General features: G+C 47.9%; 2 protein-coding genes across 2 annotated transcripts; one reads left to right on the top strand and one right to left on the bottom strand.

Moving 5' to 3' along the window:
* Positions 1-26,933: 26,933 nt before the first annotated feature.
* Positions 26,934-32,959, top strand: LOC129695021 (anoctamin-3-like). Its single transcript, XM_055631781.1, has 2 exons — positions 26,934-27,145; positions 29,394-32,959. Exons 1-2 carry the CDS (start codon positions 27,014-27,016, stop codon positions 29,571-29,573), a joined length of 312 nt encoding a protein of 103 aa, XP_055487756.1. The 5' UTR covers positions 26,934-27,013; the 3' UTR covers positions 29,574-32,959.
* Positions 32,960-45,940: 12,981 nt separating this feature from the next.
* Positions 45,941-48,776, bottom strand: LOC129695020 (uncharacterized). Its single transcript, XM_055631780.1, has 2 exons — positions 47,910-48,776; positions 45,941-47,797 (listed from the first exon to the last, which is right to left on the bottom strand). The coding sequence occupies exons 1-2, from the start codon at positions 48,774-48,776 to the stop codon at positions 45,941-45,943; spliced, it is 2,724 nt and encodes a 907-aa protein (XP_055487755.1).
* Between the last annotated feature and the right edge of the window lie 16,423 nt (positions 48,777-65,199).

The raw sequence follows: 65,199 nt of genomic DNA, 5'->3' as shown, positions 1-65,199 counted from the left end.
CCCCCCCAGTAGCTCGTTCCAGGCACCCACCATCCTCTGTGTAAAAATAACTGCCCTGCACATCTCCATTGAGTTTTCTTTCCCTTCTCACCTTAAACTACGCCCTCTGGTATTTGACATTTCCATCCTGGGAAGTTTGAGAAAATGTGATTCATGAACAAAATTCCTTGTTTAACATGCGTTCCTATATAAATTCTATACAAATATCTATATATATATATATCAATATTCTATAAATAGTATTATACATCTCATTGTATTTTAAATATTGTTATTATATATTATTATAAATACTAATATAACTATTTACATATACAGTAATATATATACTGTATAAATAACGAATATAATATATTATATAAATATAATTATATAACCATATAACCGTATAACAATTACAGCACGGAAACAGGCCATCTCGGCCCTAAAAGTCCGTGCCGAACAATTATTTTCCCTTAGTCCCACCTGCCTGCACTCATACCATAACCCTCCATTCCCTTCCCATCCATATGCCCATCCAATTTATTTTTAAATGATACCAACAAACCTGCCTCCACCACTTCCACTGGAAGCTCATTCCACACCGCTACCACTCTCTGAGTAAAGAAGTTCCCCCTCATGTTACCCCTAAACTTCTGTCCCTTATATTATACATCATATGGTATTACATACTATTATATAAATAATATATATTATGTATATAATATAGTATTTATGTAGTATACAATAACAAGTTATGGGATAAAATAATGTGTATATATGTATGTAGAATATAATGTGTTCTGATATTTATATATAATATAATAACGTGTATATAATATTTATATTGAATATAATAATATGTATATGATATTTGCATGGTTTATAATGCATATAATATTTATATGGTATATGTTGTTCATATGATATTCCTATCTATCTATCTATTCTATTCTATCTTCTATTAATATATAAAACTCTCGTGCCACCCGACCGGCTGCCGTCCGGCTGCCTTTCTGCCTTTTGATTCGTTGACGGCTGCTCCTTCCTATCAGCTTCCAACACACTTCAATACAAAGTTGCAAGACAGGAACACTCTGAACTTTTCACTGCTGCAGCAGGCAGGGGAGGTGCAATTGGATTTTTTTTTAACCCACTACTGAGGGAGGCTGGAATCTTACATTTGGGAACGGGTTCAGTTCCATTGGAGAAGACGGGTGCATGGTGGAATATTGGGTTGGGGGATCATACCATTGGGGGAGCAGACCCAACGGGTCTGCACTTGGTCTAGTAGTATATAATAATGTGTTTAGTCTGATTGGTAGCAAAATCACCTAGTGGTCATCCCCAAGAATGTCAATTGTAGTGAATATCTTAGGGATTGTAACATCCAGTCCTACTAATCAATATATGGAATATAATAATGTGTAAATATTTATATATAATATGTCTAAGATATTTGTATGGTATATAATGTATATAATATTTACATAGTATATGATATTGTTGATATGATATATAGTATATAATAATGATGAATGGTGGCATGTGTTGTCACTAGCTCAGGCAGCTATAACTCAGGCCGCTCTCGTTTCTCTTTAGTTCTACAGTTTGGCTTCACCACCATATTTGTTGCTGCTTTCCCCCTCGCCCCCCTGCTCGCTCTTCTCAACAACATCATCGAGATACGTCGGGACACCTACAAGTTTGTCACACAGTGGAGGCGGCCTCTACCTGCAAGGGCCAAGGATATAGGTACTGCTGGACCTAACCTGCATTTTGACAATAAGTACAAAGGCGCAGACTATTTTCTAACTGGAGAGAGAATCCAGAAATCGGAGGGTGTCTAGGGACTTGGGATTGCTGGTGCAGAACTCACCAATTTGCAAGTCGAATCGGTCATAAGGAAAGGAAATTCAATGCTAGCATTTATATCTAGAGGACAGGAATACAAAAACAGAGATGTAATGCTGAGGAATGAACTGCAGATGCTGGTTTAAACCGAAGATAGACACAAAATGCTGGAGTAACTCAGCGGGACAGGCAGCATCTCTGGAGAGAAGGAATGGGTGACGTTTCCGGTCGGTATGAGGAAGGGACTTGACCCGAAACGTCACCAATTCCTTCTCTCTAGAGATGCTGCCTGTCTCGCTGAGTTACTCCAGCTTGTTATGTCTATCTTCAATGTTATGCTGAGGCTCTATAAGGCCGCATTTGGAGTACTGTGAGCAAATTTGGGCCCCAGATCTGTGGAAAGATGTGCTGGCTCTGGAGAGGGTCCAGAGGAGGTTTACAAGAATGATTTCAGGGATGAGTACCTGTAGTTGGGATCGAACCGGGGTCTCTGGCGCTGTGAGGGAGCGGCTCCACCCGCTGCGCCACTGTGCCGCCCTGATGCAACAGTTCCAGTCTGTGTGTTTCACATTAAACAGGGAAATGTCTTAAAGGCCTGTCCCACTTGGCAATTTTTTCGGCGACTGCCGGCATCATATCAGTGTCGCCAAAAGATTTTGAGCATTTCAAAATCCAGCACCGACAAAAGAAATGTTGCGACTCTTGAAAAAACACAGCGCGCCAATACGTCATCACGCCACGTATTTTTCGGTGACCTGACACGTCAGTCAATGATGCCGGCAGTCGCCGAAAAAATCACCAAGTGAATCTCCCTTTCATCTTCTCCATTTTGAAAGTCAAGCTCTCTCTCGTGTTGAGATTCACTGTTGTCCCTGCACCTGAGGCACATCCTTCCTCTCGGCACTTCCTTCTGCATCATCTGATAATTACATCCTGCCTTGCACTCATTTAGGATTTGGTTTTAGGCTCATTACCGTCACCTGTACCGAGATACGGAGAAACACTTTGTTTTAGTTTAGAGCTACGGTGTGGGAAACGGCCATAGAGGCACAGTGTGATACAGCGTGGAAACAGGCCCTTCGGCCCAACTTGCCCACATCGCCCAACATGTACCATCTCCACTAGTCCCACCTTGGACCATATCCCTCCAAACCTGTCCTATCCATGTACCTGTCTAACTGTTTCTTAAACATTGGGATAGCCCTAACCTCAACTACCTCCTCTGGCAGCTTGTTCCATACACCCACCACCCCTTGTGTGAAAAAGTTACCCCTCAGATTCCTATTAAATCTTTCCCCTTCACCTTAAATCTGTCCTCTGGCCCTCAATTCCCCTACTCTGGGCAAGAGACTCTGTGCATCTACCCGATCTATTCCTCTCATGATTTTGAACACCTCTATAAGGTCACCCCTCATCCTCCTGTGCTCCATGGAATAGAGACCCAGACTACTCAACCACTCCCTATAGCTCACACCCTCTAGTCCTGGCAACATCCTCGTAAATCTTCTCTGTGTCCTTTCCAGCTTGACAATATGTCTCCTATAACATGGTGCCCAGAATTGAACACAATATCCTAAATGCGGCCTCACCAACGTCTTATACAACTGCAACCTTAGTCCTGTGATCAAAGTGTTTTAGGATCCAATTATCTTCAGATGTTTTCAACAGGACCTTACTTCCACCGTAAGACCAGAAGTGGATATGTTTTGTTTCATTTATTGTCACGTGTACCGAGGTACAGTGAAAAGCTTTTTTTGTTGCGTGCTATCCTCTCAGCGGAGAGACTGTACAGGGGATCTTATTGAAACATATAAGATTATTATGGGGATTGGACACAGTAGAGGCTGGAAATATGTTCCCGATGTTGGGGGAGTCCAGAACCAGTGGCCACAGTTTAAGAATAACGAGTAAGCCATTTAGAACGGAGACGAGGAAACACTTTTTCTCACAGAGAGTTGTGAGTCTGTGGAATTCTCTGCCTCAGAGGCCGGTTCTCTGGATGCTTTCAAGAGAGAGCTAGATAGGGCTCTTAAAGATAGCGGAGTCAGGGAATATGGGGAGAAGGCAGGAATGGGGTACTGATTGTGGATGATCAGCCATGATCACATTGAATGGCGGTGTTAGCTCAAAGGGCCGAATGGCCTACTGCTGCACCTATAGTCTATTGTCTATTGTCTGTACTTTACAATGATATGAAACACCTCAATGTATAGAACGAAGGAACTGCAGATGCGGCTTTACCAAGGAAAGACACAGAGTGCTGGAGTAACTTTAGTGGTTCACCAATCCATGTTCTCCACAGATGCTGCCTGACCCGCTGAGTTACTTCTTTTTACCACTAGAGAGAGCTCTAACACTGAACTATCCCTGAGCTTTTGCAGTATGTGATACATGGCCACCAGATGACGACCTTCACATCAAACTAAATCATATTGAAAGCTGTAATTTTCAGAAATGGATCTCAATGATCGACAAAGTTCAAAGTGCCGAACTTGATGCCATATCCTTCTTTGACACCAATCGTTGAGGAATTGTTTCTGCCTGCAGCAGCCCCACACATCGGCGAGACCAAACGCAGGCTCGGCGATCGTTTCGCTGAACACCTCCGCTCAGTCCGTCTTAACCTACCTGATCTCCCGGTTGCTCAGCACTTCAACTCCCCCTCCCATTCCCAATCTGACCTTTCTGGCCTGGGCCTCCTCCAGTGTCAGAGTGAGGGCCACCGCAAATTGGAGGAACAGCACCTCATATTTTGCTCGGGTAGCTTACACCCCAGCGGTATGAACATTGACTTCTCCCTCCTTCCCCTTCCCCTTCCCAGTTCTCCCACTAGTCTTACTGTTTCCACTAAATTCAATCTCTGTCCCGCCCCCTCCCCCGACATCAGTCTGAAGAAGGGTCTCAACCCGAAACATCACCCATTCCTTCTCTCCAGAGATGCTGCCTCACCCGCTGAGTTACTCCAGCATTTTGTGTCTACCTTTCATTTCCAAATGCCTTAATTCCACACTCTTGTCCAGTACCTGCCCATCTACTTCCTCAACTCTTCAATCACTTTCAGTTATTAATTCCCATTGCTGCATCTCTACCATGGACACCCATTCCCTCTCTAGTCATAGCTTGGATAGAGTGGATGTGGAGAGGATGTTTCCACTTGTGGGCGAGTCTAGGACTAGAGGGCACAGCCTCAGAATTTTTGGATGTTCTTTTAGCAAGGAGATGAGGAGGAATTTCTTTAGTCAGAGGGTGGTGAATCTGGGGAATTATTTGCCACAGAAGGCTGTAGAGGCCAAGTGGCCATTGTTATGGCAGAGATAGAAACAGTAGATTATTGATTAGTACGGGTGTCGGAGGTTATGGGGAGAAAGCTGGAGAATGGGGTGAGATGGAAAGATAGATCAGCCAAGATTGAATGGCGGAGTAAACTTGATAGGCTGAATGGCCAAATTCTGCACCTATCTCTTATGATCTCTGCACCTCCATCCCCAACCAGGAAGGTCTCAATGTCTTCCTGTTCTTCCTTGATCTGAGACTGACTGATTTACTCCAGCACTCTGTGAAACGTCGCCTATCCACATTCTCCAGAGATGCTGCCTGACCCGCTGAGTTACTCCAGCACTCTGTGAAACGTCACCGATCCACTTTCTCCAGAGATGCTGCCTGACCCGCTGAGTTACTCCAGCACTCTGTGAAACGTCACCTATCCATGTTCTCCACAGATGCTGCCTGACCCGCTGAGTTACTCCAGCACTCTGTGAAACGTCACCTATCCATGTTCTCCACAGATGCTGCCTGACCCGCTGAGTTACTCCAGTACCTTGGGCATGTCTTTGGTGTTCCTAAGCCATTAAATATATGGTTTAAGAGCATTAATTTAGATCAAAGTTAATTGAAGTAGCTTTCTTGTTAAGAATCAACACCCCATATCAATAGATATATAAAACCTATACTTGCCAAAAGTTGACAAAAAGCTGCACACATTTTGAAACAAAATTCATCCCTTGCTTTCTCAATATAGAGTTACTCCGGCATTTTGTGTGTATTTCCCGCGAGGGGAATGTAACCATTTTGATGTGTGGAGGGCTCTTGAGATCTAGAGAGATCAAGTGTTGAAGGGACATTTATTGTCACGTGCACCAACTGGTAGAATGAAATTTGTGGTCACCATACAGCCACACGAATAAAAAAGAGCACAACACACGATAGACTTTAGAGACAATGGACAATAGGTGCAGGAGTAGGCCATTTGGCCCTTCGAGCCAGCACCGCCATTCAATGTGATCATGGCTGATCATCCCCAATCAGTACCCCGTTCCTGCCTTCTCCCCATATCCCCTGACTCCGCTATTTTTAAGAGCCCTATTTAGCTCTCTCATGAAAGCATCCAGAGAACCGGCCTCCACCGCACTGACGCAGAGAATTCCAAGGACTCACCACTCTCTGTGAGAAAAAGTGTTTCCTCATCTCCGTTCTAAATGGCTTACCGCAGTCGCCGCTACGGGCGGCCCGATGTTCAAGCCCTCTCGCCAGGATGATGGAACTCCGATGTCGGAACGGAAGAACATTCTCAGCGGCTTGTATTTCCGAATCGGCCGCTTCCCACTGGTTTAATGTACTGTTTAGATTGCGGTTTAGATCAACGTATACTGTCGATAAAACTGTACAGAAAGCAAATGGTGCTCTTGCCTTCATGGGTGTGGTCGTCCGTTATGAGTATCAGGAAACCATGTTGCGGCGTCATTAGTCGGGCAGCATTTGGAGCATTGTGTGCGGTTCTGGATGCCCAATTACAGGAAAAATACAGAGGCTTTGGAGAGGGCTCAGGGAAGGTTTACCATGCTGCTGCGTGCATTAGAAGATATTAACATTAAGAAGAGATTGGACAAATTTGCGCTGACCTTTCTATTTCGAGGTAAACAGCGTTGCATTTGTTCACCTGCAATGTCATTGTTTCAGATAAGTCAGTAGCTATTCACTTCTAGTAATCCCTGCTCCACAACCAAGAGCCAGATAAGCCTGTTGGCAAGAAACTAGTCTTAGATACAGGTGCACAACCTTTTATCCAAAGATCCAAATAACGAAAACCTCCGAATAACCGAATAACCTCCGAATAGCATTTTTTCAGTCCTTGAAGAAAGGTCCTTGAAAACGTTCACCGAGGGCGGCCCGCAGAGGTGACAGTGGAACCTCCGGTCAGTCCACGAAGAAAGGGGAACTAAATCCCCATTCATAAAAGAGAAGGTGAGGGTATATTGCGCGGGAGAGTTAATAATTGACAATATGCTGCTGTCTGCCCGCTGAGTTAAAAAGTTCCCATGGTAGACTCACGATAAACAGTGTATCGTGAGTCTTGCATGGGAACTTTTTTACTCAGCGGGCAGGGAGCAGCAGATTGTCGCTCCCTTCAGTTTCACCCCACCTACATCCCTCTGCTTCTCAGCCATGTGTATGACCCCTTCCCTCCCCTCTCCAGCTCCCCGCCCATTGCACCGGCGTGGGGGCTTTGCACTGTCTTCACATCGGCGATGACAGCAGGTCAGTGCCAGTCACCGGAGATGTCAGGACCCACGGGACACTGACCACCAGGCCCACTGCAAGCACGGAGATCCCAGAGACCCACAGCCAGCAGCAGCCCAGCCCCGTTCCAACTCCAGAGGAAAACTGCAAACTGGCCGGAGACGTCAGGACCACCAGAAGCCGCTCCCCGATGTGCCTCTACGGCGACGTGGCAATTCGCCCACAGTCCGAGCTGTGCCCCCTCATCGGGACACCGACCCCCAGGCCCACTGCAAGCACGGAGATCCCATATCAGCAACTCCAGCCCAGCCCCGCTCCAACTCCAGAGGAACACGCAGGGGCAGAAGCTGATGGTGTGCAAGGTACGTCTTGTTCTTGGGGTCGTGCAGCTCGGGCTGTGGGCGAACTGCCACTTGTCGCCATAGCGGCCCATCGGGGAGCGGATTCCTCTGGAGTTGGAGGGGGAGGGGGGTATTGTGCTGTTTGATTGCCCCCTGCTATCCCAGGGACAGGGAGACAGGACGTTCACCGAGGGCGGCCCGCAGAGGTGACAGCGGAACCTCCGGTCGGTCCTCGAAGAAAGGGGAACTAAATCCCCATTCATAAAAGAGAAGGTGAGGGTACATTGCGCGGGAGAGTAGGAATCCCAAGACAAAGTTGAGTGAGCGTTCACCGAGTGTGGCCCGCAGAGGTGACAGCGGAACCTCCAGTCGGTCTTGGAAGAAAGGGGAACTAAATCCCCTTCATAAAAGAGAAGTGGAGGGTATATTGCCCGGGAGGGTATTTCGCCTACCTGGAAGAAACCGGACATTTTTTCCAGGATGTCGTCTGCACACCAAAACTCACCAAAGCTCACGTTTGGCGCCAAACGCACGTCGCCTCTGCTGCACACGGATATAAGAGTGTGAAAATGTCGCCTTAGGCCGCCTAAGGGCATGTAGCCCCGCTAGGGTGACATGAGTGCGAGAGGTGATTCAATGCTGCGGTTACATTTACAAATTCAGGAATTCATTCAACACACTGCATTTCATACGGACATTTATTCTGCAAGAAAAAACTACATTGAAGACTCAAACTCGTGACCGAGGAACTGCCGGGGCGCAAACTCGCGACCTTGCGGATATGAGCCGAGCACTCTACCACTGAGCCAGCCATTAAAATCTACGCTAAAAAATTTCCATTCCGAAGGCCGACAAATTCCGAATTACGAAAAGTGTCTGGTCCCAAGGCTTTCGGATATAAGGTTGTGCACCTGTATATCTTTGGAGGCTAATGCCTTCATTCTGCTCTGTAACCCCAAAAGAAGGCCAGCGACTCATGTTACTATTTGCAACATTTAAACTATAACAAATGTGAGCTTTTCAGTAATTACATAAAATGTTTCACCATTTTGGGCGGCACGGTGGCGCAGCGGGTGGAGCTGCTGCCTCACTGCGCCGGAGTTCGATCCCGGCCTCGGGTGCTGCTTGTGTGGAGTTTGCACGTTCTCCCCTGTGACCGCGTGGGTTTCCTTCGGGTGCTCCGGATTCCTCCCACATCCCAAGGGCGTGCGGGTTTGTAGGTTAATCGGTCCCTCTGTAAATTGCCCCCTAGTGTGTAGGGAGTGGATGAGAAAGTGGTATAACACAGAACTAGTGTATGAACGGGTGATCGATGGTCGGCATGGACTCGGTGGGCCGAAGGGCCTGTTTCCACGCTGTATCTCTAAACTAAACTAAACCTCACTTGTCAGGAGAAGGCAGCTGAAGACTATAGGTATGTGTTGTATAAGATGTCTGGCTGTCAGCTGCACTAATTCGGAATTAAACAGCCTCAGTATAAAGGGCCTGTCCTTTAAACTCACGAGTTTAAAAAAAATATCAAACTTGTAAGTACGTAGAATGTACGTAGCGGGTACGTCGGAGCTCGTGGATGTCTCGTAACGGCTCGTAACGCTAACGGCAGGTTCTCGGGAAACGCGGAAACTCGTGAAGTTTTTTCAACAGTGAAAAATTTCCAAGGGTAAAAAAATACTCGTGATGAAGTGCCATGAGTTTGATTTTTTTTAAATCTCGGGAGAGCTCTTGGGTAAATTCACGTCGTGGGACAGGGGCTTAAGGCTGAAAGGTGCTTCCTTTGCGAGAGAGAAAAACACATTTTAGCTGGGTGCACATTTAAATTATGATCATAAGTGATAGGAGCAGAGTTAGGCCATTCGGCCCATCAAGTCTACTCCACCATTCAATCATGGCTGATCTATCTTTCCCTCCTAACCCCATTCTCTTGCTCTCTCCCCATAACCTCCGACATTCTCGATGCTCATGACAGAGAACACAGTCTGAAGAAGGGTTTTGGCCTGAAACGTTATCTATTTCCTTCGATCCATAGATGCTGCTGCACCCGCTGAGTTTCTCCAGCATTTTTGTCTACCTTCGATTTTCCATCATCTGCAGTTCCTTCTTAAACACTGTCAATGCCCCTCACTATACTATCCCCAATGACAACTACATTTTTCTTCCCTGTTCCCTTGGGAATGGCCCGCTGAGCCACAGTACTCTGGTCAGGTTTGTCATCCTTCAAACAGTCTTCTAACTCAGTCCTCACCTCTGTTCTGTTGCCACCTTCACTAATCAGTCACCACGGACCACGTTGGAAGCAGTTACTCCAGCGGATGTCCAGATAATGTTCCCCGCCTCTGATGTGCTTTAGCGTTCGAACTTCAGACTCCAGCTCGTTCCCCTTCAGCCTAAAGGGCCCGTCCCACTTACGCAACTGTTTCGGCGACTACCGGCATCCGTCATAGGTTGCTGAAAATTTTCAACGGTGAAAATCCAGCGGCAACCAGAAAGACGCTACGACTCTTTGGGCGACAGAGGAGACAACTCACGACCGCACAGGTGGCATGTCGCGAGGTGAAGCCTGTACGGTCGTGAGTAGTCGCCCAAGGAGTCGGACCTTGTTCTGGTCGCCGCTGGATTTTCAACATGCTGACATTTTTCGGAGACCTGCAACGACCTATGACGGGTGCCGGCAGTTGTCAAAAAAGTCACGTAAGTGGGACAGGGCCATTAGATGCAATTTTCCTCCACACGGCCGCTCCCCAACAGGCCGCTCCGCCAGTCTGCCACAAACTCTCTCCAGCTAAGCCTGCTTCAATCTAATGTCCCGTCTCCACCATTAGCAGCTCTGAACTCGGGAACTTTTTCAAAAGACAATAGATAATAGGTAGGCCATTTGGCCCTTCGAGCCAGCACACGCCATTCAATGTGATCATGACTGATCATCCCCAATCAGTACCCCGTTCCTGCCTTCTCCCCATATCCCCTGACTGCTATCTTTAAGAGCCCTATCCAGCTCTCTCTTGAAAATATCCAGAGAACTTGCCTCCACCGCCCTCTGAGGCAGAGAATTCCAGACTCACCACTCTCTGTGTGAAACAGTGTTTCCTTGTCTCCGTTCTAAATGGCTTACCCCTTATTCTTAAACTGTGGCCCCTGGTTCTGGACTCCCCCAACATCGGGAACATGTTTCCTGCCTCTAGCGTCTCCAAACCCTTAATAATCTTATATGTTTCACTAAGATCCTCTCTCATCCATCCCGGGAATTAACCTTGTGAACCTATGCTGCACGCGCTCAATAGCAAGAATATTGGGAATATTGTGGTACTGATTGTGGATGATCAGTCCTGATCACATTGAATGGCGGTGTTGGCTCAAAGGGCCGAATGGCCTACTCCTGCACCTATTTTCTATGTTCCTATGCTACTTAAAAATAAAAGAAACACACTACTAATGACGCATTCAAGCTTTAGCCAGCCAGGGAGTATCATGGACCCAAGCAATCGTTCCAGGTGCGACAAAGCTAATTCACCTGCATCTCCTCCAACCTCATCTACTGCATCCACTGCTCCAGGTGTCAGCTGATTTACATCGGGGAGACTAAGCGTTGGTTGGGCGATCGATTCGCCAACACCTCCGCTCAGTCCGCAATAACCAACCTGACCTCCCGGTGGCCCAGCACTTCAACTCCCCCTCCCATTCCCAATCCGACCTCTCTGTCCTGGGTCTCCTCCATTGCCAGAGTGAGCAACAGCGGAAATTGGAGGAACAGCACCTCATATTCCGCCTGGGGACCTTGCGTCCGGATGGCATTAACATTGACTTCTCCCAATTTTGCTAGCCCTTGCTGTCTCCTCCCCTTCCTTAACCCTCTAGCTGTCTCCTCTCACCCTCCTATCCGCCCGCCCTCGGGCTCGTCTTCCTCCCCTTTTCCTTCCTTCTCCCCCCATCATCATCTGAAGAAGGGTTTCGGCCCGAAACGTCGCCTATTTCCTTTGCTCCATAGATGCTGCTGCACCCGCTGAGTTTCTCCAGCAATTTTTGTGTACCTTCGATCTTCCAGCATCTGCAGTTCCTTCTTGAACACAGTATCATGAGAATGATTTGTTTCAAAGCTAATTAAATTACTTGACTTTTGTCTGGTTACCAGCGAATGTCTGACATTTCCAAAAATATAGCTTGATGAAGGCAGTTCCGCATTGATACAGATTTGCAGAAAGCATTGATGATTCTGAAGGTTATGTTAAATTTGAGGAGCAAAGCAATCATCAGCTCAGTTCCTTCTTAAATTTCATTGCCATTAATCCTGTTTTCTTCAGTTTTTCAAAACAACTTTATTTTCCAATCTGCTTTACATCAATTACCAAAGCTATTAAGTACGCAGATGCTAACACTGTTGTAAGATTATTCCAGGTAACAGTTTGACCAAAAATAGGCACAAAAACCTGGAGTAACTCAGCGGGACAGGCAGCATCTCTGGAGAGAAGGAACAGGTGACTTTCGCGTCAAGACCCTTCTTCAGACCCAGTTAGCACTGGGGAGGCACAATTTAAACTGAAGTAAATCCTCCGTCATTTTTGCCACATCCAACGGGATCCCACCACTCGCCGCATCTTCCCATCTCTTCCCCTTTCGACTTTCCCCAGAGACCGCTCACTCCATAACTCCCTGGTCAATTTGTCCCTTCCCACCCAAACCACCCCCTCTCCGGGCACTTTCCCTTGCAACCGCAGGAAATGCTACACTTGTCATTTTACCTCCCCCCTTGACTCCATCCAAGCACCCAAGCAGTCGTTCCAGGTGTGGCAGAGGATCAACTGCACCTCCTCCAATCTCATCTATTGCATCCGCTGCTCTAGGTGTCAGCTGCTGTACATCGGTGAGACCGAGGGCAGGCTTGGCGATCGCTTCGCCCAACACCTCCGCTCAGTTCGCAATAACCAACCTGATCTCCCGGTGGCCCAGCACTTCAACTCTCCCTCCCATTGCAAATCTGACCTTTCTGTCCTGGGCCTCCTCCATGGCCAGAGTGAGTCCCACCACAAATTGGAGGAGCAGCACCTCATATTTCGCTTGGGCAGTTTACACCCCAGCGGTATGAACATTGACTTCTCCAATTTCAGGTTGTCCCTGCTTTCTCCCTCCTTCCCCTCCCCTTCCCAGCTCTCCCACAGCCCACAGTCTGCGCCTCTTCCTTTCTTCTCCCCGCCCCCCACACCCCGACAACAGTCTGAAGAAGGGTCTCGACCCGAAACGTCGCCTATTCCTTCGCTCCATAGATGCTGCCTCACCCGCAGAGTTTCTCCAGCATTTTCGTCTACCTTCGATTTTCCAGCATCTGCAGTTCCCTCTTAAAGGTTTAAACTGATGTTCTTTGTTTTAGGGGGATGTTATTAAATGTGCAGTAATAATTCCATGTACAAAGATGCTATAGGAATTCATGGAGAGTGGAAACAGGCCTTTCAGCCCAACTTGCCCACACCGTAAACATGCCCCATCTATCCTAGTCCCACCTACCCGCGTTTGGCTCACGATCCCTCCAAACCTTCAACATGACAGAAGCGATTGTACAGGGATAAGGCGATCGACATAACAGTTATACAATTATTGTACAGCTTCATTTTTAACGATAGAACCTAAATTTAAAAAAAAGGGAAAAAAGAAAAAAAAAAAACATTCTGTTGTTGCAGAAATTCAGTAAAAGGGAACGATGTCTTGAGAAACTGATCTGCTTTTTCCGCCAAGACAAGCCTAATATTTTCCAAATGTAGTGTCTCGGACTGATCAGTAATCCACATCTTCACTGTAGGGACTGTTCTCTGTTCCAGAATTTTAGTATTAATTTTTCTCGCTGTTATTAGGCCGTAGTTGAGGAAACGTCTTTGGAATATCGTTAATTTAGAGAAGGCATCTGACATACCTAAAGTGATCAGTTTTATATCTGGTTCCAATTTAATCCGAATGTCTTTTAAATCTTGTTATTGCCCCTGTCTCAAGTACCACCTCCAATAAAGATAGGCACAAAGTGCTGCAATAACTCAGCGGGTCAGGCAGGATCTCTGGAGATATAAGGCAGGTGACATTTGGCTCGGGACCTCACCAGCTGAATTATGCCCCTGTCCCACTTAGGAAACCTGAACGGAAACCTCTGGAGACTTTGTGCCCCACCCAAGGTTTCCGTGCGGTTCCTGGAGGTTTTTGTCAGTCTCCCTACCTGTTTCCACTACCTGCAACCTCCGGCAACCACCTGCAACCTCCGGGAACCGCACGGAAACCTTGGGTGGGGCGCAAAGTCTCCAGAGGTTTCCGTTCAGGTTTCCTAAGTGGGACAGGGGCAATACTCCAGCACTTTTGATCTATTCATAGAACGGTGGTTAGGTCACAACTGGAAACCTGAGTGTCGCGTTAGTGAGAGAGAATTAAGGCTGTGGAGAATAGACTGTGTTGCTTCACTGAAAGATGCCAGGTTAGGATTTTATACCCTTGAGCAGCGGTTTAAGTGCTTACAAAAATATGCATGAGTGCAAACAGAGATTAAGGAAGCTTTTAAAAGCTTTTTAGCACCACTGAACATTTTCTTGGGATGAGGTTGCCCGCTCAGACTGGGCATACAGGGTAGCAGCATAGTGTAATGATAGAATCCTACTGCCCCCCTGAGTTACTCCAGCACTCTGTGAAACGTCACCTATCCATGTTCTCCATGGGGTTTTTTTTGGGGATGTAACTAGGAAAATGTACAAGGGAGAGCCAGTGGATGTAGTCTACCTGGACTTTCAGATTGCCTTTGATAAGGTCCCACATAGGAGATTAGTGGGCAAAATTAGGACACTTGGTATTGGGGGTAGAGTGCTGACATGGATAGAGAAGTGGTTGGCAGACAGGAAACAGAGTAGGGATTAACGGGTCCCTTTCAGAATAGCAGGCAGTGACTAGTGGGGCACCGCAAGGCTCGGTGCTGGGACCGCAGCTATTTACAATATACATCAATGATTTGGGTGAAGGGATTCAAAGTAACATTAGCAAATTTGCAGATGACACAAAGCTGGGTGGCAGTGTGAACTGTGAGGAGGATGCTATGAGAATGCAGGGTGACTTGGACAGGTTGGGGGAGTGGGCAGATGCATGGCAGATGAAGTTTAATGTGGATAAATGTGAGGTAAAACAGGAAGGCAGATTACTATCTAAATGGCATCAAGTTGGGAAAAGGGGAAGTACAACGGGATCTGGGGGTCCTTGTTCATGAAAGTAAGAATGCAGGTACAGCAGGCAGTGAAGAAAGTGAATGGCATGTTAGCCTTTATAACGAGAGGAGTCGAATATAGGAGCAAAGTCTTTCTGCAGTTGTACAGAGCCCTAGTGAGACCACACCTGGAGTATTGTGTGCAGTATTGGTCCCCTAATTTGAGGAAGGACATTCTTGCTATTGAGGGAGTGCAGCGTATGTTTACAAGGTTAATTCCCGGGATGGCGGGACTGTCATATGCTGAGAGAATGGAGCAGCTGGGCTTGTACACTCTGGAGTTTAGAAGGATGAAAGGAGATCTCATTGAAACATATAAGATTGTTAAGGGTTTGGACACGCTAGAGGCAGGAAACATGTTCCCGATGTTGGGGGAGTCCAGAACCAGGGACCACAGTTTAAGAATAAGGGGTAAGCCATTTAGAACAGAGATGAGGAAACACTTTTTCTCACAGGGAGTTGTGAGAATGTGGAATTATCTGCCTCAGAGGGTGGTGGAGGCCGGTTCTCTGGATACTTTCAAGAGAGAGCTAGATAGGGCTCTTAAAGATAGTGAAGTCAGGAGATATGGGGAGAAGGCAGGAACGGGGTACTGATTGGGGATGATCAGCCATGATCACATTGAATGGCAGTGCTGGCTGGAATGGCCGAATGGCCTACTCCTGCACCTATTGTCTATTGTCTATTGTCCAGAGATGCTGACTGACCCACTGAGTTACTCCAGCACTCTGTGAAACATCACCTATCCATGTTCTTCACAGATGCTGCCTGACCCGCTGAGTTACTCCAGCACTCTGTGAAACATCACCTATCCATGTTCTTCACAGATGCTGCCTGACCCGCTGAGTTACTCCAGCACTCTGTGAAACGTCACCTATCCATGTTCTTCACAGATGCTGCCTGACCCGCTGAGTTACTCCAGCACTCTGTGCCTTCTTTTGCCAACCAACATCTGCAGTTCCCTGCTCCTGCATGTCTAGTTTAGCTCTTGTCTGTAATGAGCAACCTTTTCTCCGACCTGTTATTTACACCTCAGCTCTTCTCAGTCCATTGGTTGCAGATTTTGTTTCCTGCTTTTCCGAGACTGATGTTGTTTTTCTTTGCTAGGATCCTGGAAGGAATCGGTGTCATGGCCGTGATCACCAACGCCTTTGTCATTGCCATCACCTCCGACTACATCCCTCGATTTCACGTATAAGTACGGACCTTGTGCGGACCGGGATACTCTGATGATAAGTACTGCAACATCTTCTATTTACACACAATCGCACCATTATAGTCTGACGTTAATCTGAAGAAGGCTCCCAACCCAAAATCTCACCTATCCATGTTCTCCAGAGATGCTGCCTGACTGAGTTACTCCAGCACTCTGTGAAACGTCGCCTATCCATGTTCTCCACAGATGCTGCCTGACCCGCTGAGTTACTCCAGCACTCTGTGAAACGTCGCCTATCCATGTTCTCCAGAGATGCTGCCTGACCCGCTGAGTTACTCCAGCACTCTGTGTCCACTTTTGTTCTCATCTCCGGCAGAGAAGTGGCTGGGTTGCTAGTGTAAATGCCACGATCCCTACCTGACGACCCTTCTTCAGACTGACGTCGAGACCCTTCTTCAGACTGATGTGGAGGTGGGGGAGGGGCAGGTTCCCGCCTCTCCCCCATTCTTCACATCAGTCTGAAGAAGGTCTCGACCCGAAACGTCACCCATTCCTTCTCTCTAGAATAGCTGCCTGACCCGCTGAGTTACTCCAGCACTCTGTGAAACGTCACCTATCCATGTTCTCCACAGATGCTGCCTGACCCGCTGAGTTTCTCCAGCACTCTGTGAAACGTTACCTATCCATGTTCTCCACAGATGCTGCCTGACCCGCTGAGTTTCTCCAGCACTCTGTGAAACGTCACCTATCCATGTTCTCCACAGATGCTGCCTAACCCGCTGAGTTACTCCAGCACTCTGTGAAACGTCCCCTATCCATGTTCTCCACAGATGCTGCCTGACCCGCTGAGTTACTCCAGCACTCTGTGAAACGTCACCTATCCATGTTCTCCACAGATGCTGCCTGACCCGCTGAGTTAATCCAGCACTTCGCGATAGTCATACAAGCAGGGAAACAGGCCTCTGTGGCCAAACTTTGGCTTTTTTGCAAGTTTAGTTGCAAACTTTGTTTTAGTTTAGTTTTTAATTCTAGAGTTACAGGCCCTTCAGCCCACCGCATCCGCACCGACCAGCGATCGTCCCGTACGTACACTTGTTCTGCCCTACACACTAGAGACAATTTACTGAAGCCAATTAACCTGCAAACCTGCGCGTCTTTGGAGTGTTTGAGGAAACTGGAGAAAGCCTACGTGGTCACGGGACGAACCATACCGTACAGACAGCATCCGTAGTCAGGATGGAACCTGGGTCTCTGGCGCTGTGAGGCAGCAACTCTACCGCTGCGCCACCGTGCCGACCTTAAACACGTGTGAACATGGGAAATTTGCTCAGAATAATGACATTCAGTTTACATGGCAAGCCAAAAAATAGTCATCAATCTGTATCTCGTGTAAAAGTGTGTAAGAAAATAATAATAATAATACTATTTTATTTATGGGCGCCTTTCAAGAGTCTCAAGGACACCTTACAAAAATTTAGCAGGTAGAGGAAAAACATGTAAGCGGAATGAAATAAATAGTAGAGACATGACTAGTACACAAAATAAAGACAGAATTCAATACAAAACACAATATGAGGCAATTAATGCACAGATGAAAAGGGAGGGGGACGTGGGGCTAAGGATAGGCAGAGGTGAAGAGATGGGTCTTGAGGCGGGACTGGAAGATGGTGAGGGATACGGAATTGCGGATCAGTTGGGGGAGGGATTTCCAGAGCCTGGGAGCTGCCCTGGAGAAGGTTCTGTCCCCAAAACTGGAGGTTGGACTTGTGGATGGAGAGGAGACCGGCTGATGTGGATCTGAGGGACCGTGACGGTTGGTAGGGGGAGAGGAGGTCAGTGAGATATGGGGGGGGCCAGATGGTGGAGGGCTTTGTAGGTGAGGACCAGGATTTTGTAGGTGATCCGGTGGGAGATGGGAAGCCAGTGAAGTTGTTTGAGGACTGGAGTGATGTGATGCCAGGATTTGATGTGGGTGATGAGTTGGGCGGCTGCATTCTGGATCAGTTGGAGTCGGTTGATGAAAAGAGTTGGTCTTGCATGGGGAATCTCATAATTGCCATAGTGGGAGTACAGAGAAGGTTCACCACCCTGATTCCTGGGATGTCAGGACTTTCATATGAAGAAAGACTGGATAGACTCGGCTTGTACTCGCTAGAATTTAGAAGATTGAGGGGGGGGATCTTATGGAAACTTACAAAATTCTTAAGGGGTTGGACAGGCTAGATGCAGGAAGATTATTCCTGATGTTGGGGAAGTCCAGAACAAGGGGTCACAGTTTGAGGATAAAGGGGAAATCCTTTAGGACCTAGATGAGAAAAACTGTTTTTACACAGAGAGTGGTGAATCTGTGGAATTCTCTGCCACAGAAGGGGAGTTGAGGCCAGTTCATTGGCTATATTTAAGAGGGGGTTAGATGTGGCCCTTGTGGCTAAAGGGATCAGGGGTATGGAGAGAGGGCAGGTAAAGGACACTGAGTTGGATGATCAGCCATGATCATATTGAATGGTGGTGCAAGCTCAAAGGGTGGAATGGCCTAATCCTGCACCTATGTTTCTATGTTTCTATGACACCCTTGTAGATTTGTGAGGTGCTTAACTCCGTAGCCCAGAGGTTAGATAACAATGAACAAATATCTATTACTACTGGTCTGTTCTATCCTGTATCATTATCATAAGACAAACCTGCTACTGGACTTAAAATGTGGAGTGACGTTCTGTTCGGAGTAACTCTGCGGGTCAGGGCGGCATCTGTGGAGAACATGGATAGGTGACGTTTCTGGTCGGGACCCTTCTTCAGAACGAAGATGCTCTGCGTTTGAATCTTTCACGCAGTGATGTTAGCTTGGCCTATGTTCAAACACATTAGTGAGATTGGACAAATGGAGTACAATCCACGGTGAAGGTGAATCAGCAAGATGTATCTAATGGCTGAGCAGAGATATTCATTATACTCGGAGAGAAGGGCTTGGATTAGTTGAACATGTGTTGGCATAAAATAATAATTTACTTGAAACATTTGTCCAGCCACATTTTTATAGGGATTTGTACATGATTCCTGTTTACCAATCAGCATAAGTAATGGACAAGCAAGTGAAGGGACAACATTGTGAAGGATTTAATCCTTTCAGCATTTAAAACTTGTGAGTTAGGATAGGCGCAGAGTCATTTAAAACATAATTAGATTAGTTTATTGTCACGTGTACTGGGTAGAGTGGAAAACATTTAAGAATAAGGGGTAAGCTGTTTAAAACGGAGACGAGGAAACACTTTTTCACACTGAGAGTGGTGAGTTTGTGGAATTCTCTGCCTCAGAGGGCGGTGGAGGCAGGTTCTCTGAATACTTTCAAGAGAGAGCTAGAAAGGGCTCCTAAAGATAGCGGAGTCAGGGGATACGGGGAGAAGGCAGGAACGTGGTACTGATTGGAGATGATCAGCCATGATCGCATTGAATGGCGGTGCTGGCTTGAAGGGCCAAATGGCCTACTCCTGTACTTATTGTCTATTGTCCATTGGAAAGCTTTTGTTGCATGCTATCCAATCGGCGGAAAGACTGTACATGATTACAAGAGTAACATGTTAAGAGCAATTTTGGGCACCGTATCTGAGGAAGGGTGTGCGGGCTCTGGAGAGGAGGTTTACAAGAATGATTCCAGGAATGAGTGGGTTAGCATCAGTTGAGCGTTTGATGGCACTGGGCTGTACCCGCTGGAGTTTAGAAGGTTGAGGGGGGGGCCTCATTGAAACGTACAGAATAATGAAAGGCCTGGATAGGGTGGATGTGGAGAGGATGTTTCCACTGGTGGGAGAGTCTAGGACCAGGGGTCATAGCCTAAGAAATAAAGGGCGCTCTTTTAGAAAGGAGGTGAGGGGGAACTTCTTTAGTCAGAGGGTAGTTAATCTGTGGAACTCATTGCCACAGAGGGCTGTGGAGGCCAAGTCAGTGGATATTTTTAAGGCAGAGATACTGTAGACAAATTCTTGATTAGTATGGGTGTCAAGGGTTATGGGGGAGAAGGCAGGAAAATGGGATAACGAGGCAGAGATCAGCCACGATTGAATGGCGGAGTGGACTCGATGGACCGAATGGCCCTAATGCTACTCCTATAACATGGACGTGATTACAATTGGTCCATTTACAGTGTGTAGATACATGATAAGGGAATAATGTCCTTTTTCATGGAGAAGTGACATTTATTTTTCTTTCAGGTGTTTGACAGGTTATGTCAGTGAAAGCCTGGCTTATTTCAACAAGAGTGAGTTTGGCACTCACGACACTGGCTACTGCACGTAAGCAGCACCTGTCTTTAGTTTAGTATCAGACAGACAGGCACAAAATGCTGGAATAGCTCAGCGGGACCGGCAGCGTCTCTGGAGAGAAGTAATGGGTGACGTTTCTGGTCGAAATCCTTCTTCAGACTGAGAGTCAGGGGAGTGGGGGTGAAGAGAAAGGGGGGGGGAGAGGCTGAGAAGGGAGAGGGGGCGGGGGGAGAGGGTGGGACGGGTGGGAAGGGAACGGGAGAAAGGGGGGGAAGAGGGGGGGGAGAGGGAGGGGAACAAGAGGAGAGAGGAGGGGAGTAGGGGAAGGGGGGGGGAAGAGGCCGGAAAAGAGGGGAAAGAAGGATAAAAAGCGTCGGAGGGGAGAAGGGGGGGGGAGAGTCTGGGGGGGGGCGTATTAGGGGAAGAGAAAAAATTGGGGGGGAGGAGGCAGGGTGGAAAAGGGGGGGGACCAAGAGGAGATTGAGGGGGGAGAGGGGGGGGGGGGGGGGGAGGGGGGGGGGGGGCAAAAAAAAAAGAGAGGGGGGGAGAGAGGACGGGTGGGAGGGAAGCGGGAAGAGGGGGGGGAGTGGGAGGGGGGGGGAAGGGCGGAGGGAGATGGGGGGGAAAGGGGGGGGGGGGAGAAGGGAAGAGGTGGGAGGGCAGAGGGGGTCGGGTGGGGAGAGGGGGGGAGGGGGGAGATGCATAAAGGTGGAATAGAAAAAAAGGGGGGAAGGGGAGAAGGGGTTAGAAGGGGAGGGGGGGAGGGCGGAAAAAGAGAGGGGGAAGATAGAAAAAGAGTGGAGACGAAGGGAAAAGGGCGAATACCGGGGAGAGGGGGGGGGAAAGAGGGGGGGTATAAATAGGAAGAGAAAAGGGGAGAAGGGCAGAGGGGAGACAGGGAGAGGGGAGTGGGAGGGGGAGATGGGGGAAGGGGGAGAGGGTATAGTAGGAGAGGGTAGAGGGGGAGAATGGAGAAGGAGACACCGACCGAGATATGGAAGGGTACAAAGAAACTGAAGACGGGCTCAAAAAACTGGAGTGAATTGTAAAGTTACTTTGGCCCGCTGAGTTACTCCGTCGTGTTGTGTCCATCTTAACCTGCAGCCTGAACGTTAGAATGTGGGGGAAAGCCACGCAGGTCCCAAGGAGAACGTGCAAACTCCACGCACCCAGCAAGTATCAGCGGTCTGGATGAACGAATAAGTTTATTGGCCAAGTATTCACATACACGGAATTTGCCTTGGTGCTCCACCCACAAGTGACAACATGACACACAGTGGCAGTTAGGAATGACACATAAAACATTAAACATTAATTGATTAAACATGTGAATTAAATAAAATACCATAGCAAAAGGAGGCTACAGATATTTCGTTATTCAGTAGCTGTCAATCTTCAGAAGCAAGAGGCTCAGTAAGATAGAGTATTGCTGAATCGCTGATTATTGGGGTATAAATATATCTGCTTTAACACTGCCCCTGTGTGTGGGGATAGAATTAACCTATAGTCTGTATATTACATTGTGTAGATGTTTACGGCCAAACGCGCCTGCTGCTCTAGCCCAAGTGTGAGGAGAGGGGTGAAACCAGTTGAAAACAGTTAAAAAGCCAAGGACGCACCGTCTTTGTTCAGTACTGCTGTAGATTTGGGAGGAGCAACAGCAGCAACAGATTAGCTAGAGATACCACTGATTGGCTCTAGCCCAAGTGTGAGGAGAGGGGTGAAACCAGTTGAAAACAGTTAAAAAGCCAAGGACGCACCGTCTTTGTTCAGTACTGCTGTAGATTTGGGAGGAGCAACAGCAGCAACAGATTAGCTAGAGATACCACTGATTGGCTCTAGCCCAAGTGTGAGGAGAGGGGTGAAAACAGTTGAAAACTGAGGAATTGGCTGTGTAAATTGGTAAATAGGCAATTTATCAGTCAATTTAAGCAGGACAGCTCTTTGCGAGCGGCAGTGAGTGAGCGGCCTAGTGAGGGAAGTGCCCTGTGAGAAAAGTGTGAGTCTTTGGCTCGAGAGTCTTCGGAGAGGAGGCTGAGGAGAGGAGACCACGCAATACGCTTGAGAGGCTAAGGATTCTGGGAGAGGCAAAGAGGTTTGCCACGCACTGCAAGGGAGCAGTGGGCCAGACAGGAAGAGCGGACGGAATTACCACTAGACAGCCAACCCAGTAGGTAATTTACGGCTGGGGTGAGTACTTTCCCATTTATAGGAGGTAGGATTATATAAATAAGGGGTGTATCAATACAGTAGGGGATTCTTAAATAGGACCAGTTAATTACTTATATAAGATGGGCGGTCAGGAGATGTGCCAATACTGCGAGATGTGGGAATTTGTCGACACCATTGATGTAGAAGATCCCTACAGCTGCAGTAAGTGTTTGAGGCTAGAGGAACTCCAGCTCCGCATTGATGAGCTGGAGACCCAACTTCATACGCTGCGGTACATCAGGGAGGGGGAGTATTACCTGGATGTTTTGTGCCAGGGGATGGTCACACCGACCAGTTTAACTAATTCAGTAGGCAGTGAGCAAGGAAAGGAAGGTGTGGCCATAAGCGAGGCAGGTAGGGGGAACCAGGAGGAGATGCGGCAGGAGCCACAGCCCTTGTCCCTGACGAGCATGACCGAGGCTCTTACTCAATGTAAGGACGGGATCAGGGGCTGTGGGAGGGATGAGCAACCTGGCTGCAGCACCGTGGATCAGGAGGCCATTCAAGAGGGGGGAGTTAGAAGAAATGCCGTAGTGATAGGGATAGGGATAGTATTATTCGGGGGGTAGATAGGGTTCTCTGCGGCCAGCAGAACATGTCCCGAAGGCTGTGTTGCCTACCCGGTGCTAGGGTTAAGGATATCTCTGCGATGCTGGAGAGAAATTTGCAGTGGGAGGGGGAGGATCCAGTGGTCGTGGTCCATGTGGGGACCAATGACATAGGAAGGACGAGGAAGGAGGATCTGCTGAAGGAGTTTGAGCAGTTAGGGAATAAATTAAAAAGCAGAACCTCGAGGGTACTGATCTCCGGATTGCTACCTGAGCCACGGGCCAAATCGGCGAGGGTACGTAAAATTAAGAAGCTAAATGCGTGGCTCAAAGACTGGTGTGGGAATAATGGGTTTGGTTTCTTGGGCCACTGGCACCAGTACTGGGACAGGGGGGATCTGTTCTGTAAGGACGGACTTCACCTGAACGGTGCTGGGACTGGGGTCCTGGCAAATCATATAACTAGGGCAGTAGAGAGGTCTTTAAACTAAGTAGCGGGGGGGAGGTATCAAGGGGGGTAATAACGGCAGGGGTAGAGGAAATAGAGCAGGGTATCAGTGGGGAAGCGGAAAGTCAAAATGTGACAGGAGACAGAATGTGTGAAGATAAAGCTTTAGATGTAAAAGGGGCAAAAACGGAAAGGAAGGGTAGTAAAAATCATCTGAAAGTGCTTTATCTAAATGCACGGAGTATTCGTAATAAGATAAATGAATTAACGGTGCAATTAAGTATATATAGTTATGATATCGTGGCCATTACGGAGACATGGCTGCAAGGGGATCAGGACTGGGAGTTAAATATAGAGGGGTACTCGACAATTAGGAAAGATAGACAGGAAAGAAAGGGAGGAGGGGTGGCCCTTTTAATAAGGGAGGGAATAACGGCAATAGAGAGGAAGGATATTGCGTTGAAGGATCAGGATAGTGAAACAGCTTGGGTACAGATAGAGAATAATAAGGGGAAAAAAACACTAGTGGGTGTAATTTATAGACCTCCAAATAGCTGTGACGCTGTTAGTCAGAACATAAATCTGCAAATAGTTGACGCATGTAAAAAGGGAACTGCTGTAATCATGGGGGACTTCAATTTTCATATTAATTGGGCAAACCAAACTGGGCAGGGTAGACTAGAGGAAGAGTTTATAGAAAGTATTAGAGACGGGTTCCTAGAACAGTATGTCACAGAACCGACAAGGGGGGAGGCAATCTTGGATCTGGTCCTGTGTAATGAAGCAGGATTAATTAAAAATGTCATAGTTAGGGACTCGTTGGGAACAAGTGACCACAATATGGTCGAATTCCATATTCAAATAGAAGGGGAGCAGGTTGAAACTCAGGCTAGGGTGCTTAGTCTAAATAAGGGGGATTATGAAGGTATGAGGACTGAGCTGATCAAAGTTGACTGGGATAGCAGACTCAAGAATAAGACGGTACATGAGCAGTGGTGTACGTTTAAGGGTATACTGTATAACCTTCAAGAAAAATTTATTCCTATGAAGAAAAAAAGGGGTAAGGGTAAGAACAGTCAGCCATGGCTCAGTAAAACTATAAAGGATAGTATTCGGCTGAAGGCAAGGGCATATAAGGTAGCCAGAGATAGTGGGAGGGTAGAGGATTGGGAAGCATTTAAAGGTCAGCAAAAAATAACTAAGAGATTAATTAAGACGGGGAAAATAGACTATGAAAGGAATTTAGCGAACAACATAAAAACTAATAGTAAGAGTTTTTATAGCTATATAAAAAGAAAAAGGGTGGCTAAGGTGAACGTTGGTCCATTGGAGGGTGAGACTGGAGAGTTGTTGGTGGGGAACATGGAAATGGCAAAGGCATTAAACGAGTATTTTGTATCAGTCTTCACCATAGAAGACACAAAAAATATTCCAACGCTGGATAAACAGGGGGCGGTAGGAATGGAGGAGCTTAATACTATTAAGATCACCAAGGAGGTGGTATTAGGGAAATTGATGAGACTGAAGGAGGATAAATCCCCTGGGCCTGATGGATTACATCCAAGGGTCTTGAGGGAGATAGCGGTGGGGATTGTGGATGCATTGGTGATAATTTTCCAAAACTCCCTGGAGGCAGGAACGGTCCCAGTGGATTGGAAAATGGCCAATGTAACACCTATATTTAAAAAAAGGAAGTAAACAGAAGGCGGGTAACTATAGACCGGTTAGTCTAACATCGGTGGTGGGTAAAATGTTAGAGACAATTATTAAAGAAACACTAACGGGGCACTTGGATAAACATGACTTCATCGGACAGAACCAACATGGTTTTGTGAAGGGGAAGTCCTGTTTAACGAATCTGCTCGAATTCTTTGAGGAAGTAACAACCCCGGGTGGATAAAGGGGAACCGGTGGATGTGGTATACTTGGACTTCCAAAAGGCTTTTGACAAGGTGCCACATAAGAGACTATTGCTAAAAATAAAAAATTATGGGATTGGGGGTAATATATTAGCATGGGTAGAGGATTGGCTAACAAATAGGAAGCAGAGAGTGGGGATAAATGGTTCATACTCGGGATGGCAACCGGTAACTAGCGGGGTTCCGCAAGGGTCGGTGCTGGGACCCCAGTTGTTCACAATTTATATAAATGATTTGGAGGAGGGAACCAAGTGTAATATATCAAAATTTGCGGACGATACAAAAATGGGAGCAAAAGTAGGGGATGAGGAGGATAGGAAGAGTCTGCAAAAGGATATAGATAAGCTAGGTGAGTGGGCAACAACTTGGCAGATGAAATTTAATACTAATAAATGTGAAGTCATTCACTTTGGGAAAAAAAATGATAGGGCAAGTTATTTTCTAAATGAAGAAGAGCTGCGTTGTAATGCAACGCAAAGGGATCTAGGGGTATTAGTACATGAATCACTGAAAGTTAGTATGCAGGTGCAGCAAGCAATCAGGAAGGCCAATGGAGTTTTGGCCTTTATTGCTAGGGGGATTGAGTATAAAAACACGGAGGTCTTGCTGCAGCTGTACACAGTATTAGTGAGACCACATTTGGAATACTGTGTACAGTTCTGGGGTCCATACTTAAGAAAGGATGTACTAGCCCTGGAGGCAGTGCAGCGAAGGTTTACAAGATTAATTCCTGCAATGAGGGGATTGACATATGAGGAAAGGTTAAGTAGGCTGGAACTCTACTCTTTGGAGTTTAGAAGAATGAGAGGCGATCTCATTGAAACATATAAGATCGTGAGGGGCCTTGATCGGGTGGATGCACCGAGGATGTTCCCAATGATCGGGGAAACTAGAACTAGGGGACATAGTTGCAGAATAAGGGGGGGCTCTTTTAAAACTGAGATGAGGAAGAACTTCTTCACCCAGAGGGTGGTTAATTTATGGAATTCACTGCCCCAGGGAGCAGTGGAAGCAGAAACTTTAAATATATTTAAGACTAAAATAGATGTTTTTTTAGCTGCCAAGGGGATAAGGGGCTACGGGGAGAGGGCAGGGATATGGACCTAGGTATGGTTAGTATAGTAAGACCTGAGTGATCTCCTGGACAAGTGTCGATCGCCTAGATTGGGGTCGGAGAGGAATTTCCCGGTTTTTTTTCCCGAATTGGACCTGGGTTTTTATCCGGTTTTTTGCCTCCCCCAGGAGATCACGAGGTTCTTGGGGTGGAGAGGGGTGATAGCGGTATAAAGGGGTGGGTAGTGTCTTGTGTTCTGTGTCTTGTGTCTACTGTTTGTGGGTAAGTGTGTCTGTTTAGTGTTCAGCCATGAGCGAATGGCGGTGCGGGCTCGATGGACCTGGTGGTCTGCTCTCGCACCTACTTTCTATGTTTCTATGTTTCTAACACTGCTCCTCATGGATGGAACCCGGCTCTCCGGCACTGTGAGACAGCGGCTCTACCCACTGCGCCTTACACCGTGTTACGTTTTAAGCTCCTGCAGCCAACATTTTGACTCTTGTGGAAGCTGACAATGTCTTTCTACTTTTTAACCTCAAGGTACAGAGATTACCGGGCTCCTCCGTGGGATCCTAACCAGTACGAGGTCACGCTACAGTTCTGGCATGTCCTGGCTGTGCGATTGGCTTTCATCATCGTGTTTGAGGTCAGTGCCACAATTCACATTTCTGCAACACGACGCTTGTGCTGAGGAAAAGATGGCAGGTTAGTTTAGTTTAGTGTAGTGTAGAGATACGGCGCGAAAACAGGCCCTTCGGCCCACCGAGTCTGTGCCGACCCGCGATCCCCGCACTCTAACACTATCTTATACACACTGGGGACAATTTACACTTATACCAAGAATACAAACCCAAGCTAATTAACCTACAAACCTGCACGTCTTTGGAGTGTGGGAGGACACTGAAGATCTCAGAGAAAGCCCGCGCGTGTCACGGGGAGAACGTACAGACTCCGTACAGACAGCACCCGTGGTCGGGATCGAACCCGAGTCTCCAGTGTTGCAAGCGCAGTAAGGCAGGAACTCTACCACTGTGCCACCATGTACAGAGATACAGCGCGGAAACAGGCCCTTCGGCCCACCGAGTCCGTGCCGACCAGCGCTCCCTGCACACTAACACAATCCTACACACACTCGGGACAATTTCACATTTACACCAAGCCAATTAACCTACAAACCTGTACGTCTTTGGAGTGTGGGAGGAAACCGAAGATCTCGGAGACAACCCACGCATGTCACGGGGAAAACGTACAAACTCTGTACAGATATCAAAGTATCTCTAAACTAAACTAAGTAGTACTGCATAGGAACAGGCCCTTCGGCCCACAAGGTCTGTGCTGAACCCAATGCCAAAGTAAACTAATCCCACCTGTCTGTGCATAATCCATATCCCTCCATCCCCTGAATATCCATGTACCTACCTAAAAGCCGCCATCATATCTGCTTTCACCACCACCCATGGCAGCGTATTCCACACATTCACCACCCTCTGTGTAACACCCTGCCTGGCACAACATTGACACTTTCCCCCTCTCACCTAAAGGCAACTTTATCCACACAAACAGTGGTGGGTGCATGGAATGAGCTGTTGAAATGATCAGACTCACACATAGTGATTAGAATCCATAGTCTTTTATTAGCAACTCTGTGGAGGTAACACTAAGTGCTTTCATCTCCATGCATTCAGCTAGTCTAACTAGTGAGAGAGAGAGAGAGAGAGAGAGAGAGAGAGAGAGCTTACAATCAGGTCTGTCGGCAGATCAGCAGTATGAGTGACATAAGGAACGTGCACCAAGCATAATCTGTGTGGTAACATATATATATATATATAAAAAACACACAGTAGCTGAGGCAGGGACGAGAACAGCATTTAAAAGACATTAGGACAGGTACATTGTTTGGAAAAGGTTGAGAGGGATATGGGCCAAACAAGGGCAAATACGACTAACGTAGTTAGGGCAACTTGGACAGCATGGAACAGTTGGGCTGAAGGGCCTGTTTTCACAGTGCTGTAGGGCTCTATGACTCCATCAATGGCTTATTAGTTGGGGCAGGTACTATAACAGCATTTGGACAGGTACATAGACAGGAAATGTTTATCTAACGATGTGCCAGTGGAAGTGGTTGAGGCAGGTACTTATAACATAATTTAACAGACATTTAGACAATAGGTGCAGGAGTGGGACATTCGGCCCTTTGAGCCAGCACCATCATTCGATGTGATCATTCATGGCTGATCATCCCCAATCAGTACCCCATTCTTGCCTTCTCCTGACTCGTATCCCCTGACTCCCCTATCTTTAAGAGCCCTATCTAGCTCTCTCTTGAAAGTATCCAGAGAACCGGCCTCCACCGGCCTGAGGCAGAGAATTCCACAGACTCACCACTCTGTGTGTGAAAAAGTGTTTCCTCTTCTCTGTTCTAAATGGCTTACCCCTTATTCTTGAACTGTGGCCCCTGGTTCTGGACTCCCCCAACATCGGGAACATGTTTCCTGCCTCTAACGTGTCCAAACCCTTAATAATCTTATATGTTTCAATGAGATATCCTCTGATCCTTCTAAACTCCAGAGTGTACAAGCCCAGCCGCTCCATTCTCTCAGCACATGACAGTCCCATCAAGAGGGGTAGATAGATCAGGAAAAGATAAGATAGGGAGTTAGATGTGGCCCTTGTGGCTAAAGGGATCAGGGGGTATGGAGAGAAGGCAGGTACAGGATACTGAGTTGGATGATCAGCCATGACCATATTGAATGGCGGTGCTGGCCTACTCCTGCACCTATTTTCTATGTTTCTATATTGGCCAAATGTGGGCAGGTTGGACTAGTGCAGATGGGGGTACTTTTGGCCGACGTGGGCAAGTGCGGCCCCATTTCATCCTTTTTCTTCCATTTCAGCATTTTGTGTTTGGCTTCAAGGCCTTCATCGCCTACCTAATCCCCGACATGCCCAAGGACCTGTGTGACCGGATGCGTTGGGAGAAGTACCTGGTGCAGGAGATGATGTACGAGGCGGAACTGGAACACCTGCAGAAGGAGAGGAAGCGGAGCGGCAGCCGATACCATGAATGGCCTTAGCATGACGAATGCAAACTCTGACCACATCATTGCCATGAGACTGTACTGCTATGGAGCCGTCAGCTAAGCTGCACAAGGTCTTGCAAGTTTTTTTTAAATGTCTTATATATATATGTATAAATATATATATCTATCTATCTATCTATCTATCTATCTATATATATCTATATATGTATATAAAAATATACATAAACTTTTATAAAGACCTCAAATGCATGTTATCAAAAGATCAAAGCGTTGAGTGCTGAATCTGATTTTGGATTTTAAGTCTGCAAGATTGGTCGTTCGGTGTTTGATTTTATTTTCGAGAATTGCCACAAAAAGATGAATGCAAGTTCGCTGGTCAGGTTTGGTTGGTCCATTTTTACCAAAGAGCAAGATGTCTATTTTCTAGGCTGGACCCGTTTGTTTAAGGTGGAGATTGACAGATTCTCCCCAGTTTCGAGTGCCTCACGTTGCTTTGCCGAGCCTGTCCTGCATTGTGGCGCAGAGGCGCAGTGGTCAGACATCTCCCCCCACCCCCGCCCCGGTTCGATCCTGACCTCGGGCACTGCCTGCGTGGAGTTTGCACGTTCTCCCCGTGTGATCTCAGAGCCGATCCCTGGCAAGATACTGACATTTGCTCCTCGTTCACCCTATACACCAACGCAATCTGTGAACGAGACAAACAGTAAACTATTAAATCAAGATCCCCGTGCCAAGTATCAGGGGAATGCCCTTCCTAGAATACTTGATTCTCTGTGCATAGAGTGATATGGAACAATGGTGCAGCCGGTACAGCCGCTGCCTCACGATGCCAGAGACCTGGGTTCGATCCCGACTCTGGGCGCTGCTGGTGTGGAGTTTGCACCTTTTCCCTGAGACCACGTGGGTTTCCTCCGGGTGCTGCGGTTTCCTCCCATGTCCCAAAGACGTGCGGGTTTGTAGTTCAAATGGCCCATCTGCAAATCGGGGAGTGGGGTGGGTCATGGGAACCACCTTGAATGGGTGATCGATGGTCGGCGTGGACTCGGTGGGCCAAAGGCCGTGTCTCAGAAACTAAAAAGCTAAGAGGAGTGTAAATGAGCGGAGGCACAAAGTAGTTAGCGGGTCCTGCGCTGAATGTCCACAAACATACTCAGCTGATCAAAAATCCTAAATCACGGCCAGAATTTTAGCTATTTTATTCAAAAGTTAAAACGCCAAAAGCTAATGTGACCTATTGGTTATCAGAGTAAGTTTACAAATTATTTTTCCCTCAGACCTTTGATTTGGCTTCTCTATTTTTGTTTTCCGCTGTCCCTTTGATTTATGTGGGGACTGTAATAGCCGTCCACTTGTTTAATGAATGGCAAAATGGCCAAACAGTGTTACAAAGATGAGTAAATTTCCGCACAGTCTTGTTACATTATCTTCAGCCTCCGATGAAGTTTGGTGCATGTAAATGCATTTAGCCATCGGCTTTGGGAGGGGGAAGGGATGAGGACTGCAATGTATTCAGTGGCAAACAAGGATGTGCATCACACCTCATCCAACTCCTGCCCGTGACCGATCGATCACCGGTTCTGCTCAGCACTGCAAGCGTGCAGTCAGCTGCTCATATTATGGTTCATTTTTTAACGCGTGGTGGTTTGAGGCGTTAAACCCAGGCAGCTCGATACATAACTGTAAGTGACGTACAATGCGCAGAAAATAATGCAATTAATTGCCCACTGCCTGAATCCCATCGAGATGACCAAACGGGATGAGAAGTACAGAGTGTCTCAGGAACCCGTAGTTTGTTCCCAGTGTAGCCCACCACGCTGCAGCCAACATCGGTGGGATGTTTGTTTCAAGTGACCTTGTGTGGCCTCTGCTTTTTCTCTGAGCTGGTCGGAGCAGGTAGATGCTGTGAGACCTGCCGTTGTGCCCAGACGCAGTTCGTACCTAATCTTGAGCGCAGGAGAGTTTACATTTGAGACTTTTGCTCTCTTTATAACGACTTTTTATTCCCGGCTTGGTTGAAAATATTTTCCTGCTTTAAGGGTGTTGGAATGTGCAAGCTCTTTTGCATGTTACACCTGCGCCTTTCCTCAGCCAATGTATGTTGTGATGTGCAGAGTTACACACATATATATCAATAGTCACTCTGTGGCATGTTTCCAGATTGGATTAGATCTCCGCTGTAAATGGCCTGTGATTTACAGAGTTAACAGATAGTTTATACTGGATGAAGGTATGGATAGTCTATATTGGGATTCCACTTCTGAAAGGCTCATGGATTTTAAAGGTCTGTTGTAAGACTACCAAATCAAATTTTAAGGAGGTGTCTATCCACCATCATTCCAGAAGGTCTTATCTTATCTCCAAAATGCCGAATTAAAATAACGCAATGGTTTATATGGTTTATATAATGCAATGAATTTGGATGAATTGCTGGTAGCATAGTCCTTAAAGACATTGTTTATCCATTGGCACGTTTGATCAGTAGATGTTCAGTGTAATTAAATTGTTTACTATGCAGTTCGAAGAATTGTATGTCACTGATCAGCCTTATGTATTATAGGAATCTGGACACCTTAACCCCAGTACTTTGATCCCAAAAGATACCTGTTGCTTGGATGTATAATTGCAAGAAATGTCCTCAAATAAATGCCTTTTTCTGTAAATGGGTCTGCACAAATAAAGACAATGCACTCAGATATCACGATTGCAGTCATGAACTAGGCATTGTTATTAACAATGATATGATAGAAACATAGAAACATAGAAATTAGGTGCAGGAGTAGGCCATTCGGCCATTCGAGCCTGCACCGTCATTCAATAAGATCATGGCCGATCATCCAACTCAGTATCCCGTACCTGCCTTCTCTCCATACCCTCTGATCCCCTTGGCCACAAGGGCCACATCTAACTCCCTCTTAAATATAGCCAATGATTCTAGAGAGTATAAACCAAGTCTACCCAGTCTTTCTTCATAAGACAGTCCTGACATCCCAGGAATCAGTCTGGTGAACCTTCTCTGCACTCCCTCTATGGCAATAATGTCCTTCCTCAGATTTGGAGACCAAAACTGCACGCAATACTCCAGGTGTGGTCTCACCAAGACCCTGTACAACTGCAGTAGAACCTCCCTGCTCCTATACTCAAATCCTCTTGCTATGAAAGCCAACATACCATTTGCTTTCTTTACTGCCTGCTGCACCTGCATGCCTACCTTCAATGACTGGTGTACCATGACACCCAGGTCTCGCTGCATCTCCCCCTTTCCCAATCGGCCACCATTTAGATAATAGTCTGCTTTCCCGTTTTTGCCACCAAAATGGATAACCTCACATTTATACTGCATCTGCCAAACATTTGCCCACTCACCCAACCTATCCAAGTCACCTTGCAGTCTCCTAGCATCCCCCTCACAGCTAACACTGCCCCCCCCCCCAGCTTAGTGTCATCCGTAAACTTGGAGATATTGCCTTCAATTCCCTCATCCAGATCATTAATATATATTGTAAATAGCTGGTGTCCCAGCACTGAGCCTTGCGGTACCCCACTAGTCACTGCCTGCCATTGTGAAAAGGACCCGTTTACTCCTACTCTTTGCTTCCTGTTTGCCAGCCAGTTCTCTATCCACATCAATACTGAACCCCCAATGCCGTGTGCTTTAAGTTTGTATACTAATCTCTTATGTGGGACCTTGTCGAAAGCCTTCTGGAAGTCCAGATACACCACATCCACTGGTTCTCCCCTATCCACGCTACTAGTTACATCCTCGAAAAATTCTATTAGATTCGTCAAACATGATTTACCTTTCGTAAATCCATGCTGACTTTGTCCAATGATTTCACCACTTTCCAAATGTGCTGCTATCCCATCATTATTAACTGACTCTAGCAGTTTCCCCACTACCGATGTTAGACTAACTGGTCTAATTCCCCTGTAAGTTGTTTTACTTTCTTATGTATTCTCACCATAGATTCCACGCACCGTGTGTGTTTAAAATGATATTTTTTCTCACTGCTCGAAGTATCAGATTTTGTGTTTGCTATGAATCTTTCTGAACGATTTCTGTTGTTGGTTACAGCACTTGTGAGTAAAGATGTCAATGTAACTGGTTTATTGGATGGGCAGAAAGGAACTGCAGGTGTTGGTTTATACCGAAGATAGATACAAAATGCTGGAGGAACTCAGCGGGACAGGCGGCATCTCTGGAGAGAAGGAATGGGTGACGTTTCGGGTCGGGACCCTTCTTAGAAACATAGAAACATAGAAAATAGGTGCAGGAGGAGGCCATTCGGCCCTTCGAGCCAGCACCGCCATTCATTCTGATCATGGCTGATCATCCCCTATCAATAACCCGTGCCTGCCTTCTCCCCATATCACTTGACTCCACTAACCCCCAGAGCTCTATCTAACTCTCTCTTAATGCTATATTTAAGAGGGAGTTAGATGTGGCCCTTGTGGCTAAGTGGATCAGGGGGTATGGAGAGAAGGCAGGTACGGGATACTGAGTTGCATGATTAGCCATGATCATATTGAATGGCGGTGCAGGCTCGAAGGGCCGAATGGCCTACTCCTGCACCTAATTTCTATGTTTCTATGTCTATGTTTAAATCCATCCAGTGATTTGGCCTCCACTGCCCTCTGTGGCAGGGAATTCCATAAATTCACAACTCTCTGGGTGAAAGAGTTTTTCCTCACCTCAGTCTTAAATGGCCTCCCCTTTATTCTAAGACTGTGCGTGGCCCCTGGATCTGGACTCGCCCAACATTGGGAACATTTTTCCTGCATCTAGCTTGTCCGGTCCTTTTATAATTTTATATGTTTCTATAAGATCCCCCTCATCCTTCCCCCCTGAAGAGGGGGGGGATATAAGATCCCCCTTCTTCAGACTGAGAGTCAGGGGAGTGGGAGACTAGAGACAACTTTCACTGTCCTCCTGATTAATTTTACTGTTTATGCGGTTCATTGTCACCTTCGCCCCCAGCCAACAATGAACCGTTCTCCATTTCCTTTCATCATCGACTGCCTTGATTTGTCTTTTTCACACCCTGCAATCTCTTTGTACTTTTCCTTATTTCTGTGTCTCCCTCTCCCCTAACCCTCAGTCTGAAGAAGGGTCTCGACCCGAAACGTCACCCATTCCTTCTCTCCAGAGATGCTGCCTGTCCCGCTGAGTTTCTCCAGCATTTTTTATGTTGATCTTTGGTTTATGGGTTGTTACAGGATCTATCCTTGCATTGTGAGATATCACTTCCATCCACCCATGCTTTACAGCCAAGTACCAATGGGCAGTGGAAAGACGGGCCTGTTGTGAATATGTCCATTTTGAATTTGCCCATCTGATTAGCATCCACATGTGCTTTACGATGCCATATATCCTTCGAAAATTGGGTCAGAAGAAAAATGATTCATAAGGTACAACCTGGAAATTAAATTTACAATCCATAAGAAGAAATAATCCACCTAGCTCACCTGTTTGATTCTTAAATCCACAGGAAATGCAGTGACATTTTACAAATGGGAAGATTTTGGGCTTTTGTAAAATCTCGATAAACTATGCTTAAGTTGATGATGTTTCCTCACCGATTCTGTAAGCCGCCAGTTCCTCCACCAAGCTGCTGGAGGAAATAGTTGAGGCAAGGACAATAGACAATAGGTGCAGGAGTAGGCCATTTGGTCCTTCGAGCCAGCACTGCCATTCAATGTGATCATGGCTGATCATCCACAATCAGTACCCCGTTCCTGCCTTCTCCCCATATCCCCTGACTCCGCTATCTTTTAGAGCCCTATCTAGCTATCGCAACATTTAAGAGACATTTGGACTGGTATGTTTGATAGGATGGGTTTAGAGGGGTATGGGCCAAACACAGGCAGGTGGGACTGGTATAGGTGGGGCATGTTGGTCGGCATGGGTCGGTTGGGCTGAAGGGCCTGTTTCCACGCTGTATCTATGTTTATGACGGTGCAACCTTAATGATCGCCTGGGCAAGTTCCATCTTGGCCACCTCCACAAATCTTTCCACTGTGCCGTCTTGGGTGCTTTTAGAGTGAGTTGATGGTAAATACACTTACGTGTGCAGACTTCAGCCAATTCCTAGCTCTTCACAGCAAAGAGAGTGTAGCCTGGAATTACTCACATGCCCAGAAGGTAAATATTTTACCCTTTATGCATTGCCACAGAGCCCCAGTGTGCATTATTGGTCACAAGGAATCATTCTTAATAAACCTTAAGAATCCTTATTTAAGAATAAGGGGTAAGCCATTTAGAACGGAGATGAGGAAACACTTTTTCTCGCAGAGAGTTGCGAGTCTGTGGAATTCTCTGCTTCAGAGGGCGGTGGAGGCCGGTTCTATGGATGCTTTCAAGAGAGAGCTAAATAGGGCTCTTAAAAATAGTGGAGTCAGGGGATATGGGGAGAAGGCAGGAACGGGGTACTGATTGGGGATGATCAGCCATGATCACATTGAATGGCGGTGCTGTCTCGAAGGGCCGAATGGCCTACTCCTGCGCCCATTGTGTATTGTCTATTATCTATAAACCATTACCATGGCCTTAGAGTATCTGCTTCTTGTCTCACTGGTTGTCCATTTAAACCTCTTGCAATGGAATATGGATCGGAAAGGTTTAGAAGGACATGGACCATAGGAGGGCAGGTGGGACTAACACACGTAGGGCACCTTGGTTGGCATGGCCACGTTGGGCCAAATGGCCTCTAACCCTGCCCGATGACTATGTCATCACATCTAACACCTCTTCATAAGAGTTTAAGATGGAACTGCAGATGCTGGAAAATCGAAGGTAGACAAAAGTACTGGAGGAACTCAGCGAGTGAGACAGCATCTATGGAGCTAAGGAAATAGGCAACATTTTGGCCCGGAACCCAAAGGGTTTCGGCCCGAAACGTTGCCTATTTCCTTATAGATTTCCTTATATATTTCCCTATTTCCTTATAGATTTCCAATAGATTGCCTATTTCCTTCGCTCCATAGATGATGCCTCACCTGCTGAGTTTCTCCAGCATTTTTGTCTCCCTGTTCAAAAGTGTCCTACCATCAAGTAACCCTCTCCACTGTGGGCGGCATGGTGGCACAGCGAATAGAGCCACTGCCTCGCAGCGCCAGAGACCCAGGTTCGATCCTGACCTCGGTTGCTGCCTGTGTGAAGTTTGCACGTTCTCGCTGTGACCTCGTGGGTCTCCTCCGGGTGCTCCGGTTTCATCCCACGTCCTAAAGACGTGCGGGTCGGTGGCTTAATCGGACCATCTGTAAATTGCCCCTTAGTGTGTAGGGAGCGGATGAGAATGGGGGATAACATAGAACTAGTGTCAACAGGTGATCGATGGTTGGCATGGACTGGGTGGGCCGAAGGGCCTGTTTCCATGTTGTATCTCCAAAACTAAAAACCTACAACGTGAAACTCTCAGAGTGAGAAACATTTCTTTGATCGTTATCTGAAGCTATCTCCATGCTGTATTTCTGATCACAGTAAATGTTGGAGAAATATTATAAGCCAATTAATAACATTAGTAATATTAGCAATATCAATGTAAAAGTCATGCTCATATTTTAATAATGTTGATAAAGACAATATAAGCATGTTCATAAGTACTACGAGCAGAATTTGTCCATTCGGCCCATCAAGTCTACTCCACCATTCTCTGCTTCAGAGGGCGGTGGAGGCCGGTTCTCTGGATGCTTTCAAGAGAGAGCTAGATAGGGCTCTTAAAGATAGCGGAGTCAGGGGATATGGGGAGAAGGCAGGAACGGGGTACTGACTGGGAATGATCAGCCATGATCACATTGAATGGCGGTGCTGGCTCAAAGGGTCGAATGGCCTACTCCTGCACATATTGTCTATTGTCAATCATGGCTGATCTAACTCTCGCTCTCCACCCCATTCTCCTGCCTATTCCCCATAACCCCTGACTCCCATACCACTCAGACATTATTACAGTGTAGGAGATTGTGGAGAAAGGGACCTGTTTCCATGCTGCTTTTATAAACTCTGAACATTTTATAGTGTTCCCAATGCCCAAAATTAACGAAGGGTCTGGACCCGAAACGTCGACCCATTCCTTCTTTCCAGAGATGCTGGGCAGGGAGGAACTGAGGAAGCTGCTTTAAACCAAAGACAGACGCAAAAAAGCTGCATCTCTGGGGAGAAGGGACGGGTGACGTTTCAGGTCGAGGACCCTTCTTCAGACTGGTTAAGGATAAGGGAAATGAGAGATAGAGACAATGATGTAGAGAGATAAAGAACAATGAATGAAAGATATTAAGAAGAAGGGTCTCGACCCGAAACGTCACCCATTCCTTCCCTCCAGAGATGCTGCCTGTCCCGCTGAGTTACTCCAGCTTTTTTTGGTGTCTATCACATGTCTTTATCATTCTGTTAAGAGTAACATTGGAACATCGAAAGCAGGTGCAGGAGTAGGCCATTCGGCCCTTCGAGCCAGCATCGCCATTCATTGTGATCATGACTGATCTCCACCTATCAATAACCCGTGGCTGCCTTCTCCCCATATTCCTTGGTTCCACTAGCACCTAGAGCTCGATCTAACTATCTCTTAAATCCATCCAGTGATTTGGCCTCCACTGCCCTCTGTGGCAGGGAATTCCATAAATTCACAACTCTCTGGGTGAAAACGTTTTTTCTCACCTCAGTCTTAAATGACCTCCCCTTTATTCTAAGACTGTGCGTGGCCCCTGGTTCTGGACTCGCCCAACATTAGGAACATTTTTCTTGCATCTAGCTTGTCCAGTCCTTTTATAATTGTATATGTTTCGATAAGAAGCCCCCTCATCCTTCTAAACTCCAGTGAATACAAGCTGTCGGGCGGGCGGGCGGGCGATTTAAGATATTTGGGGTCAAAGAGATAGCGTCAGCTGGAAAGAATGTCCCAGCTAGAGGAACTACAAAGCAACTTAACAGGCGGCACTCAATCAGCCCCTCTTCTTACAGATCAAATGTAGCTGTAATTAACTCCCCACCAAAACATCACACTGTCCGTCATTGGAATTCATCTCGGTGGTCGTTCAGAACGCAGTTTACAATTTAAAGGAATGTACTCTGTTCTCAGGAACCCTTGCTGAATGATTGTCAAATACTACTGCAGTTAAGGCCCAGATATATTTTGGCAGCTAAATTGCTCTGTATTTTGTATTACTGAATAACACCATGCTGCATGTGTTTACTTGTATTTACACGTTTAGCTACTGATATGATGATTGATAGCCAGCTCATTTCTGTAATAAAGCTTGCAGCAAACGGTTGCTGATTCGGTTCAGAGACCGAATCATTTTGAGTTTTTATTTTTCAGTTCCCGGAAGTTGTCGCATGTTTTGACATAGTTATTTTGTTACGACGTGGCAGTGCTGAGATCAATACTGAAACTGGTGCTGAAGTTGCCGGCTGTGATTCCCACACCCGCTGTTGAATGTAATGGCATTTGCTAATTTACCGTATATCCCTTCCAGCACAGTTTCTCACCCTGACTCAGCGTTTATAGTATTTGTGTCTCGATCAAGAGTCCAAGAACCAAGATCTTGTTCGACTGTAACAAACTCCTGTTCTGCGAAAAATGTGAGATTATTACTCTGTGAGGCTTTATTTTTGGACCAGTTATGTTTTAATGTTCAACAACCAGTTTACAGTGACTTGCCTGAAGCGATGAACATACAACCTTTTACATGTGTGTGTGTGCGTGTGTGTGCATGTGTGTGCATGTGTGCGTGTGTGTGTGTGTGTATGTGTGTGCATGTGTGTGTGTGTGTGTGTACATGTGTGTGTGTGTGTGTGCATGCGTGTGTGCATGCGTGTGTGTGTGCATGTGTGTGTGTGTGTGCGTGTGTGTGTATGTGTGCGTATGTGTGTGCATGTGTGTGCGTGCGTGTGCGTATGTGTGTGCATGTGCGCCATGCGTGTGTGCGTGCGCGTGTGTGTGTGCACCACGCGTGTGCTTGTGCGTGCGTGTGCATGTGTGTGCACCATGTGTATGTGCGTGGTTGAGTGTGCAGGCATGATTGCGTGTGCATGTACATTTAAAAAACCTGAAGCGTAAAATAGACATAAAGCATTCATTGATACTTGCTTGGGCCTGTAATGTAATATTTAAAATGCTGTGTTTAATTTTGTAAGATTTACATGTAAAAACTGTATTGGCTGTACTATACAAATTTGGATATCAGGATTTTTATTAAATGAATAATTGTCTGCACTTCATTGTCTGTATTCATTGAGTGCCACATAGTTTGTGCAATGGGAATGATCACGGTATGGGTGCAGGTGGTAGTTCCGCTGCCTCTCAGCGCCAGAGACCCGGGATCGATCCTGACCTCGGGTGCTGACAGCGTGGAGTTTGCACGTTCTCCTTGTAACCACTTTGGTTTCCTCCCACATCCCAAAGACGTGCACCTATGGGTTTGTGAGGGGGGGGGGGGGGGGGGGGGAGAAAGATGTAACAGATTATAGTTGGACTGGGACAAAACCTGGCGAGTGATAGCTGGATACTGGTGGTCGATTGGCAACGGGTGGGTAAAGACCAGAGATGATCAGGCAAGAAGTGTGAGGCATTTATGTGGAGAGGGATGGGGAGAAGGGGGAAGGGAGTCACCTACAAGGGAATCCTTAGTGTTAGAGTTAACTACAGGAAACCAGGTCCAGCGCTGGAGAATTTTACCGCGATAGATGGCTTTGATCTCGAAGGCAAGGGCGGCACGGTGGCGCAGCGGTAGAGTTGCCTCCTCACAATGTCAGAGACCCCCGTTCCATCTCAACTACGGGTGCTGTCTGTATACAGTTTGTACATTCTCCCTGTGACCTGTGTGGGATTTCTCCGGGTGCTCCGGTTTCCTCCCACACTCCAAAGACATGCTGGTTGGGAGGCTAATTGGCTTCTGTGAATTGTAAATTGTCCCTAGTGTGGGTAGAATAGTGTTAGTGTACGGGGTGATCGCTGGCCGGCACGGGCTCGGTGGAACGAATGCCCTGTGTCTGATCTGTGTCCGAAATTCTTCGAGGGGGAAGGGGGTGGGGTGGAGGGGTTTGGCACAGTGGCGCAGCGGGTAGACCTGTTGTCCCACTAGCTCCAGAGACCCAGGTAAGATTCTCACCGGCTGCCATCTGTGTGGAGTTTGCACGTTCTCCCTGTGACCTGCGAGGGTTTTCGCCAAAGTGCCCCGGTTTCCTCCCACACTCCCAAAGACCTGCTGGTTTGTAGGTTAATTGGCTTCAGTAAAGATTGTAAATTGTCCCTAGTGTGTGTGGGATAGTGTGAGTGTGCAGGGATCGCTGGTCGGCGCGGACACGGTGGGCCGAAGGGCCTGTTTCCACGCTGAATCTTAAACTAGAGTAAATCTCAGCCAGAACTGGATCGATCATCAGCGCACAGATTTATTACATGTTTTGGTTCTGCTTTTCCCAACAGATTGGCCATCCAGGCAGCCGGTGGATCGATAGCTCGTGTCCCCATTGGGGAATGGAGTGCCGGAGAAAGTCAGACCTTCGGAGTAGGTATGGAACTCACTGCCTTTTGTTCACTTCAGTAAGTTTCTATAAGATCCCCCCTCAATCTTCTAAATTCTAGCGAGGACAAGCCGAGTCTATCCAGTCTTTCTTCATTTGAAAGTCCTGACATCCCAGGAATCAGTCTGGTGAACCTTCTCTGCACTCCCTCTATGGCAAGAATGTCATTCCTCAGATTAGGAGACCAAAACTGTACGTAATACTCCAGGTGTGGTCTCACCAAGACCCTGTACAACTGCAGTAAAACCTCACGGCTCCTATACTCAAATCCTTTTGCAATGAATGCTAACATACCATTCGCTTTCTTCACTGCCTGCTGCACCTGCATGCCTACTTTCAATGACTGGTGTACCATGACACCCAGGTCTCGTTGCATCTCCCCTTTTCTTATTCGGCCAAAATTCAGATAATAGTCTACTTTCCTATTTTTACCACCAAAATGGATAACCTCACATTTATCCACATTATACTGCATTTCCCATGCATTTGCAACTCACCCAACCTATCCAAGTCACCTTGCAGCCTCCTAGCATCCTCCTCACAGCTAACACTGTCCCCCAGCTTCATGTCATCCGCAAACTTGGAGATGTTGCATTCAATTCCCTCGTCCAAATCATTAATATAGAGGAGGCGATGTAGGAGGAGGGGGGATGGGGAAATGGGGGGGAACAGTGGTGCAGTGCAATTCCAGGGTAGGTTCTACCCTATCTACACCTCTCATCATCGGCGGTCACTCGAAACGAGTATGACTGTCCTCTCATGGAGGACGCCTGTGCGTGACTTTGTTTAACGTGGGGAGACTGGTGCACAGACGGTCCTTGACAGATCTGGGTCAGGATCCAGTGGCATGGAGTTCAAGACGACCGGAGACCCTTTTCTGCTGCAGCCTTCATCCGCCTTCTCAGACGTTGTGACGCTCCATTAAGGTCAGCCATCGTCCTCCGCCTGCCTGTTCCACCGTTGAGGTCTTGGTTGGATCGCTCTTTGTCAGAGGCCTTCCCCCTCGACCTTACCGCCATGGGTGGCCCTACCAGGAGCATCGATAGCTCCAGACGGCATCGCTCTCAGGATCTCAGGTCCACACAAGCTTCTCCATCACGACAAGGTGACAATACACGGAGAAGAATATACTTCGATCAGGTCTCGCCAGAACCCCTGGCGTTCCAGAGAAAACAATCCAAGTCTGTCCAACCCCCAGTTCAACCTGGATCTTGGGCAAGTTACAACCCAGTACTATGGAGTAGACACAAAACGCTGGAGTAACTCAGCGGGATAGGCAGCATCTCTGGAGAGAAGGAATGGGTGACGTTTCAGGCCAAGATCCTTCTTGTTTATATATTTCATTCATTGTTCTTTATCTCTCCACATCACCATCTATATCTCTCGTTTCTGTTATCCCAACCAGTCTGAAGAAGGGTCTCCACCTGAAACGTCACCCATTCCTTCTCTCCAGAGATGCAGTTACTCCAGCATTTTGTGTCTAACTTTGGTTTAAAACAGCATCTGCAGTTCCTTTCTCCATAGTACTAAATCGTACAGCCCCTGCAACTCTGGAGAGAAGGAATGGGTGACGTTTCGGGTCGAGACTCTTCTTCAGACTTATTTAGGGCATTGGGTGCACTATAAAATGTTTAGAGTTGATAGATGCAGCACGGAAACAGGTCCCTCGCTCCCTAATCAACTGGAAGTCTGAAGAAGAGTTCCCACCCAAATGGTCACCTATCCCTTCTCTCTAGAGATGCTGCCTGACCTGCTGAGTTACTCCAGCTATCATAGCTAGAAGTTTGTTCAAAGTTGAGGACATGTTGCATGTTCATTATTACTTTGTGCATGCAAAGATAACTCGTTACATGCCATCTTCAGGGAACACAGCCAGTTGGCATGAATGAGACCGGATTAGAAGCCATGGAAACACAAGAGAAGTAACCTTGTCGACTGAAAGTAAGTGACGCAAAACCCAATTATACCATCATTTATATAATAATGTTGTCGGCCGTCTAAGTATTACTTTGTTCTTATTCGCTGGAAGTAATTGAATCTTAATGTGTAGCTGGTTCCTATAATCTCACGTTACCTGTTCTCTCCAAAACGCTTGCTAACAGATTCAGCAGGTGAGATGTTTATGAATAGCGGTGGCCACATCCTAGCTGGAAGTTTCAATCAATATTATCCCTCATCGATACCGTACGGATTTATTTTTCGTTGGAACGAAGAGACAGGAAAATACTTTAAGAAAGAACTGCAGTTGCCGGTAAAATTGAAGATAGACACAAAACGCTGGAGAAACTCAGCGGGTGAGGAAATGGCGACGTTTCGGGTCATTGAGAGCCATTGATGCTGCCTCACCTCCTGAGTTTCTCCAAGCATGTTGTGTCTACCAGGACAATCTTTTCAAATGTTTATATTTTATGTCCAGAATTGACTGTGTATAGTTTAGAGATACAGCTTGCAAACATGTACGAGCTGAGTACCAGCCGACCATCGATCACCAGTTCACACTAGTTCTACATCATCACACTGCCACAGCCTTTAACCTCCACTGTTTGTATCGATCTGACCAGGTCTGCACATCTTTCTGGATATATTTGACTAAACAGTGCTGGAGTAACTCAGCGGGTCAGGCAGCATCTCTGGGGAACATGGATAGGTGACATTTCTGGTCGGGACCTTTCTTCAATTTAAAATTTAGAAGATTGAGGGGGGATCTTATAGAAACTTACAAAATTCTTAAGGGGTTGGACAGGCTAGATGCAAGAAGATTGTTCCCGATGTTGGGGAAGTCCAGAACAAGGGGTCCCAGTTTAAGGATAAGGAGGAAATCTTTTAGGACCGAGATGAGAAAAACAGGAGTAGGCCATTCGGCCCTTTGAGCCTGCACCACCATTCGATATGATCATGGCTGATCATCCAACTCGGTATCCCATCCCTGCCTTCTCTCCATACCCCCTGATCCCTTTAGCCACAAGGGTCACATCTAACTCCCACTTAAATATAGCCAATTAACTGGCCTCAACTACCTTCTGTGGCAGAGAATTCCACAGATTCACCACTCTCTGTGTAAAAAAATACGAACAGATTTAGGCCATTCGGCCCATAAAGCCTACTGCGCCTTTCGATCAGTGCTGATCGATCTCTCCCTCCTAACCCCATTCTCCTGCCTTTTCCTCATAAACGTAGAAAAATAGGTGCAGGAGTAGGCCATTCGGCCCTTTGAGCCAGCACCACCATTCAATATGATCATGGCTGATCATAAAATTCCTGATTTCTCCCCATATCCCTTGATTCCTTGTGTCGGAAAGAAATGCAGATGCCGGTTTAAATCGAAGGTAGGGTCCGAAGAAGAGTCTCGACCTGAAACGTCACCCATTCCTTGTCTCCAGAGATGCAGCCTGTCCCGCTGAGTTACTCCGGCATTTTGTGTCTCCCTTGATTCCTTTACCCCTAAGAGCTAAATCTAACTCTCTCTTGAAAGCATCCGGTGAATTGGCCTCCACTACCTTCTGTGGCAGAGAATTCCACAGATTCACAACTCTCTGGGTGAAAAGGTTTTTCCTCATCCCAGTCCTAAATGGCCTTCTCCTTATTCTTAAACTGCGTGACCCCTGGTTCTGGACTGCCCCACCATCGGGAGCATTTCTCCTGCATCTGGCCTGTCTAATCCCTTAAGAATGTTATATGTTTCTATAAGATTCCCTCTCATCCTTCTAAACTACAGTGAATACAAACCCTCCATCCCCTTTGTCTCTTTTTCATACCTTACACTTCCTTACATCTTCAGAGATGCAGCCTGGCCCGTTGAGTTACTCCAGCATTTTGTGTCCACCTTTGGTTTAAACCAGCACCTGCAGTTCCTTCCTACACTATCCTTGGTGCTGATGGTACTGACATCCAGCTGCTGTCCGTGGTGCTGAAGTGTACTGGAAGCCAGGTGCCCGTGGGACTAGAGTGTCCCTGTATCCAGCCGCTATCCATGATGTCCTATGTCTCTGCATCCAGTCTCTCCATGGTGCTGAAGTGTCCTGAAAGCCACACAGTGTCAGACGTCAGGAGTGTTCTATTGTCATGTGTCTCGGACAGAACAATGACATTCTTACTTACAGCAGCAACAACACAATATGTAAAGAGAGTACACTGTGAACAGTATAATAATCGAGAGAACAAATTCAATGTGTGTGTATGTGTACGTATATATTCAATGTGTGTGTGTGTGTGTATGTATATATGTATATATATATATATATATATATATATATATATATATATATATATATATATATATATATATATATATATATATATATATATATATATATATATATATATATATATATATATATATATATATATATATATATATATATATATATGGTAGGCAAAAATGCCTGAAGGGTCTTATACTGGACTCGCTGGATGTCCCTATCCAGCTATCTAGCAAGTTAAACAATTAATCCAATAAAGACCCGTAGACACGAGATGTCGTTGATTCTTTACTGTTTTCAACTGTAAAACTGTAACATACAAGCAGAAAGAGAAACCGCATATTTAGTAACGTTATACACTTGGTATAGAAACATAAACTATGATGCCACCACTAAATACAATGCTGTTATGCAAGAAACCAGCCAGGGCACATGAAACATTCTTAACTGTTAATAATAGCAATGCTGCACAATAACACACAAAGCTGCTGTTAGACAAACATGATTACTCACAGACAATGCGTCTAACAAACTGGTGCGGTGGAATGGCAGAAATTACACACTAGAATTACAGTGTGCACCATGCGCTACTGTCCCTGAGCTGGGCTTCCTGGCTTATGACAACTTCCTGCCTAACCGGAAAGGTAACCCAAAGCTTTAGGAACCTAAACGTCCAGCAGGTGGCATTAATATCTGTAAACAGAAAGCGGTCCAGCACACTCCCCGCCTGGGGTCTCCCAGACCCCATGCAAATCTCCCATTGAACCCCCAGAGTCCTCGGGAGACAGGAGGAGAACCACTTCAGTGATTGTGCGGACGTAGAGCTTCTGGCCTCCATCCTTGGAGATTCTGATTTCCACTCTCCGAACCTTCCCATCCTGACTTGGAAAAGTCTTTGAGATGATTGCCATGGGCCACTCGTTTCTTCTGGCCTGTTTGTCCTTCAGGAGGACGATGTCTCCTTCTTTAAGATTTTGCCTTGTGTCCAACCACTTGCGTCGGGTTTGCAGAGTAACAAGATACTCCCGACGCCATCTGCTCCAAAAGACTTCCGCTAGGCTCTGAACGCGCTTCCACTCTTCTTTGAGAAGAACTCCTTTCCCAAAGTCACCAGGAGGAGGAAGGGGTACGCCTGTCTTCTGAGTCAAGAGTGTAGCTGGAGTCAGGATGAAAGGTGACTCCGGGTCCGAAGACACAGGGATGAGGGGTCTTGCATTAATCACGGCTGTGACCTCTGCCATAAATGTCGTTAAGACCTCATGTGTGAGACGGGCTGCTCCATTCTGGAGAAACATGTAGTCGATGATACGACGGGCGACACCGATCATCCGCTCCCACGCACCACCCATATGGGAGGAATGGGGCGGATTGAATACCCATGTATACTTCTGATACTGGAGGTATTTCTCTACACTGTTGGAGCTGGTGCTTGAATCACCCATCTTCAACTCGTGGCTGGCGCCAACAAAGTTAGTGCCACAGTCTGATCGTATCTGCTTTGCTGGCCCTCTGATGGCAAAAAACCTCCTCAGGGCATTGATAAAGCTGCTAGCACTCATGCTCTCTCTCACTTCGATGTGCACAGCTCTGGTACATATGCAGGAGAACAACACAGCCCATCTCTTGCTGTTGCTGTGTCCTCCTCTGGTCCGCCGTGACACCACCTCCCAAGGGCCAAACACGTCGACACCCACGTAAGTGAAGGGTGGTGCCACTTGTAGTCGCTCTGCTGGAAGGTCGGCCATCTGCTGGTACTCATTCTTACCACGGAGTTTCCTGTAGATGATGCACCTGAAGAGGAAACCACTGATGCACCTCTTCGCTCCAACCAACCAGTAACCGGCCTGTCTCACAGCACCCTCAGTGAAGTGTCTACCTTGATGTTTCACAGCTTCATGATAGCGTCCCACAAGTAGAGTAGCCAGATGATGGCGTCCTGGGATGATTACTGGGCTGGTTTCCCCTACTCCAAGCTTTGCCTGAGTGATGCGGCCTCCCACTCGTAGCAATCCACTGCCACACAATATTGGACGCAGCTTGCACAAAGGGCTGTGTGGGGGGAGGTTACCTGCTGCAATGGAGCACTCCAACTCTTGCGAATAACACTGTTGTTGGACGCCCTTTATGATGAGCGCCTCTGCCTTCTGCAACTCTTCTACAGTAGGACCTGAATGACAAATGTGCCAACCTTGGCAGCTGTCGCCTTTGTTAGGCTTAGAGAAGGTTTGAGCAACGTGGATTAAGCATGCCACTGCACGGACCAGGGTGCTCCACTTGGAGAAACGCTCGATTCTTGAGGGATTCAGCACGGTAAGGACCTGTGTGGTGTTAGTTGCGAGAGGTCGGATCTCACTATCTAGATCTGGCTCAATTACCTCAAAAGTCTCTTGAGGTAAGGCATTGCAGGTACGTGACTTCCTGAGGAACGTTGGTCCCGACAGCCAGGTGGTAGTGCGGAGTAGAGCTGCTGGGACAGATCGTGATCCGGGGTCAGCTGGGTTGTCGTCCGTGGGAACAAACCTCCACTGATGAGGTGATGAAAACTGATGGATACGTTGAACGCGGTTGTGGATGTATGTGTAAAACCGCCTTGACTGGTTACAGATGTACCCCAGCACTACTTTGCTGTCCGTGTGGTAGATTATGTTGTCAAACGACGTCCATCTCCTTGACAATCATCTCTGCGATTTCGACGGCCAGGACCGCTGCACACAATTCCAGTCTTGGAATAGTGAGGTCTGGCTGGGTTGCCAGCTTTGCTTTTCCAAAGATGAAGCCCACCTCCGTTATTCCATCTTCGGTGGTGACCCTCAAATAGGCCACTGCGGCAATGGCTTTGACTGATGCATCTGAGAACAGGCAAAGCTCCCTTTGTAGCGTGCTCAGCTTTGTGAATGTGGTGTAGGGGCGTGGAATCTGTAGCTTCTGTAGGTCCTGAAGCGAGTCCCTCCACTTGATCCACTCCGCCTCCATGTCTTGGGGGAGAGGAGAATCCCAATCATCAACTTGCTTGGAGAGCTCCCTGAGCAACAACCTGCCTTGAATTGTGACTGGAGCAAGGAAACCTAATGGATCATAAAGACTGTTGACTGTTGATAACACTCCTCTGCGAGTGTAGGGCTTCTTCTCCGCGGAGCACTGGAATGTTAGCGTATCTGTAGCAATATTCCAGGACACACCAAGACTGCGCTGAAGAGGGAGATCATCGGCGAACAGGTTGAGATCCTTGATGTCCTTTCCTCGATCTTCAGGAGGAAATGATTCAATGACTGCAGCTCTGTTCGATATGACCTTGTGCAGCCTGAGGTTTGATACTGCGAGCATCTCCTGGGCACGATTGAGGATGCTGATGGCTTCTGCTTCTGTAGGGAACGACTTCACCCCGTCGTCTACGTAGAAGTCACGTTCGATGAACTTGCGAGCGTCGTTGCCATAGGTTGTTTCTTCTTCGTTGGCAGCTCTTCGGAGACCATATGTGGCGACAGCCGGTGAGGGGCTGTTGCCAAAAACGTGGACACGCATCCTGTAGTCGACGATGTCACTATCTGGATTGTTGTTACGATACCACAGGAAGCGTAGGAAATCTCAATGGTCTTCTCTGACGACGAAACAGTGGAACATGTGCTGAATGCCAGCGATGACTCCCACTGGTTCCTTCCTGAATCTCATGAGGACTCCTAGTAGGCTGTTGTTGAGATCGGGTCCTTTGAGCAGCACGTCATTCAATGAAATCCCCTCAAATGGTGCGCTGGAGTCAAACACTACGCGAATTTGGTCTTGTTTCCTGGGATGGTAGACTCCAAATGAGGGAAGATACCAACGCTCTTGAGCAGCTCTGAGTGGTGGGGTTACGTCTGCATGCTGATTGCTGAGCATTTTGTCCATGAACTCCAAGTAGTGCGCCTTCATCTGTGGTCGTTTTTCCAAAGTCCGCCGGAGAGAAGTGAGTCTGTTGTTAGCGTAATCTCGATTATTGGGCAAACGCTGCCTGGGTGACTGAAACGGCAGAGGTGCAACCCAACTATTTGAGTTATCTTGGTAACATTGGTCATCCATAATCTGGAGAAACCTCAGGTCATCGAATGATGGTGCTAGGTCATTATCGCTGGCAGTACGACGGAAGACTGACTGCCCGAGGTTCGGTCCACATGTGGTCTCCTGTAGACCGGCCATGGACATCAACTCTGGATCATCCTCACAAAGAGGTGAGTAGGTGAACTTCTCCTTCACCGTGACGTGGCTCGTGCACGGTGTGAGGTAGGTAGGTCGACCGTTTCCTAGAATGCAGGTCTTGTAGGTGTCCACTTGGGTAGGTCGATGTGCTCCACCAAGACATACATGACCGACAACTACCCATCCCAAATCTAGCTTCTGGGCGAACGGGGCATTGTTGGGGCCGTTAATTAATTTCCTTTCTTTATGCACTTGCAGAATATCTCTTCCCAATAGGAGCAGTATTTTGGCCTTTGGGTCCAGTGGAGGAATCGCGTTGGCAATGCATCTGAGATGGCTGTGGTGAAGCGCAACGTTGGGAGTGGGGATCTCGGCACGGTTGTTAGGCACTTGATTGCATTCTAGGAGTGGAGGAAGAGGGAGCAATGTCTTCTCATCCACAGACTCCACCATGTAACCGCAGGCTGTTCTACCTGCAGTCTGCTTAAGCCCGGCACATGTCCGCAGTGAATATGGCTTAAGATTTCCTTTGATCCCAAAGATATTGAAAAACTCGGATGTTGCAAGAGAGCGGTTGCTCTGTTCATCTAAGATGGCGTACATCCTGCGTGCCTCTTGGCGACGTCCTTCTGGATAGACTGAGATGAGACATATCTTAGCGGATGCTCTCGCGCTGACCCTATCACCGCACACCTCCGTGCATGTGGAGGTGATCTCCTGGTTTACTGCTATCTCTTCCTCCCCGCCATGCTCGGATGCGGGGGCAGATGGCTCGGACTTCCAAGGGGCTGGGCCTGGATGTAGAGCGGAGAGGTGTCTGTCACTGTTGCACTCGGTACATTTCGCTTTTGCTGTGCAGTTCTTGGCGAAATGACTTGTGGAGGAGCAGCAGCGGAAACAAATGGAATGTTCCTTAAGGAAGTGTTTGCGGTCTTCCAGGCTCTTTTCTCTGAAGGCTCTGCACTTCTTTAATGGATGAATCTTGGCATGAATGGGACACAGCTTTGATGGGTCACTGGATTTCTGTGTCTCAGGAGTTGTTGGAGATGCTTGTGTCCTGTGGACGGAGACGAGAGTTTTACCATGTTTCTCTATGTTATCCCTCTGGACGATTGCTGGACGAGAGAGGCAAAGATTGAAGCTGGGATCCGTTCTGGGTTTTGCCTCCGCACGGATAAAGGCAGCAAACACTTTAAATGGGAGGAAAGAGATGCGGTGGCGGCGTTTATAATTGGATCCAAATTCAGTCCACTTTTCCTGGATGTTATAAGGAAGCTTCTCGACAATCGGTGCAACTCCCCTGAGGTATCAAGGTAAGACAAACCAGGTAGATACCCATCGGCCTTTGCCGCTTCGATTTCTGACAGAAGGTCCCCGAGCTCACGTAACTTGTATGGCTCTTTGATGGTGATCCTGGGAAAGTTCTCAAGCTTGGTAAAGAGGGCATGCTCGATAGACTCGGGTGAACCATAAGTTTCTTCGAGCCTCTGCCAAGCCATCTTCAAACCTGCTTTAGGATTCCTCATGTTGACAGCCTTAATTCTTGTTGCCTGCTCCGAGGATTCTTTCCCAAGCCATTTTACTAAAAGATCGAGCTCCTCTCTGGGTGAAAGGCCCAGGCGTTCTATGACGTTTTGGAAGGAGGATCTCCAAGCCCAGTAATTCTCAGGCTTGTCGTTAAAGGCCGTCAATCCTGTTGTAACGAGCTGGCTGCGGGCAAGGTATCTGGCAAGGTCCATGGTGGTGGGATTGATATCGTTGGTGGCTTGAGGAGAGTTGTTAGAGCCGCTGTGCAGAAAGGTTGCCGTTGGCTTTCTATCCTCCAATTTATGCTCCACGTTTCCTTGCACATTACTGGGATTGTGATGACTATGAAATGAACTGGCCAGATTAGATTTGGTCTGGTGAATGGGCGGCAATGGGCAAAATACTATGCTACCACTCTCGATATCATAATCAGTGACGTGTTGGCTTGACTTTATGCTGGCTTGCTCTATAACGTAGTCCAGAGTACGCTCGTGCTGGTTTTGAGGGCGAGCGGGGCTCGGTGATCTATCACGTGACCCTTGTTCTGCTAATAAACCTGCTTCTATGGTGTCGGCCTTTGCAATGGCTGCTTTCATCTCTTTTTCTTGCTGCAAGGCCTCTAAGGTCGCCTGAATCCGCGCAGCGTCGACCTTCATATCTATCTCTCTCTGAGCGAATGCTGCACTAGCTTCAGCTGCTTTTGCTTTAGCCCGTGCTTTAAGGGCGGCCATGCTGGCACTGGAGCTGGCTGCAGAGCAGTACGAACGAACGCTGAGGGACTTGGCTTCATTCTGTGAAGCGTTGTCTTGGTTGCTTGTTGCCATGGCGTTGAGGTGTGGACGGGCAATGTGATGATGTGGGCCACCCTGTAGTCCAGCTTGTTGTGGTGCTGTCTTTTTACTATACTGGACTCGCTGGATGTCCCTATCCAGCTATCTAGCAAGTTAAACAATTAATCCAATAAAGACCCGTAGACACGAGATGTCGTTGATTCTTTACTGTTTTCAACTGTAAAACTGTAACATACAAGCAGAAAGAGAAACCGCATATTTAGTAACGTTATACACTTGGTATAGAAACATAAACTATGATGCCACCACTAAATACAATGGTGTTATGTAAGAAACTAGCCAGGGCACATGAAACATTCTTAACTGTTAATAATAGCAATCCTGCACAATAACATATAAAGCTGCTGTTACACAAACATGATTACTCACAGACATTGCGTCTAACAAACTGGTGCGGTGAGATGGCAGAAATTACACACTAGAATTACAGTCTGCACCATGCGGTACTGTCCCTGAGCTGGGCTTCCTGGCTTATGACAACTTCCTGCCTAACAGGAAAGGTAACCCAAAGCTGTAGGAACCTGAACATCCAGCAGGTGGCATTAATATCTGTAAACAGAAAGTGGTCCAGCACAGTCAACAAAATTAATATCATACTTGTATAACAGTATTTTAAATATAGGATTACCATCAACAGAGGCAATTAGAGAAGACTGGGAAGAAGAATTCATGATAAAAATCTCAAAAGAAACATGGGAAAAATATTTGATACATATACATAAATGTTCGATCAATGCTAGACATAACTTAATTCAATTTAAAATATTACAAAGATTATATTATTCCAAAACTAGGTTGAATAAATTTTATCCAAATATTTCTCCCATTTGTGATAAATGTCTTTCTCAAAATGCCAATATTACGCACTCATTTGTCTCTTGTTCAACACTTTATAAATTTTGGTGCGATATATTTGATATATTCTCAAAGCTATTTAAGACAAAAATGGAACCTAACACTGAAATGATTATATTTGGAGTAAGTGGAGATGGGAACAAATTAAATACACACCAAAACTCATTTTTCAATTATTGTTATTGTATTGTATTTTAATGACCACACAGCCAGGCTGGTGGAACTTGTTATCAGTACAGCTCGGTACAGGTTCCAACATTTCATCAACATTAAACATATAGCATAGATGTACATACAGACAGACGTATTACATAATACATAAGGGCCAAGCTTATTATTATTCCTCACCGTACAGAGTTTAAAATGTTAATTGCAGTGGGAATGAAACTGTTTTTGAAGCGGTTTGTTTTGGAGACAATTGTCCTGTAGCGCCTCCCAGAGGGCAGTAACTGAAAGGCATAGTGTGCAGGGTGAGTAGTATCAGAAATGATCTTGCGGGCTCTGTGTAATGTCCGTTTGTGATAGAGTGATTCAAGGGATGGTAGGGGTAAGCCAATAATTTTTGATGCTCTGTTGATGATGCGCTGTAATTTTTTCCGGGAGAGTGAGTCGAGACTGCCGAACCAGACTGTGATGGATGAAGTGAGGATGCTTTCAATGATGGCTGTGTAGAAGCGGAGCATGAGATGAGACCTTACTCTGAACTTCCCAAGCTGTTGGAGATGGAAAAGTCTTTGCTGGGCTTTTCCATAGATGTGGTCTGCGTTTGTCCTCCATTTGAGGTTGTTGCTGATGTGGGTTCCAAGGAGTTTGAATGTGTCAGTGATGGAGATGGATTCACCTTTAATGAGCACAGGAGTTTTGGGGGATGGCTGGCGTCTTGGGTCGATGATGAGTTCTTTTGTTTTTGATGAATTGAGTAAGAGGTCATGGTCTGTACACCAGGTCACTGCTTGGTGGACCTGTGCACGGTATTCAGTTTCTTGGTTGTTGGTGATGAATCCTATGATGGTTGAGTCGTCCGTGTACTTGTACAGGTTGACGGAGCTGTGGTGGGATGTGAGCTGGTTTGTGTAAAGGGAGAATAGCCAGGGTGAAAGAACACAGCCTTGGGGTGTGCCTGTACTGAGGAACAGAGGGGAGGATGTGTTATTGTTGATCCTCACCCTTTGTTGCCTGTTCCAGAGAAAGCTGTGAATCCAGTGGCAGATGCATGGGTCAATGTTCACGTCCAGTAATTTATTGAACAGTTTAGCCGGGTTTATTGTATTGAATGCGGAGCTGAAATCCATGAACAGGATGCGAGCATATGTATTTGCGGACTCCAGGTGGTTCAGAATGTGATGAGTTGCTAAATTGACGGTGTCCTCAACTGACCTGTTGGCTCTAAGCAAATTGGTATGGGTCCATGAGTGGGGTGGTGACAGTTTTCAGGTGATTGAGCATGATGCGCTCAAATGATTTCATGACTGCCGATGTCAAGGCAATGGGTCTGTAGTCATTGAGACAGGAGACGGTCTTGGTCTTGGGAACCGGGATGATAATGGATTCTTTGAAGCAATTGGGTACTGAGCTTTTACAGAGGGAGGTGTTGAAGATGTTGGTAAAAACCCCAGCCAGTTCCGCAGCGCAGTGGTGGAGAACGAAGGGGCTGATGTTATCTGGGCCGGGGGCTTTATTCCCCTTAAGTCCCCTGAAGATGCTCCTCACCTCCTCCTCGTAGATGGTGAAATTATGGGTTAATAACAGCAATAAAACTTATACTTAAATTTTGGAAAAATGCTAATATACCAACATTTAAAATGTGGATCAGTAATATGCTGGACACAGCACATTTGGAAGAAATGAGACTCCTCCTAATAGACAAACAAGACCTATTCTTAAGGAGTTGGTCCCCATTTATTGATTTATTGGATTCATGTGGTGTCATAGTATCATGAAAACCAACAGTTTCAGGTATGGGTGAAAGATGATTTAGAATATTAAAAAAAAAAAACATCTCACTGTGGCAATGGAATAATCTCCCTCCTGCTTTCCTTCTTCACTTATTTCTTCTCTTTCACTTTTTCTTTATTGGTTTTTCACCCACGCTCACTAATCTATTCTTCACTTTTCACAACCTCTTTTTCTTCTCTCCTTTATCACTTCTCTCTTTAAAAAAAAGGGAAGATGTACAGAGAATGTAATATGTTAACATCGTTTTTGTACCAATGCTTTGTACTCACTTCTAATAAATCAAATATTAAAAAAAAACAAAAAACGTGGGCAGGTGGGACTAGTGCGGATGAGACATGCTGGGCCGAAGGGCCTGTTTCCACACTGTATCACTCTATGACTCTATCATATAACCATATAACCATATAACAATTACAGCACGGAAACAGGCCATCTCGGCCCTACAAGTCCGTGCCGAACATTTTTTTTTCCCCTTAGTCCCACCTGCCTGCACTCATACCATAACCCTCCATTCCCTTCTCATCCATATGTCCATCCAATTTATTTTTAAATGATACCAATGAACCTGCCTCCACCACTTCCACTGGAAGCTCATTCCACACCGCTACCACTCTCTGAGTAAAGAAGTTCCCCCTCATATTACCCCTAAACTTCTGTCCCTTAATTCTGAAGTCATGTCATCTTGTTTGAATCCTCCCTATTCTCAAAGGGAAATTCTTGTCCACTTCAACTCTGTCTATCCCTCTCATCATTTTAAAGACCTCTATCAAGTCCCCCCTCAAAATTCTGCGCTCCAGAGAATAAAGACCTAACTTATTCAACCTTTCTCTGTAACTTAGTTGTTGAAACCCAGGCAACATTCTAGTAAATCGCCTCTGTACTCTCTCTATTTTGTTGACAGCCTTCCTATAATTGGGCGACCAAAATTGTACACCATACTCCAGATTTGGTCTCACCAATGCCTTGTACAATTTTAACATTACATCCCAGCTTCTATACTCAATGCTCTGATTTATAAAGGCTAGCATACGAAAAGCTTTCTTTACCACCCTGTCTATATGAGATTCCACCTTCAAGGAACTATGCACGGTTATATCCAGTATTCTTCAATTCCCTACCATTTACCATGGATATCTGCATGGGAGGATATCTTTCCTTCTCAAACCCATCCTCCTACCTTCTCCCCATTACCTCCGACACCCATATCAATCAAGAATCTACCAATCTATTTGAGTATAGGAGCAGGGAGGTTCTACTGCAGTTGTACAGGGTCTTGGTGAGATCACACCTGGAGCATTGCGTACAGTTTTGGTCTCCAAATCTGAGGAAGGACATTATTGCCATAGAGGGAGTGCAGGGAAGGTTCGCCAGACTGATTCCTGGGATGTCAGGACTGTCTTATGAAGAAAGACTGGATAGACTTGGCTTATACTCTCTAGAATTTAGGAGATTGAGAGGGGACCTTATAGAAACTTACACAATTCTTAAGAGGTTGGACAGGCTAGATGCAGGAAGATTGTTCCCGATGTTGGGGAAGTCCAGGACAAGGGGTCACAGCTTAAGGATAAGGGGGAAATCCTTTAAAACCGAGATGAGAACATCATTTTCCACACAGAGAGTGGTGAATCTCTGGAACTCTCTGCCGCAGAGGGTAGTTGAGGCCAGTTCATTGGCTATATTTAAGAGGGAGTTAGATGTGGCCCTTGTGGCTAAGGGGATCAGGGGGTATGGAGAGAAGGCAGGGATGGGATACTGAGTTGGATGATCAGCCATGATCATATTGAATGGCGGTGCATGCTCGAAGGGCCGAATGGCCTACTCCTGCACCTAATTTCTATGTTTCTAATCTACTCCTGAAAAATGTCCATTGACTTGACCTCCACAGCTGTCTGTGGCAATGAATTCCCACAGTTCACCACCCTCTGACTTAAGAAATTCCTGCTCATCTCCTTCCTAAAGGAACGTCTTTTAATTCTGAAGCTGTGACCACTGGTCCTGGACTCTCCCAGTAGTGGAAACATCCTCTCCAAATCCACTACATCCAGGTTTTTACCAGGCTGGGATAGATGGCAACAGCTTCACATCGTGTCCCAAAGCTCATGTCCTGTCCTGCATCACCCAAGGCAGCAGAGACGTTGTATGAGAGGGAAGCACTCAGATTCCTGTTAATTTCTGAAATATTGGTCATACATTTGGTGCAAAAATGCCCCAAAATAAGGCTCAGAATGCATCAGAAAGCATGAAAAACCCCAGAGTTTCCAGGGCCCTTAAGGGGGCCCTGGACCCTGGCATCGAGGGACTTCACGCTTCGCGCTCGTGATGTGTGCAGAGCGCAAATTATTTCACATTAAGTTTTTTGTAATCCTGTCATGCCACCCCCCTTTTTGAAAAGCTTCGTACGGGCCTGATATCTGTAGCCATAGGGCAGTCGCACACATCCCCACTTCTTCAAAGATAGTTCCTGCACTTGGCAATATCTGTTGGTGTTTGGCGGCTGAAACACGGCGGCGAGTCTACAGACAGCCCGGCACCCGGGTGAAGCTCCCCATCTGGGGGTCCGGAGGGTGAATCACCCCGGTGTGGGGGTCCGGGGGGTGAATCACCCCAGTGTGGGGGTCGGGGGTGAATCACCCCGGTGTGGAGGTCGGGGGTGAATCACCCCAGTGTGGGGGTCGGGGGTGAATCACCCCGGTGTGGAGGTCGGGGGTGAATCACCCCGGGGGTGAATCACCCCGGTGTGGGGGTCGGGGGTGAATCACCCCGGTGTGGGGGTCGGGGGTGAATCACCCCGGTGTGGGGGTCGGGGGTGAATCACCCCGGTGGGGGTGGGGGTCGGGGGTGAATCACCCCGATGTGGGGGTCGGGGGTGAATCACCCCGGTGTGGGGGTCGGAGGTGAATCACCCTCGTGTGGGGGTCGGGGGTCGTGATGCCGGTTGCGGTGCAGCGCGATCACTGACACTGTGTGGGTGGAGGGGATGCCGGTGTCGCCGATCTCCCCGCGTGACTCTCTGCCTAATCTGAGGAAAGACATTCTTGCCATAGAGGGAGTACAGAGAAGGTTCACCAGACTGATTCCTGGGATGTCAGGACTTTCATATGATGAAGACTGGATAGACTGGTGAACTCGGCTTGGGACACGCTTATAATTTAGAAATTCTTAGGGGTTGGACAGGGGATGCAGGAGATCGATGTTGGGGAAGTCGGAAACTTACAAAATTCTTAAGTGGGTTCACACAGAGAATGGATTCGGAGGGCAGGTGATTCACCCCGATGTGGGGGTCCAGGGTGGGGTCAGGGGTATGGGAGAGAAGGGGGTCGGGGGGAAATATTTTAGGGAACCGAGATGCACCTGTTTTCTATGTTTCTAATCACCCCCTCGCTGCCTTGTGACTCACCGACACCGGCCGACCCTCGTCTCTCTGGGCCGACCCTCGCTGTCTGAACACCGCCGACCCTCGCTGTGTGCCGGACCCTCGGCCTCGACACCGCTGTCTCACCGACACCACCCTCGCTGTCTTGGGGTGACACCGCCGACCCTCGCTGTCTCACCGACACCGCCGACCCTCGCTGTCTCACCGACACCGCCGACCCTCGCTGTCTCACGCTGACACCGACCGGCCGACCCCGGCTCGCTGCCGACCCCCGGAGGACCGCACACGGCGCCGACCCTCGCTGTCTCACCACCGGCCGACCCTCGCTGTCTCTCACCGACACCGCCGACCCTCGCTGTCTCACCGACACCGCCGACCCTCGCTGTCTCACCACCCGACCCTCGCTGTCTCACCGACACCCGACACCGCCGACTCGCCGCCCTCGCTGTCTCACCGACACCCCGCTGTGTCACCGACTCTCGCCGGGGTCGCTGTCTCACCGACGGTGCCTCGGTCCCTCGCTGCCTCACCGACACCGCCGACCCTCGCTGCCTCACCGACACCGCTGACCCTCGCTCTCTCACCGACACCGCCGACCCTCGCTGCCTCACCGACACTGCCGGCCCTCGCTGTCTCACCGACACCGCCGACCCTCGCTGCCTCACCGACACTGTGGGGGTCGGGGGTGAACACCCCGGTGTGGGGGTCGGGGGTGAATCACCCCGGTGTGGGGGTCGGGGGGTCAGGGGTGAATCACCCCGCTGTGGGGGTCGGGGGTGAATCACCCCGGTGTGGGGGTCGGAGGTGAATCACCCCGGTGTGTGGGGGTCGGGGGTCGTGATGCCGGTTGCGGTGCAGCGCGATCACTGACACTGTGTGGGTGGAGGGGATGCTGGTGTCGCCGATCTCCCCGCGTGACTCTCTGCCTAATCTGAGGAAAGACATTCTTGCCATAGAGGGAGTACAGAGAAGGTTCACCAGACTGATTCCTGGGATGTCAGGACTTTCATATGAAGAAAGACTGGATAGACTCGGCTTGTACACGCTATCATTTAGAAGATTGAGGGGGAGATCTTATAGAAACTTACAAAATTCTTAAGGGGTTGGACAGGCTAGATGCAGGAAGATTGTTCCCGATGTTGGGGAAGTCCAGAACAAGGGGTCACAGTTTAAGGATAAGGGGGAAATATTTTAGGACCGAGATGAGGAAAACATTTTTCACACAGAGAATGATGAATCTCTGGGATTCTCTGCCACAGAAGGTAGTTGAGGCCAGTTCGTTGGCTATATTTAAGAGGGAGTTAGATGTGGCCCTTGTGGCTAAAGGGATCAGGGGGTATGGAGAGAAGGCAGGTACGGGATACTGAGTAGAATAATCAGCCATGATCATATTGAATGGCGGTGCAGGCTCGAAGGGCCGAATGGCTACTCCTGCACCTGTTTTCTATGTTTCTATGTGACTTCACCCGTAGCCGTTGCCGCCGACCTTCACCGACTCACCGACACCGCCGACCCTCGCAGTCTCACTGACACCGCCGACCCTCGCTGTCTCACCGACACCGCCGACCCTCGCTGTCTCGCCGACACCGCCGACCCTCGCTGCCTCGCCGACACCGCCGACCCTCGCTGTCTCACCGACACCGCCGACCCTCGCTGTCTCACCGACACCGCCGACCCTCGCTGTCTCACCGACACCGCCGACCCTCGCTGTCTCACCGACACCGCCGACCCTCGCTGTCTCACCGACACCGCCGACCCTCGCTGTCTCACCGACACCGCCGACCCTCGCTGTCTCACCGACGCCGCCGACCCTCGCTGTCTCACCGGCACCGCCGACCCTCGCTGTCTCACCGACACCGCCGACCCTCGCTGTCTCACCGACACCGCCGACCCTCTCACCGACACCGCCGACCCTCGCTGTCTCACCGGCACCGCCGACCCTCGCTGTCTCACCGACACCGCCGACCCTCGCTGTCTCACCGACACCGCCGACCCTCGCTGTCTCACCGACACCGCCGACCCTCGCTGTCTCACCGACACCGCCGACCCTCGCTGTCTCACCGGCACCGCCGACCCTCGCTGTCTCACCGACACCGCCGACCCTCGCTGTCTCACCGACACCGCCGACCCTCGCTGTCTCACCGGCACCGCCGACCCTCGCTCTCTCACCGACACCGCCGACCCTCGCTGCCTCACCGACACTGCCGACCCTCGCTGTCTCACCGACACCGCCGACCCTCGCTGTCTCACCGACACCGCCGACCCTCGCTGTCTCGCCGGACACCGCCGACCCTCGCTGTCTCACCGACACCGCCGACCCTCGCTGTCTCACCGACACCGCCGACCCTCGCTGTCTCACCGACACCGCCGACCCTCGCTGTCTCACCGACACCGCCGACCCTCGCTGCCTCCCCAACACCCCCCACACTCCCTCTCTCACCGACACCGCCGACCCTCGCTGCCTCGCCGCCACCGCCGACCCTCGCTGCCTCACCGCAGACACCGCCGACCCTCGCTGTCTCACCGACACCGCCGACCCTCGCTGTCTCACCGACACCGCCGACCCTCGCTGTCTCACCGGCACCGCCGACCCTCGCTGTCTCACCGACACCGCCGACCCTCGCTGTCTCACCGACACCGCCGACCCTCGCTGTCTCACCGGCGCCGCCGACCCTCGCTGTCTCACCGACACCGCCGACCCTCGCTGTCTCACCGGAGCCGCCGACCCTCGCTGTCTCACCGACACCGCCGACCCTCGCTGTCTCACCGACACCGCCGACCCTCGCTGCCTCACCGACACCGCCGACCCTCGCTTTCTCACCGACCCCCCCGCCCCTCGCTGCCTCACCGACACCGCCGACCCTCGCTGTCTTGCCGGAGCCGCCGGCCCTCGCTGTCTCACTGGCACTGCCGACCCTCGCTGTCTCCCTGACGCCGCCGACCCTCGCTGTCTCACCGACACCGCCGACCCTCGCTGTCTCGCCGGAGCCGCTGACCCTCGCTGTCTCACCGACACCGCCGACCCTCGCTGTCTCACCGACACCGCCGACCCTCGCTGTCTCGGAGCCGCCGACACCGCCGACCCTCGCTGTCTCACCGACACCGCCGACCCTCGCTGTCTCACCGACACCGCCGACCCTCGCTGTCTGTCTCACCGACACCGCCGACCCTCGCTGTCTCACCGACACCGCCGACCCTCGCTGTCTCGCCGGAGCCGCCGACCCTCGCTGCCTTCCTGTTCATCCGCTGACCGGCACTTCCGACACTTCGCCCGTGTGCCACTCGACCGCGGGCCTCGACCAGGCCTGGAGTCGCCACGCTGCAGACTCTCACACCACGTGGTCTAACTGGGCTGGGACCTAATGCTCCCCCTCCTCCCACAGGGAACCTCAATAGACAATAGGTGCAGGAGTAGGCCATTCGGCTCTTTGAGCCAGCACCGTCATTCAATGTGATTGTGGCTGATCATCTACAGCAGTATCCCGTTCATGCCTTCCCCATATCCCCTGATTCCGCTATCTTTAAGAGCTTTATCTGGCTCTGTCTTGAAATTATCCAGAAAACCGGCTTCCACCGCCCTCTGTGGCAGATAATTCCACAGACTCACAATTTCCGTGTGAAAACATATTTCCTCATCTCTGTTCTTAATGGCTTACCCCTTATTCTTAAACTGTGGGCCCTGGTTCTGGTCTCCCCCAATATTGGGAACATGTTTCCTGCCTCTCGCTTGTCCAAACCCATAATAATCTCAGAATTTCAATGATACCCTCTCATCCTTCTAAATTCCAGAGTATATAAACCCAGCCTCTCAGCATATCTCTCAGCATATGACAGTCTTGTCATCCCAGGAATTAACCTGGTGAACCTAACGCTGCACTCAGTAGCATGAATGTCCTTCCTCACATTTGCAGACCAAAACTGCGCACAATATTCCAGGTGAGGTCTCACACGGGCCCTGTACAACTGCAGGAAGACACCTTTGCTCCAGTACTCAACTCCTCTTGTTATAGAGGCTAACAAGTAATTTACTTTCTTCACTGCCTGCTGTACCTGCATGCTTACTTTCATTGACTGATGTACAAGGACCCCCAGATCCTGTTGTACTTCTTCTTCTCACATCTTGACACCATTCAAATAATAATCTGCCTTCCCGTATTTGCCACCAAAGTGGATAACCTCACATTTATCCACATTAAACTGCATCTGCCATGCATCTGGCCACTAACCCAACCTGTCCAAGTCACACTGCTTTCTCAAAGCATCTTCCTCACAGTTCACACTGCCACCCAGGTTTGTGTCATCTGCAAATTTGCTAATGTTACTTTTAATCCCTCCATCTAAAACAATGATCTATATTGTAAATAGCTGTGGTCCCAGCACCGAGCCTTGCGGTACCCCTGTAGTCACTTCCTGCCATTCGGAAATCCCTACTCTTTGTTTCCTGTCCTCCAACCAATTTTCTATCCGTGTCAGCACTCTACACCAAATACCATGTGCCCTAATTTTGCCCACTAATCTCCTATGTGGGACCTTATCACTGTGTCTTCGCCTTCACCCTTGAACCAGGTGAATGCGGCTACTCCTCACCCACACCATCAGTCTGAAGAAGAGTCTCATCACCTATTCCTTCTCTCCATTGATGCTGCCTCACCGGCTGAGTTACTCCAGATGGGGGGTGGGGGGGGGAGGGGGGGGGGGGGGGGGGGGGGGGGGGCAGACGGAAGGAGGGGGTGGGAACTGGTCCTTTGTGACGTCAGGCCAGGGAGGCGGGACACGTCCCATTGGCCGCTGGTGCTGCCCGTCAGAGGGAGAGGCAGGAAGGGGTCACATTGGCCACTCCTAGATCCCTCTGCTGATCCTGAAACGTCACCCATTCCTTCTCTCCAGAGATGCTGCCTGTCCCGCCCAGTTACTCCAGCACATTGTGTCTATGTTTGGATTAATACACCTTCCGCAGTCCCTTCCTCCACACGTTGATTGGCCACTGGTGGGCAAAGGGATGGAAACTAAGACGCTTGGACAGGTACGTGGAAAAGACAGGTTTAAAAGGGAGAATGGGGAAAATGTGAGTGGGCCATTGGCACCTTCTCAAGATGGAGCTTTGAAGGGTGAGAACCGAACAAAATGGCCACCATCAACCCCTCACCAAGATGGCCGCCGTCAACCATATAGCAGCCATTTTGCATAATGCTGTGTGTCCTAATTATAGCATTTGCCTTTAAATTTAGTCTGCCTGTAATCATGTGGGTGGATTTTTTGCATTACCTGGGGCGTGTTTGCTGCAGGGATTCTAGCGCAAAAGCTAGTAATTTGTTAGTTTAGTTTCGAGGAGCATGGAGAAGGCATAACTTTCAACCATGAGGAGCTTTCCTGCATGAGGAACTTTCCTACATGAGGAGTTTTCCAACATTTCTAAGCGACATGCTGAAGTTTGATGAAGATTAAAGTGTATGATTCAAAGAAGGTTGGATGAATATATTACTGTTTTTCTTCAACAATAAATCAAGTTCAAGTTCAAGTGAGTTCAATTGAGTTTATTGTCATGTATCCCTGATAGGCCAATGAAGTTCTTGTCCATATACCATGATATAAATATATACACACATGAATAAATAAACTGATAAAGTGCAAATAACAGATAATGAGTTATCAATGTTCAGAGTTTTGTCTGGGCCAAGTTTAATAGCCTGATGGCTGTTGGGAAGTAGCTATTCCTTGGTCGTTGCAGTCTTGAAGCTCCTGTATCTTCCACCTGAAGGTAGCAGGGAGATGAGTGTGTGGCCAGGATTGTGTGGGTCTTTGATGATACTGCCAGCCTTTTTGAGGCAGCCACTGCGATAAATCCCCTCGATGGAAGGGAGGTCAGAGCCGATGATGGACTGGACAGTGTTTACTACTTTTTGTAGTTTTTTCCTCTCCAGGGTGCTCAAGTTGCCGAACCAAGCCACGATGCAACTGACCAGCATGCTCTCTACTGTGCACCTGTAGAAGTTAAAGAGAGTCTTCCTTGACAAACCGACTCTCCGTAATCTTCTCAGGAGGTGGAGGCGCTGATGTGTTTTCTTGAAAATTGCATCAATATTCTTGGACCAGGAAAGATGTTCAGAGATGTGCACGCCCATGAATTTGAAGCTCTTGACCCTTTCAACCATTGACCCGTTGATATAAACGGGACTGTGGGTCCCCATCCTACACCTTCCAAAGTCAACAATCAGTTCCTTGGTTTTGCTGGTGTTGAGGGCCAGGTTATTGTGCTGGCACCATATGGACAGTTGCTCGATCTCTCTTCTATACTCTGACTCATCACCATCAGCGAACTTGATGATGGAGTTCGCACTATGACCAGCTTCGCAGTCATGAGTATAGAGTGAGTACAGCAGGGGGCTGAGCACGCAGCCTTGACGTGCTCCCGTGCTGATTGTTATCGAGTCTGACACATTTCCACCAACACGAACAGACTGTGGTCTGTGAATGAGGAAGTCGAGGATCCAATTGCAGAGGGATATGCAGAGACCCAGTTTTGCGAGTTTGATAACCAGCGTGGAGGGGATGATAGTACTATTAAACTATTAAAATAAACTATTAATCAAAAGACTGTTATTTATCAAAAGACTGTGTTATTTATCTTTCGAGAAGCGTTGCAAGTCTGGTGGAAAGCTGACATGCGTAAAACAACATTCTCCTAACTCCATGCTGTCTCCTAAGTAGCTCCAGGGAGCAATCTCTTGAACGATATCATAATCTGCTACTATAAACCCCTCACCAAGATGGCCGCCGTCGACACCAACTTTGCCCCATATTAAGATGGCCGCCATCTGAAAACAGCCACCATAGTGCCGGTACCAAAAAAGTCCAAAGTCACCAACCTGAACGACTGCCGCCCGGATGCCCTAACTCCAATCCCAATGAAGTGCTTCGAAAGGGTGGTCCTCTCCCATATCAAATCCAGCATCCCTGCCTCACTGGACTCTCATCAATTTGCATACAGGGCAAATAGATCAACAGAGGATGCCATCTCTCTGGCTCTTCACACTGTCCTGACTCACCTGGACAGACAAGGCATGTACGTGAGGATGCTCTTCGTTGACTATAGGTCTGCATTCAATACGGTCATCCCCAACAAGCTCACCACCAAACTCCACCAGCTGGGCCTCAGCTCGCCGATATGCGATTGGATCCTGAAGAGCCTCATGCTCTACTCCCTCTTCGC

The sequence above is a fragment of the Leucoraja erinacea genome, unplaced genomic scaffold (genome assembly GCF_028641065.1).
Source record: "Leucoraja erinacea ecotype New England unplaced genomic scaffold, Leri_hhj_1 Leri_909S, whole genome shotgun sequence".
In the NCBI taxonomy this organism is placed as follows: Eukaryota; Metazoa; Chordata; class Chondrichthyes; order Rajiformes; family Rajidae; genus Leucoraja; species Leucoraja erinaceus.
The sequence above is the reverse complement of the archived record's forward strand: the minus strand, read 5'-3'. Positions and strand labels throughout refer to the sequence as shown.

Coding starts and splice junctions, on each gene's coding strand:
- LOC129695021 (XM_055631781.1), top strand. CDS start 27,014: ATGTCTTTCTACTTTTTAACCTCAAGGTACAGAGATTACCGGGCTCCT. Junction 27,146..29,393: donor CTTTCATCATCGTGTTTGAG/GTCAGTGCCACA, acceptor CTTCCATTTCAG/CATTTTGTGTTTGGCTTCAA.
- LOC129695020 (XM_055631780.1), bottom strand. CDS start 48,776: ATGCGTGTCCACGTTTTTGGCAACAGCCCCTCACCGGCTGTCGCCACA. Junction 47,798..47,909: donor TTGTCAAGGAGATGGACGTC/GTTTGACAACAT, acceptor CGTATCCATCAG/TTTTCATCACCTCATCAGTG.